The sequence below is a fragment of the Rana temporaria genome, chromosome 2, assembly GCF_905171775.1.
Source record: "Rana temporaria chromosome 2, aRanTem1.1, whole genome shotgun sequence".
In the NCBI taxonomy this organism is placed as follows: Eukaryota; Metazoa; Chordata; class Amphibia; order Anura; family Ranidae; genus Rana; species Rana temporaria.
Genome location: NC_053490.1, coordinates 516,021,971 through 516,094,059, shown reverse-complemented (window position 1 = coordinate 516,094,059; position 72,089 = coordinate 516,021,971). Strand labels below are relative to the sequence as shown.

At 43.7% G+C, this 72,089-nt stretch overlaps 1 protein-coding gene across 1 annotated transcript; it reads left to right on the top strand.

The window, feature by feature from the left end:
* Positions 1-19,368: 19,368 nt before the first annotated feature.
* RIPK4 (receptor interacting serine/threonine kinase 4) lies at positions 19,369-60,570 on the top strand. Its single transcript, XM_040339019.1, has 8 exons — positions 19,369-19,648; positions 33,393-33,684; positions 43,377-43,525; positions 46,211-46,260; positions 51,394-51,552; positions 57,453-57,559; positions 58,064-58,322; positions 59,362-60,570. The coding sequence occupies exons 1-8, from the start codon at positions 19,467-19,469 to the stop codon at positions 60,294-60,296; spliced, it is 2,133 nt and encodes a 710-aa protein (XP_040194953.1). The 5' UTR covers positions 19,369-19,466; the 3' UTR covers positions 60,297-60,570.
* The last annotated feature ends 11,519 nt before the right edge of the window (positions 60,571-72,089 follow it).

Here is a 72,089-nt window from a genome sequence, read left to right as displayed (position 1 = left end):
GATCGCGTTCCCAGGTGTCCCCTTGAAAGATGTCCCCTCGCTTTCTTCTGTTCAGTGTAGACATGTGCATTCGTTTTCGTTAGAATGCATTTTCGTCCGAAAATCGTGATTTTCCGTTATGGTTTTAACAAACGATAACGAAAGCGCAAGGAACGAAAACCGAAAGATCCGACATAAAAAATGCTTTATTTTTGTTTTCGTTGCGGTAAAAATTCGATATAGAGAGATTCGACATTATAGAGAAAAGATTTGACATCATAGAGAAAAGATTCGACACTATAGAAATAATAGATTCGACATTACAGAGAATAGATTTCGATGTATGAGAAAATAGATTCGACATTATAGAGAATAGATTCGACATTATAGAGAATAGATTCAACATTATTACTAGTCATACAACATTAGAATTCTTGTAGGCGGAATATTCGAACGGAAATGAACGATTCTACGTAAAGTTTCGACGTTCCGTCGAATATTCTTTTGACCATTTGACAGAAACCAAGTATTATTGGATTTTCGGACAAAAGCTATTCCCCAACGAAAAACCAAATAAATCAAAACGATTTTCGGGAGTAACTAAATAAATTTATTTTCCAAACGAAAACGAAAAAACGAAACAAAATATTCCAGTCTGCACATGTCTAAACTTTAACATTTTGGATTCCTATAATTTTCTGTTTGCAAACTTTTTATTGAGTGCTATCAAAAAAACATATGCTACAAAAGTATACAGTTATGAAGGGTTACACATTAAAGAACAATACAAACTTCAATGATGCGTCACATAATTTTCCAGACAGTATACAAATGCTATAATGAATATTATACATGCCACAAGGATATATCGAAATATACCCTCGATATCAGGGCATAAGCACAAAAAGTTGAAAATACAAAATAACTTACAAAAAAGGCCACAACATTCAGTTAAGATATACAGTACAGTAAGTGATGATGGTACGAACATACGTCTCGTTTGGCAGAGAAGTGGGTCATAGAGTTATGAATAATGTGAAAAATTCTTCCCATTAGCATCATGGAATCCAATTCATGTTTCTTTGTAATTTGGGGGAAAGGGATAGCGGAAGACCTCCAATTAAAGAGACACTAAAGGTTTCTGTTTAAAAAAAAAAAATAACAAACATGTTATACTTACCTCCACTGTGCAGCTCGTTTTGCACACAGTGCCCCCGAACCTGGTCTTCTGGGGTCCCTCGGTGGATGTCTCAGCTCCCCCCTGCAAGAACTAACCCCCTTCATGGGAGCTCTCTCCCATGGGGGTTAGTTGTTGCGGGCCCGCTCCCATCATACAGCCGGCGGCTATAGCTGCAGACTGTATCACGCGCCGCATCATTGGATGTGATTGACAGCAACACGTGGCAATGGCTGCACTGCTATCAATCCATCCAATCTAGCCAATCAACGGCCACACTGAGTGGACGAACAGGACTCGGGGGTGAACGGGCTCACGAAAGAAAAACGGGGGGAGGGGGTCTTTTTGCCATTTTTTTTTTCACCTAAAAGCCCCATACACACCATCAGATTATCTGCAGATTTTTGTCTTCAGATTTACCAAAACCATGTAGTACAAGGGCCTGCCTGATTGCATACAAATTGAAACTTTGAAGGTTTGACCTTATATTATATGGTTTTGGTAAATCTGAAGACAAAAATCTGCAGATAATCTGATGGTGTGTATGGGGCTTAATGCATAGGATGGATTAAGGTGAAAAAAAAAACCCCTTTACAACCCATTTAAGAGCTATTACCCACTAAGTAGAAACACAGGTTGCATGAATACGTTTTTCTGAATAGTTAAGCAGGCCATAGATTATGCAATTTTCTTTCCTTCCACCAGGGGATAAAGGAAAGAAAATCAATTGATTCCCTCATCAACAGTGAGTTGTTTGAGGAATTCATCCCATGGCACTATTGTGCTCTGCCAGCAGGACGCCTTCCAGGCCAGCAGAACACAACGATTAATGCTAGCAGCTATACCTGCTGGCAGTAATCACATGTAAAAAAATCTGACAGGCTGGTTCTAGCCATGTCGATCACTGGACTTTGGGAATTGGTGCAAAAAAGACAAGAAGACATTGTTTAATTTATTTGCTGTCCTAATTTGGTGGAGAGATTGGCACTGGTAACCTCCTGCCAAATCAGACTTAACTTCTCTCAGTGCCCAATAATATGGTCAAAGAACCTGACCAGGTACAGCCCTGAAAGGTGTTAGGGGGACATGGGACGAATTTGGAAAGAATGGGCCAGATCCACGTAGCGCATCGTAATTTTAGGCAGGCGTAGTGTAGCGTAGTAACGCTACGGTGTCGCAACTTTGAGAGGCAAGAGCTGTATTCCTGCCCAGCTTCAGGCGTATCTTGTTTTGTGGATACAAAACAAAGATACGCCGGAGCATCCTAGAAGTTACGGGGTGTATCAATAGATACGCCGACGTAACTTCTTTGTGGATCTGGCCCAATGTTCTTTAGAAATTCTTATCAGCAACAGCCGATTTTCGTGTGGCCATCAAATTTGAGTAATCAGACATGTTGGAAATTTTTTGAAAAATGAGAGAAATGTAATCGAAAAAGAATACGCATGTGCAAAAAAAGGAAATTCCTGGGAAGAAAAGAAAATTCCCAGCAACGAAATGTATTTTCTGTAGCAACATGGGAAGAGAACTGATCCCTACGTTCCTCCTTCTACTGGGGTGATTTATCTGGGATAGAGTACTATACATAGCTATGTACGATAGACGTTAAACCTTTTCCTCTCAAAGTATTATTACATATTTATTCATAAATAGTAGGGGGAGAAGATAGGGACCGAGAGTAATGTGTTGAAAAATAAAAAATCGAATCTATCCTGAGGTGAGTTTTCTTTAAGTTGTTGGAGGTGGTCAAGAGACAAAAGCTGAGTTATTCCGAAGGGTTGAGAAGGTTGTCAACATATTGGTCCTCCACCAATGAAGGTTATCAGGAATTGTGACTACAAATGCAGTATCCCCCAAGAAAGATTCTCAAGCGGAGACTGCTGACACCAGGTTATATTTATTCTTAAAAAGGGACCAAAGCCTAAAGCATCATACACACGATCCAACTTTATGGCCATAATTGTCTGACGAACGTGTTGTGTTGGATAATCTGACCGTGCGTATGCTCCATCAGACAATTATTGGCTGAATTCATGACAACAGAAGTTGGCTGTTCATGCTCACCAATTGTTGGGCAATAAATCTGTTACGTTGGTTTATCCAATCGTGTGTATGCAAGTCCGTTCAACTAAAAAGTACAAACACCCATGCTTAGAACCAATGTTAAACTTTAGCCAACAATAGTAAAAGTTGCCCAAAGGGTGGCGGTAAAGAGCTGGAAAACCATGTGTTTGGTGAATGTTGGCTGAAAATGTTGTGTGTATGCAGAACAAGTTCACGGTCAATGCCCTTCGGACCAAAATCCACGGAAAAGTTGTTTGGAAGGCCGATCGTGTGTACAAGGCTTTAGACAGGAATACCCTTGAAATAAATTTCAAGGGGTCTCAAGGAACCCCTGCTAAAATGACTATATCTACAACCCATGATACATTAGTGTGCTGGTCAGTGGGAAAAAGGCACATAAGCTTATGGTCATTGGGAAGAATTACCCCCTTACAGATCTAAAAAAAAAATCAATAGTGTCAGTGGAAATGTATCTGAAAGGCAAGAATTGCTTGTTGCTCAAGGAACCCCTAGCAATTTCTTGAGGAACCCTAGGGTGAAGGTCTGCCTTAGGCCCCGTACAGACGACCGAACATGTCTGCTGAAACAGGTCCGCGGACCAGTTTCAGCAGACATGTTCGGTCGTCTGTACAGCCGAGCGGACAGGATTCCAGCGTACATTTGCCCGCCGGGCCTTTTTCCAGCGGGCAAATATTTCCAAACTTGTTTAGAAACAGCCCGCTGGAATCCTGTCCCCTCGGACATGTTCCGTCGTCTGTACAGACCTACCGTACATGTCCGAGCGGCCGCCATCCCTCGCATGCGTCGAATGACTTCAAAGCATGCGTGGAAGCATTGAACTGGCAGGGCCGCGCACGTCGCCGCGTCATCGTCGAGTACGCGCGGATTTCTGTATGATGGTAAGTACAGCCATCATACAGAAATCCCCGGGCAGACATGTACGGTGAAAACGGAATTATGGGGCCCCTTACACAGCTTCAGGCATGGGCCCTCCTGGAGCAGAGAGCTGGGGGGGGGGGGGGGTGCTGCCACCTGAAATTAAGAAGCGGGGTGGGCTGCCGTGAATTGAGAAGCGGGGGAGGGGGATAGCCATCTGGGCCCTTCAATAAAAAGGAAAAAATATATATATATATTTTTTTAAAAGGGGGATTGCCATCTGGGGCCCTGGGGACCTCTGACCTCTATAAACATTTATAAATATATATATATATATATATATATATATATATATATATATATATATATATATAAAAAGAAATAAAAAAAATATAAATAAAAAAAAACGGGGGTTGTCATCCGGGGCCCTGGGGATCTCCGGGCCCCTGGGGACCTCCAGACCCCATAAAAAAAAAAATCCCATTAATAAAAATTAAAATAAAAATATATAAAAAATGTATATATTTTTTTAATAAAAAATAAATAAAAAAAGGGGGGTTGCCATCTCGGGCCCTGTGGGCCTCTGGGCCCCTGGGAACCTCCGGACCCCTAAAAAAAAAAAAAAAGGGGAGTTGCCATCCAGGGGATCTCCGGGGCCCCTTACAGGTGTACTGCCTGTACCCCCCTGATGGCGGCCCTGCCTCTAAGTCATGATCGACATCTACAGTATGTAACTAATACCTATGGCCAGCACTGGGGTCACCAGTTTGAATTCCAGCCTGGGTTTCCTCTGAGTTCTCCGATTACCTCCCACACTCCAAACACATGCTGGTAGACTACTTGGCTTCTATCTAAATTGACCCTATTACATACTGTATGTATAATGTGTATGTGAGAAAGGGATTTCAGATTTTAAGCTCCTTGAGGACAGTTCATAAGCTTAGATTGTAAGCTCCTTGACGTCAGGGACTGATGTAAATATACAGCATGTAATTTGCTGCGTAAATTGTCGGCACTCTATAAATGCCTGTAATAGATAAATAAGATTGTCAGCCTAGTACTTTAATGTGTTTTGCATTCACACAACATTGGTGCATGGCGACCCATCAGTGTTCAGTTTGTTGACCTTTTCACTAGGTGAGGTGATAAGGAGGATTGACAAACAAAGACCTGGTGTGACAGATTCACAGGATCTATCAAACACTTGTCACTGGCTGGCAGGCCTGCGGTCAGACACTGGTTGTCCTCTTCATGTTTTGTTTACACTCTGCTGTAGGCTTTGATGTGATGAGTAGGCCGGACCTCACCTCTTCACTTTTACTGCCCATACTATCTCTATCCCATTGTCACATCCTGCTGCCGACCGCCCACCATGTCTTCTGCATATCTAATCACATCGCTGACAATACACAAGGCCCTTCATTCTGTAGTTATCGATTTCTACTATCCAAGGCCTTCCCCCATTGTATTCTATTTCTTCCATGGTTGTCTGATTTCTACACTAATATCGGGAGAAAATTTTCCACTTAAATCAGAGTTCTCACCCCCTGACATGCCACATTTGGCATGTTTTTTTTTTTGGGGGGGGGGGGGGTACCTAGTAGGGTGACCACATTTCCAAACTGCCATTCAGGGATACCCCGTACCCCGTCCCCCTCACCTTCCCCAAAAAAAGATGAGGGGGGATGGGGGGAAATGTAGTCTCGGGGTTGATGGGGAATTTGGCAGCGGGTTTTTTGTCAGCTGAATGTGCCACTTGCCATCAAATCCCGGCCTCACTGTCTGAGAGTAAATTGTCACTGGTTGCAAGATGCCAGGCAGCGCTGGCCCTAGCAACCAGTTCCGGAAATGTAGTTACTAGTTAGTAGGGGGTAACTGTGTCCTCTATTTCATTCCGGGACATGAAGGTGCCCGGGACCAGGGACAGACATGTCAATTGCGGGACACGTGGGCACCCTAGTACCTAGTTTTGACAGATACCCAGCTCCCACTTCTGCTCTCGCCACCTAGGCGACTCCTCCTCTTCCCCTCCCTCCCTGCAATCTTCTCAGACACATCACAGGTCCCAGAAGATTGCCCCGGCCACTGAGAAGGTGCAGCGCGACTTGTGCATGCGCAGTGCGCACACGGCTGTGAGTCCGCAAGCTGTCACAGCCGGGTGCCCACACTAGTGATGCCAGTGCCCCGGAGAGGGGAGGGAGAGGAGCAAAGCTTCGGCGGCCGCATCGCTGGACAGGTAAGTGTTTATTAAAAGTTGCGTACACACAATGGTTTTTTCATGACGAGAAAAATGCAATTTTTTTAATTGGTCATTAAAAACGACCGTGTGTGGGCTCCAGAGCATTTTTCTTGACGTGAAAAACGGGCATTAAAAATTTCGAACATGCTCTATTTCTTCTCATAGGCCCATATTCTCAGTGAAGTTACGATGGAGTATCTCAGGATACTCCATCGTATCTCCCTTTTTTGGCCCGTGTATCTATGCGACTGATTCTTAGAATCATTTTCGCATAGATACACTTAAGATCCGCCATCTGTAAGTCACTTACACTGGCGGATCTTAAATGTAATGACGCCAGCCGCCGCTAGATGCATTTACGTGAAGGACTCATTTGCTTATGCAAATGAGCCTTCTACGCCGATTCCCGAACGAGTTCGCGTCGCGTAACCGTCGCTAACGTCGTTTGCGTAAGCGGAAACTTACCCCTGCTATATGAGGGGTAAGTTTCCGCAAGTCCCACGTAGGCCATGTTACGGATGGCGTAGGGTCCGCGTCGTGTTTTTTCGTCGGGTACGTCGTTTACGTAAGTCGTTCTTGAATACGACTTTACGTCAATGACGCACACGTCAGCGTCTTTGACGTTTTCCGCCGAGAACTGGAGCATGCGCACTGGGCTTTTTGAAGCCCGGCGCATGCGCAGTTCATTAGAATCGGGGGCGCGCTTAATTTGAATACAAGCCGCCGGGGCATTTACACTCCGCCGTCCCAACTTACGGAGCAAGTGTTTGGGGAATACAACACTTGCTCCTGTAAGTTGGGACAGCGGAGTGTAAGTGCCTTAAGCGCAGCCCTCGGATTTTTAGAGAGAATATGGGCCATAGTTTTTCATGTCGTTGTATTTCACATCATGAAAAACGGTTGTGTGTAGGCTTTAACGACGGGAAAAAACATGCATGCTCAGAAGCAGGTTATGAGATGGGAAATTTGTATAATCAGCTTAAAGGGTGTCGCTAATCGAATGGAACTTCCCCTTTATAGTGCCATTGTACGTGTTGTACGTCACCGCGCTTTGCTCGAGCATTTTTTTTTCACGATCGTGTGTATCCAAGGCAGGCTTGACAAGAATGACGTTGAGAAAAACTTCGTTTTTTTTTGTCCATGACATTAAAAACAGGCGTGTGTACGCGGCATAAGAAATTTTCTAGCAAAAAAAATACTGATTTTTTCATGTGAGCAAAAAGCACTAAAAAAGGCCTGGACTGGAATTGGTTAAACCAGAGTTGCAGGTCTCCTAAACACTTTTGGTAGGATCTGGTGACCATCAAGTCAATCCTGGAAGTACATTTGATGTTTGTTAATAAGACGATCCTATGTCACCTCTCCCACATTGGAAGTCTCATACTGAGCCTCGTACACATCGTGGTGTGAAAAGTCAGCGGCAGTGACAGTGAACGTTCGTTAGAACGTATCGGAGAGTTTTCCTTTTTCTTTTATTGACTCAGTTGTTAGGAAGTCCCATGATTTCCTTTCTAGATGAAGAGGTGATGTCATCTCACACACAAAGTGTGAAAGATACTTTTCATTGTCACTCTTCATTATTGTCATCTTAATAACCTTCAATGCTTCAGCAGCTCACCCAGCATTTTCAAAGGTTCAAGCTATCCAGGTGATTTTGAAAGGGTCAGTCCACTGATGACTGATATTTTAGTATCAGATGATGGAGAGTAACACCATCTGACAGTTTATTCTATCTGTCAATGACTATACGTGATCCCTGTGCTGCGTTCACCCAAAACTCCCAGGTGAACAAGAATAATGGCGCGTACACACCATGGGCCAGATTCTCGTAGAATCCGCGGCGGCGTAGCGTAAGCCATTTACACTACGCCGCCACAAATTACTGGAGCAAGTGCCGTATTCTCCAACCACTTGCTCCGTAATTTGCGGCGGCGTAGTGTAAATGGCCCGGCGTAAGGCCACGTAATTCAAAGGGGGCGGCTTGTATTTAAATTAAGCGCGCCCCCGCGCCGATCTAACTACGCATGCGCCGGGCGTAAAAATAGCCCAGTGCGCATGCGCCAGCTCACGACGGAAAACGTCAATGACGCCGACATGAGCGTCATTGACGTAAAGTCCTATTCGCGGACGACGTAGGAAAACGACGTAAACGACGGAAAAAGACGGCGCTGACCCGACGCCATACTTAACATGGCATACGACGGACCTTCGTAAACTTACCCCTCATATAGCATGGGTAAGTTTACGCTTATGGAAACGTCGTAAATTCACTGCGTCGACCGCGCGTACGTTTGGGAATCTCGCGTAAATAGCTAATTTGCATAGACGACGGGGAAAATGACGAGGCGACACCTAGCGGCGGGAAAAAAAATTGCCTTACGCCTGTCAGATCTAATGGATATCTATGCGTAACTGATTCTAAGAATCAGTCGCATAGATACGACTGCCCAGATTAGGACTTACGACGGCGTAAATGGCGTTGCGCCGTCGTAAGCCCTTTGAGAATCTGGGCCCATCACTTTATGTGATGAAAAAAAATGAAGTTTTGAAAACGTCAATTAAAATGACCGTGTGTGGGGGAAAACGTTGTTTTATGTCTTGTGAAAAACGACAAAAAAAAATTGAAGCATGCTTCAATTTTTTGTGTCGTTTTTCAAAACGTCGTTTTTGGTGTCAATTAAAATGATAGTGTGTGGGCAAAGCGACGTTTTTAAACCCGCTCATGCTCAGAAGCAAGTTATGAAGCTAGCGTTAATGGAAAAGAGTGCTGAACGTAACCGTGCTTTGCTAGAGCATTTTGAAAAAACTATGGTGTGTAGGCAACGTCGTTTTTGAAAATGAAGTTTTATTTCATGATTTAAAACGTCATTTTTTTCATCACATAAAGTGATGGTGTGTACGCGGCATCAGAATTATGGCAGGGGGGTCTCATCACTGAGAACCTAAGGTGTATAAGACTCCATTTAAACTTGTGTGACTTCAAAATTGTGCGAATTACATTGTGACTTTACATTGCGAATTGATACGACTTTGCGTCTTTTTTTGCGACTTTGACCAATGATAACATACATGGTGTGACACAATTCCTTTTTCTGCCGCAGTAATTATGGCTAGGGTTAGAGCCGGTTCACACAGGGACAGCATGACTTGCCGAGGGACTCGGCAAGGCGGTCTGCCCACAACTTCAGAGGCGACTTGCAAAATGACTTCTGTATTGAAGTCAATGCAAGTTGCCCTGAAGTCGTCCCAAAGTCGTACAGGAACCTTTTTCTAAATCGGAGCGACTTGAGTCACTCCTATTAGAACGGTTCCATCAGGGATGGACTGGCCATTGGGACTACAGGGAGTTTCCCGGTGGGCCGATGGCTCAGTGGGCCGACTTCAGTGACAGTGGACCGCCGCCCCCCTCCGCTCCTCTGTCTCTCCCTTCCCGCAGCGCTCACCTCCTCTCCCTTCCCGCAGCGCTCACCTCATCTCCCTCCCTGCAGCGCTCAACTGGGGGGGAACAAAGAAGCAGGGGGAGGACCAGAGGAGCAAGGGGACGACAGAGGAGCATGGGGGGAGGGGACAGACAGCTGACTCAACAGCTATGGCCTGGGAGTTTCTGACTTCTGCCTAATCTTGTCCCAAAAGGGGGTGGGGGCACCAAACTGATTCTTTGCCCCGGGTGAAATAATGTCTAGCTTCCCCACTGGTACTGCCTATAAGAGTACCAGTACCAGCCACTCTACTCTAATAAAGTAAAACGGCTAGTGGCTAGTAAAGGGGGGAGAGGGGGCTTAGGTGGCCGGGGGGGGGGGGTGCGGGAGTTGTCCGGCCGCTGTGGGAGAGACCTGTCAAAGTGGGCCAGTCTGGATGAAGTCCAGGGCCAAATTTCTGTGCCAGTCCAGCCCTGGGTTCCATTGTACAATACGGAGCGCGACTTGTCAGGCGGCTAAGTCGCCTGATGAGTCTCACCTGTGTGAACCAGCTCTTAGGTCAATTGTTATTGTTATGGCTAGGGTTAAGGCAATTGTTATGGCTAGTGTTAGGTTGGGGATAGGGTAGGACTACGGTTAGGCTAGGGTAATGCCGCGTACACACGATCAGATTTTCCGTCAGGTTTTTCCGACGGAATTCCGCTCAAGCTTGGCTTGCATACACACGGTCACACAAAAGTTCTCTGCACTTTGGACCGTCAAGCACGTGGTGACGTACAACACTACGACGAGCTGAGAAAATTAAGTTCAATGCTTCCGAGCATGCGTCAAATTGTTTCCGAGCATGCGTCGGAATTTTGCGCGTCGGAATTGCTACAGACGATCGGAATTTCCGATTGGAATTTTTTTCCGTCTGAAAATTTGAGAACCAGCTCTTAATCTTTTTTTTGGGCGGAAATTGCGCCAGCAAAAGTCCAATGGAGCCTACACAAGGTCGGAATTTCCGTCCAAAAGCTCAGATCTGACTTTTCTTGTCGGAATTTCGGCATTTGGGTTATGGGTATGGTTAGGCAAGGGTTAGGGTTAGGCTAGGGTTAAATTAGGGTTAGGGTTATGACTAGCATTAGGTTAGGGTTAGGCTAGGTTTAGGGTTAGGGTTATGACTAAGGATGGGCTAGGATTATGGTTATGGTTGGGTTACAGCTCCTTTCTCTTGCAGAAGGGACATCAAGAAAAGAGATGGATGGACAATTTTCTCGGGAGGGGCCACTTTACAGAAAGGATGGGCTGGGACAGGGGTCAAAAAGACTTTATAATTGCTTGTGCTTTACAAAGTCGCACACAAACTGCATATATTTCATGCAGGTGCGACTTTAAAACGACTTTTGAGGGTTTACATTGAAGTCTATGGCCCTCAGCTCGCATGAAAGTCTGACCAAAGTAGCGCAGTAACCTCTTTAAAGTCACTGCAACTTTAAGTCACACAGCTGAAAGCTAGCTTCTTATCCACTGTGTCCCGCCTGCTTTTAGCTGCTGCCGAGAGAGCTATACAGGGGATTGGTTCCAGTATTTGCCCCCACCCCTCCATGCCGATCACCCTCCCTGCCCACATTAACCCTGCTGCCTGGACCTCGTACAGGAGAACTGGTGGTACCCCAAATCCAGGGCCCTGCTGGTAGGTTAATTGGCTCCTGTCTAAGTTGGCTCCAGTGTGTGTATGTATGAATGGGAGTCAGGGACCTTAGATTGTAAGCTCCTTGAGGGCAGGGACTGATGTAAATGTATAATATGTAGAGCACTGTGTAAATTGTTGGCACTACATAAGTATCTGTAATAAATAAATACTGTATATACTCGAGTATAAGCTGACCCGAATATAAGCCGAAATACCTAATTTTACTACAAAAAAATGGGAAAACGTATTGACTCGAGTGTAAGCCTAGGGTACCCAATGCCCATCTGCAGCCTCACTGTGACCATCTGTAGCCTCACTGTGCCCAATTGTAGCCTCACTGTGCCCATCTGCAGCCTCACTGTGCCCATTTGCAGCCTCACTGTACCCATTTGCAGCCTCACTGTGCCCATATGCACCCTCACTGTGCCCATATGCACCCTCACTGTGCCCATATGCACCCTCACTGTGCCCATCTGCAGCCTCACTGTGCCCATCTGCAGCCTCACTCTGCCAATTTGCAGCATCACTGTGCCCATCTTCAGCCTCACTGTGCCCATTTGCAGCCGCACCTTGTTTACGGTCTCCTGCTGTGTCATGCAACTGTTCGGCGGTGTTCTGTCAAACAGCGGCCATCCACTGTAACAAAGCCCCGCCTCCTCCTCCTCGTCCGTGATAGACGGAACACTGATTCAGTTTTCAAACATTCTATCAGTGGGCTAGATTCCGATAGATTTCGGCGGGCGTAGCGTATCTCAGATACACTACGCCGTCGTAAGTTAGAGCAGCAGGTCATGTATTCACAAAGAAGTTACGCTGTAACTTACGGCGGCGCAGTGTAACTGGGCCGGCGTAAGCCCGCCTAATTCAAAATAGGCTGGTTGGGGGCGTGTTCCATGCAAAATACTAGTGACCCCACGTATTTGACGTTTTTAACGAACGGCGCACCGTCCGTGGTCGTATCCCAGTGTGCATTGCTCCAAAGTACGCCGCAAGGACTTATTGGTTTCGACGTGAACGTAAATTACGTCCAGCCCCATTCACGGACGACTTACGCAAATGTCGTAAAAATTTGACGCGGTTCCGACGTCCATACTTAACATTGGCTGCGCCATCTTTTTGGTGGTTTATCTTTACGCCTGAAAACCCCTTACGTAAACGACGTATCTTACATGCGACGGGCGAGCGTACGTTCGTGAACAGGCGTATCTACGTCATTTACATATTCTCGGCGTAAATCGACGTACACGCCCCTAGCGGCCAGCGTAAATATGCAGTTAAGATACGACGGCGTAGGAGACTTACGCCGGTCGTATCTTAGCAACATTTAAGCGTATCTCAGTTTGAGCATACGCTTAAAGTTGCGACGGCGGGGATTCGGACTTACGACGGCGTATCTACTGATACGCCCGTCGTAAGTCTTAATGAATCTGGCCCAGTGTTTTGTTTATCACGGACGAGGAGGAGGCGGGGCTTTGTTACAGTGGACAGAACACCTCCGAACAGTTGCATGACACAGCGGGAGACGTCACTCGAGTATAAACTGAGGGGGGCTTTTTCAGCATAAAAAAAATGTGCTGAAAAAGACGGCTTATTCTCGAGTATATACGGTAATTGAAATAAATAAATTTTCCCGTATAAAGCCACAATCACAGTTAGAGGCCCAGATCCACGGACCTGAGCGCATCTTTCCGTCCGGCGTAGCGTAGCGTATTTCAGATACACTACGCCACCGTAACTTTCAGCGTATTTTCCGTATCCTGAAAGAATTTGCGCCGTAAGTTACGGCGGCGTAGTGTAACTGTGTCGGCGTAAGGGCGCGCAATTCAAATGGATGAGATGGGGGCGTGTTTTATGTTAATACGTCTTCACCCGACGTAAATTATGTTTTTTTTTTAACATGCGCCGTCCATGGGGGTATCCCAGTGCGCATGCTCCAAATTAACCCGCAACAAGCCAATGCTTTTGACGTGAATGTAATTCTACGCAAAGCCCTAATCTCGAACGACGTAAAATTTAAAAAATTCGACGCGGGAACGATGTCCATACGTAACATTGAGTAAGCCTCATATAGCAGGGGTAACTTTATGCCGGAAAAAGCCTTACGGAAACTACATAAAAAATGCGCCGGCCGGACGTACGTTCGTGGATTGGCGTATCTAGCTAATTTGCATACTCGACGCGGAAATCAACGGAAGTGCCACCTAGCGGCCAGCGTAAATATGCACCTTAGATCCGACGGCGTACTAAGACGTACGCCAGTCGGATCTAGCCCAGCTTCAGGCGTATCTTGTTTTGTGGATACAAAACAAAGATACGCCGGAGCAACCTAGAAGTTACGCGGCGTATCAATAGATACGCCAACGTAACTTCTTCGTGGATCTGGGCCCAGAATTTTGTTTGTTCTGGAAAAATTCTCAATCCTGCTCCTTCAAAGTTTCTCGCCAAAATTATCGAAAATGATTGTTGATTTGACCCCACTAAACATTGGAAAAAAAAAAACATTCCCAAAAACATTTTTTTTTCAAACAAAAATCTATTGGTGTTGTATACGGTTCTCTCCTCCTCACCACAATGGTCACATATACACACGGCTAAGCTCATCATACAAGTAGATGGAAATGAATGGGGACTCGTCTGCTCTCAGATGTGGGAGGGATCCCAATACACAATGCTCTGTAGAGAGAAGGGTTGCATTCAAGAAATGAACTTACAATGGCTTTTGTAGTGCGCAGGATGAAAATTGCAAACTAGATTGTTAAATCTCATAATAGAAGCATTCCTGTATAGACAGCCTTGTTACTGTAACCCTTTTATCCTATTGTTATACAGCCTACTACATCGGCAGCACCATGTCCAGTGAGGTCCGGAGGGGTGGCCAGGATATTTGAAGTCAGTTCATCTTTTCGATTTTCATGCCCCCCATTGAATAAAAATTCTCCCTTGACCCCCCCTCTATACTGCAAGCAGGGCCGGTGTTCTAACAATATGGGTCCCCTATCAGATAGTGCCCGACCTTGGCTGCGCATGTGCAATCGGAGATCACGGAAATCTCAGAGAATGAACATCTGTTCCATCAGCTGTAGTTGGAGCATGCGCAGTTAACACGCCGCTCGCTCCCGCGCTTAAAGGGGTTTTCCATCTTTTTTTTAAGTTTATTAAAAGTCAGCAGCTACAAAAAGTGTAGCTGCTGGCTTTTAATAAACAGACACTTACCTGCTCCACGGCTCCAGCGACACGCCGGCCGGGGCTCCGCTCCTCGTCCCCCCTCGCTGGCCGGTGTCTTCATTCTTAGTGTGGGCACCCGGCAGTGACAGCTTTCGGCTTCACGGCCGGGCACCCACTGCGCATGCGCGAGCGGCGCCGTCCGATTGGACAGGCGCTCGCCTACAGGGAGGGGCTGTGAAAAGGCGATTAAGCGAATCGCCTTTCCAGCCCCTCGGCGGAAGGAGGAAGTGGGACAGGAAGTCCCCTTCTCCTGAAGCCCCCACTCCCCCCCAAAAAAAATTACATGCCAAATGTAGCATGTAAGGGGGCAAGGAGTGGGTTAAGAGGAAGTTCCATTTTTAGGTGGAACTCCTCTTTAAATACAGCAAGGGGCGGATGTTTTTTTCTAAGGTGGCGGGTGTATTATGCTTATCCACGCCGCTCGCTGATAGAACAGCGCTGGCCACGCTCACTCAATACAGCAAGGGGCGGATGGTTTAATCAAAGGGGCGGATATGATTATAAGAGGCCGCGCTCACTGAACACCAGAGATTTATGATGGCCAGCCTCAAAGGGGCGGGTGCTTTTCTGAAATGCTGTTCTATCTTCATGGGTCCCCCATCTGATAAGCATTGGGAACGAGCGGCGTGAGCGGCATGTTAACTGCGCATGCTCCAACTACAGCTGATGGAACAGATGTTCATTCTCTGAGATTTCTGAGATCCCTGATTGCGCATGCGCAGTCCAGACCGGGCACTATCTGATAGGGGACCCATAATGATAGGACACCGGGACAAAAGGTGGGCAGGAGGGGCGGCTGCCCTGGGCACTAGGGGCGGCTTCCCTGGGCACTGTGGTATCATGTGAGGTGAAGGGGGCACCGCAAGGAGATTGGGGGGAGGGATTTGTGTTGGAAGGGGGAATTTGGAGGGTGAAATTTGTGGGGGTATACTAAAGCCTCGTACACATGATCAGATTGTTGGCAGGGAATTGTCTGTTGACAGACTGTTGTCCTAAAATCAGACCGTTTGTACGCTCCTTCAGACAACTGTTGCCCAACTTTCAGGCAACAAATGTTGGATGGCAGGCTTATGGTCATTACACAAGTCCAAACACGCATGCTCGGAATCAATGCTCACCAAACACGAAATAAGCAGAAGGGGCCCAAAGGGTGGCGCTCAAGAGCTGAAATTCCTCGTAGTACGTCACTATGTTCGTGTCTGTTGGCCGACAGTTTTGTGCCATTAGTATGCAAGACAAGATCCAGGCAAAAATCGGACGCTCGGGTTGGCCAACAATCGCATCGCGTGTACGAGGCTTAAGAGTCATAATTTAGGGGGCTTGTGTTGGGAGGGGGAATGAGAGAAGATTTGTGCTTAGAGGGAGGATTTGGGGGGGATTTGTGCTGAGAGGGGGGATTTCCAGTGGGGGGAGAGAAGATGTGTACTGGGAGGGCAAATTGGGAACATTTTAGGGGTAAAGAATCTGTGCTCGGGGGGGGGGGGGGGGATTTGTGTCGAGAGGGGGAATTTCAGCTCTAGGTAGGGGGTGCTAAAACAGTCTTAAGCCGGCCAAATCTCGGCCAAGATTCAAACCATCTCGTTCAACATCAGTGCCTGACCTCATAAATGCACTTCTGGAAGAATGGTCAAACATTCCCATAGACACTCCTAAACCTTTGTGGACGGCCTTCCCAGAAGAGTTGAAGCTGTTATAGCTGCAAAGGGCGGGGCCAACTCAATATTGAACCCTACAGACTAAGACTGGGATGTCATTAAAGTTAATTTGTGTGTAAGACACTGGGGTGCTTTTCGGACGTTTTAGCGCTAAAATTAGCGCCTGTAAAGGGCCTTTCATGCTTCCCCAGTGTGAAAGCCTGAGTGCATTCACAATGGGGCGGTGGCGCTTGCGGGACGCCAAAAAAAGTCCTGCAAGCAGCATCTTTAGGGGCAGTTTGGAAGCGGTGTATACAGCATATCTCCCAACTGTCCCTGATTTCGAGGGACTGTCCCTGATTTGGAGCAATGTCCCTCTGTCCCACTTTCCTCCTCATTTGACCCTCATTTTTGTCTGATCTATATAGTTGTATATAAAATGCACTACTGATCTATCCCAAAGTGTTTCCCATTGCTAAACCTTTCATTACATTTTTAAATTGCTGCCTTTGTAAATTCCAAGAGCCAATATAAAGGAATCGTAGTGGGAAAAAAAAAACACTTGTGGGTTTAACCAATCATTTTTTTTGTACAATTCTCCTTTAAAGGGGCATGTGTCCTATGCCTACATACTTTTGCTAATAGATGTCCCTCGTTCCCATCTCAGAAAGTTGGGAGGTGTGTATACAGCGCTCCTATACCACTCCTGCCCATTGGAATGCATGGGCAGTGCTTCCGAAGCACGGCAACAGGGGTGCTTTTAACCTTTTCTTCAACCACTAGCTCAGGTTAAAAGCGCCCCAATAGTGGCAGAAAAGCGCAGCTAAAACTACGATAAAGCGCCGCTAAAACTACGATAAAGTCCCGCTAAAACGACAGTAAAGCGCAGCTAAAACTACGAGAAAGCGCCACTAAAACCACAGAAAAGCGCAGCTAAAACTACGATAAAGCGCAGCTAAAACTACAATAAGTCGCCGCTAAAATGACAGTAAAGCACAGCTAAGACCTCTTTCACATTGAGGCGTGGAGCCGCGGTGACGGTATAGCCACGCTATTTGTAGCGCCGCTATACCGTCGTATTTACCGCGATATTCGGGTGCTAGCGGTGAGGTTTTAACCCCCGCTAGCGGCCGAAAAAGGGTTAATACCGCCCGCGTTGCGGGCTGTATTACCGCGGTTTCCCATTGATTTCAATGGGAAGGCGCGGTATAGGAGCGGTGAACACATCGCTCCTATACCGCGGTAAAGCTGCGGCTAGCAGGACTTTTGGAGCGCTCCTGCTAGCGCACCGCTTCAGTGTGAAAGCCTTTAAAACGTCAGTAAAGCGCAGATAAAACTACGATAAAGCGCCACTAAAACGTCAGTAAAGTGCAGCTAAAACTACGATAAAGCGCAGCTAAAACTACAGTAAAGCGCCGCTAAAACTACAGTAAAGCGCCGCTAAAATTAGTGGCGCTTTACCGCTAATTGGAATGCATGGGCAGTGCACGGCAACAGGGGTGCTTTTAACCTTTTCTTCAACCGCTAGCTCAGGTTAAAAGCGCCCCAATAGTGGCAGAAAAGCACAGCTAAAACTACGATAAAGCGCAGCTAAAACTACGATAAAGCACCGCTAAAACTACGATAAAGTGCCGCTAAAACAACAGTAAAGCGCAGCTAAAACTACGATAAAGCGCAGCTAAAACTACGATAAAGCACCGCTAAAACGACAGTAAAGCGCAGCTAAAACTACGATAAAGCGCAGCTAAAATGACAGTAAATGGCCGCTAAAACGACAGTAAAGCGCAGCTAAAACTACGATAAAGCGCCACTAAAACGTCAGTAAAGCGCAGCTAAAATGACAGTAAATTGCCGCTAAAATGACAGTAAAGCGCAGCTAAAACTACGATAAAGAGCCACTAAAACGTCAGTAAAGCGCAGCTAAAATGACAGTAAATCGCCGCTAAAACTACGATAAAGCGCCGCTAAAACATCAGTAAAGCACAGCTAAAACTACAGTAAAGCGCTGCTAAAATTAGTGGCACTTTACCACTAATTGGAATGCATGGGCAGTGCTTCCGAAGCACGGCAACAGGGGTGCTTTTAACCTTTTCTTCAACCGCTAGCTCAGGTTAAAAGCGCCCCAATAGTGGCAGAAAAGCGCAGCTAAAACTACGATAAAGCGCCGCTAAAACTACGATAAAGCGCAGCTAAAACTACGATAATGCGCCGCTAAAACTACAATAAAGAGCCGCTAAAACAACAGTAAAGCGCAGCTAAAACTACGATAAAGCGCCACTAAAACGACAGTAAAGCGCAGCTAAAACTACGATAAAGCGCCACTAAAACGTCAGTAAAGCGCAGGTAAAATGACAGTAAATTGACGCTAAAACGACAGTAAAGCGCAGCTAAAACTACGATAAAGCGCCACTAAAGCGTCAGTAAAGCGCAGCTAAAATGACAGTAAATCGCCGCTAAAACTACGATAAAGCGACGCTAAAACATCAGTAAAGCACAGCTAAAACTACGATAAAGCGCAGCTAAAACGACAGTAATGCGCAGCTAAAACTACGATAAAGCGCCACTAAAACGTCAGTAAAGCGCAGCTAAAACGACAGTAAAGCGCAGCTAAAACTACGATAAAGCGACGCTAAAACATCAGTAAAGCACAGCTAAAACTACGATAAAGCGCAGCTAAAACTACAGTAAAGCGCCGCTAAAATTAGCAGCGCTTTACCGCTAATGGACCCGCCGCCCCAGTGTGAAAGCAGTCTAAAGGCAGGCGTCCCAATACTTTTGACAATATAGTGTATTTCCAATGCACATGAACCTCCGACACATAGGTGTAGTGAGCCCTAAAATGTGGACAAAAAACAAACATAAAATCACCTGAATGTACTACACTCAGGCGTGAACGTAGCCTAGGTAATCGGTAGAAAATTCTGGCTGTTCACCTACAATTAGCTCCAAGAGTAATTAGAAGTCCCAAAGTGCAGTTAGCATTTCTGGCCACTAGATGTCAGCACGGCGCCCACATGAAAGCTTTGCCTGTCCCAGCAGAGTCCAAGGTGCAGAGTCAGGAAATGATGTCAGCTCCTGGGCACAGAACACACCTTAATTACCTGGGCAGGGAGACACAGACAGCAAACAGATCTGCTGGAGAGAGGGGAGAGGAGAGGACGCAGCAGCCTGCAGTACCATGGACAAGGAGGGCTCTTCCCCATGGGATATGGGGCTGCTCAGGACCTTTGACTCCAGGGAGTTCTGTGGTTGGGAGAAGATTGGATCTGGGGGATTTGGACAGGTTTATAAAGTCAAACATATCTCCTGGAAGACCTGGCTGGCCATCAAGTGTCCTCCCAGCCTGCATGTGGATGAGAAGTAAGTGACAGGCAGCAGATCACCTTCCCAGCAAGGAGAGGGGGCTACTTACCTGCCATGGAGGCAGAGCTACCTCTACTGTGCATTGGGGGAGTTGGTGCAACTTTGTTTAGTGTTTTTGATTGTTGTTGTTACATGTTGTGGCATTGCACTACGTGGATGATCTTTATGTTTTTATTTTTTTTTCTCTACGTTGTTTGCAATATATGAATACAATGTATCAATATTTTAAAAATAGATACAATGTACAACATATTTATTTAGACTTTTGTTTCTCTGGCAGGCTATAGTCTTTGCCAAGGGGTAGCTTCCAGGGTAGCAGATTTTTAGGGGGTCTCCAAATTCTGCCCTACATTTTCAGGCCTGGTTCCCACCTATGCTTTTGATCATCTGTTTCTGCAGTGCTTTTTGTGGTGCATTTAGCGTGGGTTTTTTTTTTTTTTTTTTGTGCGGTTTATATAATTTTTTATTTTTTTGCAAACTGTGCATTTTTGGTTTAATAAACTTCAATAGACAAGCTGCAGAAAAGCATGTAGTGCCAGGATTTGTGTGTGTGTGTGTGTGGTAAGCCCCCTGCACTATATACTTGTTGGTAGATCAAAAGGAGATCACATAATCAGATTGTAGAGTGTATGGTGTGTGCGTTTTTCATTTATTATTATTATTATTATTATTATTATTATTATTATTGAAAAAACTGCTTTTCTGCAGCTTGTCTATTGAAGTTTATTAAACCAAAAATGCACAGTTTGCAAAAAATAATATAAACCACCAAAAAATGCAAATAAATATGTAAAAAAATAAATAAAATAAAAAATATAATATTAATAATTAAAATATTTAATATATAAAAAAAAATATATATATTTTTTAATTATTACATTTTTTTACAAATTTATTTGCATTTTTTTTGTGCTAATTTTGTTAGGCAGATTTAAAAAAAAAATGCAAATTGTGACAAAATTGCATTCCTGCCACTACACTTATTCTTGCATCTCCTCCGTTTAAATTTTATTGCACCGTTTTGCGTTGAGGGTTTTTTTTTTTTTTTTTTTCAATAAACGTTGACAGAAAAGCTGCAAAAAAAAAAAAAAAGCTGCGCTTTTGCCACAATTTGTGTTTTTAAAGTCCCTGACTATTTCCAGAGATATAGAAGCTGAAAAAAATAAATAGATGTGAATGTGTCCCATAGGATACCATGTTGAATTGACTGTAGTGCATTTCTGCAAAAAGCACAAAAAAAAACGCATAGTTGTGAACCAGGTCTTTTCGATTTGTGCATTTAAAAATTTTGTGAGACATCCGGGGGCAGGTTGAATTGTTCACCATTCATATTGCAATATAAACATAGGATCTCTAGGCAATATGACTTTTAGATTCAATAAAAAATTTGCAAACTTAAATTATCTAATCGGGTAAGCCCCCTGCACTACATACTTGTTGGTAGATCAAAAGGAGATCACATAATCAGATTGTAGAGTGTATGGTGAGCTCTAGTGCAACAATACAATTACCTTTTTAGATATACCCAAACTATGCATAATTTAGGTTGCTCCTAATTCGACAATCAGTCTGTATCCAATCAGGCAGGCCTTTGTACTACACTAATGTTGTTAGATCTGAAAGGAGATGGTAGAATCAGAATGTATTGTATAAGGCTAACTTTGTTGCATTGCTTTTAGATAAAAAAATAAATAAAAATCTCACAGCAATGAAATAAAGTTAGCCTTATACAATACATTCTGATTCTACCGTCTCCTTTTAGATCTAACAACATCAGTGTAGTACAAAGGCCTGCCTGATTGGATACAGACTGATTAGATAATTTAGGTTGCTCCTCATTTGACATGGTTTGGGCATATCTAAAGTTGATTGTGCAGAGATTGTAGGATCTGATTGTAATGTTGCACTAGAGCTCACCATACAATCTGATTGTATAATCTCTTTTTTGATATACCAACAATTTTATATAGTGCAAGGGCCTTCCTGATTGGATAGATTAGGGAGGTCTTTTTATTACGGTTTTTATAATTTAAAAAACAAAAAAATGATTGTATGGGGACTCGTCGTTGCCACGCAAAGAACTACATTGGTCTCTAATACATCTATTTAAAAAAAAAATGATGAATTGGATACCAATCTAATTCTTCGTGTGGTAACGAAGAGTCCCCATACACAATCTCTTTGTACAAAAAAAAAAAAAAGAGATTGTGTATGGGGACTCTTCGTTACCACACGAAGAATTAGATTGGTATCTAATTCATCTATTTTTTTTTTTAAATAGATGCATTAGAGACCAATGTAGTTCTTTGTGTGGCAACGACGAGTCCCCATACAATCATTTTGTGTTTTTTTTTTTTGTTTGTTTTTGTACAATCAACTCTTTATTTTTTAGCAAAACTGTGTGATAAGACCTCCCTAATCTATCCAATCAGGAAGGCACTTGCACTACATAATTGTTGGTAGATCATACAGTCAGATTATAACATGTGGTGATCTTGAAGACTGTGTGCGTAGAAACGGTTGCACTTTTCAAGGGGTTGTTTTGGGGATTTGTCTGCACCTTCAATACATTTGCATTACCAAATCTTGCTTTCTGCGTTGTGTATACTGAGCAAAGGCCCGCTGGCCAGGGTAGTTCATTGGTGCTTTGGGGAGGTTGGAAGGCTACAATATGTGTATTCAATTTGCAATACGTATTATTAAAAAAAAAATCACTGTGAGATTATTTGCTGTGTGTATTAAGCAAAAGACTTCCCCAGATTTTTTTCTTTTTTTGGCAGGGCTTGGGAAAGACATAACTGACTTCAGTCTTCAATATGTGCATTACAAAACAAATTTGAGATTTGCTATTGGTAGCAATAAAATGTTTGCCTTTTTTTTTTTTTTTTTTTTTTTTTTTTTTTGCTGTGTTGGGGAAGCGATGGCTCTGCAAGATTTGCAAAGGGAAGGGTAGTAAATTGGCACTTAAGTGGAAAACTAGGAGGGTTCCAGGAAGTATATTGCATTTCCAATAAGTACAAAGTCTAATGAGCAAGGACTGTGGCCATAAATGAATGAGTGGCAGACTGGCACTTTTTAAGGGAATTTTTTTTTTATGCACATATTGCAAATGTAGTGTTGAGTAGTTTCCAGTGAATGTGGCTGGTGCATTATCCTGGATCTGTGGCGGTGTTAGAAATTTAACTTCTGCTTGTTACATTTGGCACCTTTTCAGGGGGGAGGAGGGAGCAGATACCTTTCTAATACTGGCATTTGCTCCCACTTCCAGGCATAGATCGCTGCAGTGACCTAAGCCACGTCCGGCGCCTCCTCCGCCCCCCACACTGTCTTCTAGGAGACACACAGGTCCCAGAAGACCGCAGGGACCAATGGGATAATGCATGCGCAGTAGGGAACCATGAAGTGAAGCCGCAAGGCTTCACTTCCTGATTCCCTTAACGAAGATGGCTGCGCCTCCACCCAAAGGGGCAAATCGGCTTCGGGACCTGACATCGCGGGCGCCCTGGACAGGCAAGTGTCCATATATTAAAAGTCGGTAGCTGCATGTAGCTGCTGACTTTTTTAATAATTTTTTTGGCGGAACTCCTTAACCCCTTCCTGCCGCTGCCTCCTGGTCCTTTAAGAACTTCTAGATGCCGGGAAGTGGGTATTTGGATGTCACATGATCAGAAAACTCCCAATTGCAAGTATGCCTCAGGAGCTTTCCAGTCACCGCCGGTAACTGGGCTGGGAGCACCGAGGGCTCCCAGCTCAGTTTTGTATTTACACAGGGTCTCTTTCCGTTAAAGCCCACCCACCAAGAGGCTGCATACATGCGAGGGGCCGCGGTGTAAAGAGGTTAATGGGGGGGAGAAAAGTACTGCATATCGGGGTGTGTGTATTGGCCATACATTATACTATTCTTGTTCAATTTTGTTTTTTTAGATTTGCCAAACCATATACTAATGATGAGGTCATACCTAAACACTTTCAATCAGGTAGGCCTTTGTGCTACATAGTTGAAGGTAAATCTAAAGGAAATTGAACAAGACAATTAAATAATGTATTCAATACCTGGCACAGACCATACTTTTTAGGTTTTCAGGGTAATAGGTGGGTTCTCTAAGGGTCTGAGGTTATAAATGTACTATTTGTACATTAGAATAAATTAACAGACTTTAATGAGGGCTGCTGGTAGATCATTAACCATGCACCTTGTGCACAATGACCCAGTACCTGTATTCTTTGTGTCCGATTGTGACAACCTTTTTTATAAGGACACAAGTCTGTAAACTTTTTATGCTTTTGTTTGCAAAACGCAGTGGGAGGAGATTTACTAAAGCTGGTGCACGCACAACCTGGTGAAGCTGTGCATAGTAACCAATCGGCTTCAAGGTTTCATTGTCAAAGCGGTTGTATACCCGCAATCCTTTTTTATTTTTTTTACACCTGAAAGGCAAAAGGCATAATGAGCTAATATGCACCGCATAGTAGCTCATTATGAAATACTTACCTTGGAACGAGGTGTTGAGTACTTACCTGGTCCACCTCGAGCGAGATGTCATCTTGCCTCGGCGTGTCTTTCGGGTATCGCCGCTCCAGCGCTGTGATTGGCTGGATCGTGAAATATAATTTACATATATTTACTCTTTTGAATGCAGTTTGCTTTCATATAAGAATGACTGACATAGGCTTTGGATCCAAAGTTTGTCCTCGCTGACCGTATAACAATCCTTTTAGGTAGCATCATCCAGTTCAGAAGTTGGCTATTTTAATTCTGTACGATTGACATGCTGCAGTGATGGGTCATGTGCTAATCCTGTGTGAACCATCACAGGTGTCACAGATTACCAATGTGGGCTGCGGCGTCTTGAACTCCTGTTATGTTGACTTCAGGGCTGATGTTAGACTATTTTGCGCCCTAGGCAGGACCAGCTACTTGCAGCCCCCCCATCAGCAATGTTATAGGAGATGGGGGGGACTCGGAGTAACAGAGATGGTGTGCAGCGACATGCAGCCCCTAAATAAAAACAAGGCTTACCAGTTCAACTCCAGGGAAATAATCAAAGGGTTGTGCCTCCACAAGGCCAAATCTCCCCCACGGGAGAGGCGCACTGCCCACACCAGTACCCCATTCGGTGCGTGGCGCTCACCTGGTCCAAGACCCACAGGAGGACCAATGACTGCCATTGCCATCTAGAAAAAGGGCAGGGCAGTGGCATACCAAGCACCAGGCATTGGAGCCAACAGGGAGAGCGGGACAAATTGTCTGCATTAACCCCGTAGACACAAGCATCCAATAAAATAAATAAAAATATGACGGACTACCACAGGTCAAAGTCAAACCATACGAACCAGCGGCTGTGGCTGCAACCAAGATGGCAGTGCACCCTAGGCGCCTGCCTAGTGGTAGCACCAGCCCTGGTTGACTTGCCAGCAGTCAGTGTTGGCAACCCTGTAAGCTGAATTGTTTGAGGCTTTCCGCTTTCAAATCGGTGGTCTTTAAATCCTGTTAATTGGTGGGGCTGGCCTGCTTGGAGTTGACTTTTGCAGTTGATATCGTGTCGCATGTTCAGCTCAGTCTGCTTCGACTTGCTGCTCATTGGATTGCTTAGAAAGCCATTTGAATTTGGTGGGTTTCCACTGGAGAAAGTGGAGTAGATAGAAAAGGTGGTTGCATTGGAGGGGCTTAGTGGCTAAATGGTTGCCTGGCTCTGGCTAGGGGTTCTTACCCCACAGGATTTCTGCTTTTTATAGAGGTTTTCTCTAGTTGTTAATGAAGTTGGCTTCTAAAGTAAGGAAGGGGGGGGGGGGAGAAACACCTTGGCTCCCAGTTTGGAGATTTTGGCTCCTGAATCCCATACTAATGTGTCCACCCCGATTTAAAGTGCACCTGTCACTTGGGTAAAGTCATTCAAATGGCAGGAGAACAGGGGCGGACTGACCATTGAGGCTCTCGGGCACTGGCCGAGGGCCCCATGCCACTAGGGTTCCCCATCAGGGTTTCCAGGCTCAATAAAACCAAGGACAGTATGTAAAATTCTGTGTGTGGGGGGTTTTTTTTTTTTTTTTTTTACATCTGTCCCTGATATGTCCGAAACCGACATGCTTTTGATGTGAAAATCCTGAGATTTTAGCTGCACTGCCTCCTGGCGTGGTGGCCATCTGTAAGCCTGGGGGTCCCCATAATCTTCTATTGCCCGGGGGCCCCATGAGTTGTCAGTCCGCCCCTGCAGGAGAACATAAAAGCAGATGCCTCGAGGTAACTATACGCTTAGGCAGGGGTGCTTTGTATGCCACTAAGTTTCCGAGGTTGCTCTACCACCCTCATCCATATGACGCTTTAATAAAAATTATGTAAATGATATAATACATGACTATAGTATATACCTCTAAACTGTATACTGGTCTACTTTTACAAATCGGACCCTTTGTCTGCTGATGTCTACATTGTACAGACGAAGCATGCAAAATCCACTGTCTTGTTTTACAAACCAGAACGCTCCTTTATGTTTTCTAAGAACATAATTACACAGGAATATGAGCCGTGGCTTGTATGGGTAAAAATACTGCCAATTAAGTCATTTTCAGATTTGCGAATGGCCTCGGGCATTGCCAAATTTCCTGAAAATCCTTTCATGTTAATATTTTTTTTTACACTACTTTATTATGTCGTGCTTGCAGAGGACTAAATGCTCCTGCGACTGTCACGCCAGGTTCTGCAGAGAAACCCTTGGCAACAAGTAGGATCAGTCTATGATCTGCTGAGGTTCTTCAAAGCACTGGCAGAATGTCCACTATCGGGGACGTAATTCTGAATCGTGGGGCCCTCAGGGTTACTTCCCTCTGTAGCAGCTGGTAGTGTCATTTATAACAATACATGTAATTGATCTTAATATAGAGGATGCCTAAATCAAGGACAAGCAGCAGACGAGGTGATGGCATAGTCGGTATTATGGGGACCGGTGGTGGTTGTGGTGGTGGTGGTGGTGGTTGTTTCTTGTGCACAATTTCTCCAAAACCTTAATACAAAAATTTGTTCAACTCCTATATAGAATTCGAAACCTCAGCTGTCCTATCAGGTTTTAGCTGAGCAATTTGTGACTGCATTACACAATGATAAAGTGACCCTAAACAAAAGCCACACCAGTGGCTTCTAAGTGGTCACTGGCACCGTAGCCATTGGAATAGTCTCCAAGGCTTGTGGCCAAGGCTGTGCAACTCGGCACCTAAACTAAGGAGGGGGAGGTTGTCTTCAGATGATGTTCCTGAAGGGGCCCTTCTCTAGTGGACATGAGTTTTGGAGGCCACAGTCCTCCAACACTGTCAGGCAAGTGCACCATTTTCATTATCGTCACCATGTACAGTTCTCAGGATCACTAGACCAGTTTTCACAAAGATAACAGACGATTTTTCCAACCAAGGAGGATTCAGTATGGGTGTTTGTATACAAATCATTCTCAATGTACAGTAGTTTCTATACTCTGCATGATATTTAACTTCATCTATAGCTATTTCAAAAAAATGACAAACTAATTTTAACTTTTTTGTGCTTTCTTTTCTTTTCTTTTTTTTTCTTCTTTCTTTCTGTTTTGGTTTTATTTCAGGTGCTTCATTTTATATTCACATCTGTTGGATAAATTGGCTTCCAATCAAAGTGTAAAGGTTCCTACTGACAAGGCAATTGTATAATGACGCATTGGCCAAACAAAGAACCATGGGCATACACAGTGTACTGTATATGAGCCAAGAAATAATCCTTACAGCGGTCATTTTCCAGAGAAGTGGCCTACAGACTTACTATGGTGTGTCCCCCCCCCCCCCCCCCCCAAATTCTAATGTCTATAGTAGGGTGACCAGACATCCCCAGTTTCAGGGGACAGTCCCCTGATTGAGGGCACTGTCCCTGGACCAAGTCTGTCCCTGGTTTTGGATTTGGATTTATTAGGGGCAATTTCAAAGACAGTCAGTGCAGAATTAAAAAAATAATAATAATTAAACACCCCCGCTCCGCCGTGCCTACTAGCATAGGGGGGTTGTATTTTTTCCATTATCTGTGCCCCTTTCTGATGATCATGAACTGGTCGGAGCGGAGGGAATATTTCTTCAGTTTTGGGCGCATGCCCATTCTGCTTAGCTCGCATGTTCTTCTGCCTTGGCTCAAGTTCTGGCCAGCCACCTGCCTATCTCCTTGCCTTCCCTGGTGGAGTGATCTTCCTCCGCTCCCCACCCAGTAGTAGCCGGGGCCCGAAGAGTAAGACTTGAGAGTCTGTGAGGCGGGCGGCAATGGGCAGAGAGTGCCGATTGTTGCCATTACTAGTAAAGAAAAAATATGTCCCCGGATTTCATTTTAAAAATCTGGTCACCTTCGTCTATAGGCACAATAACTGTGGTGGAGACATTGGTTTGTAATCTATGGAAGGAATATCAACATTAACAAGGAACATACAGCTGGTTGCTTAATGTTACAGATCTTCTGGTTTTAAATGGCTCTTCAGTTGCCCGGACTTGTCTGTACTTTGCATGAATGATGCATATGGCTTTGAGCGGGGGAGGAGGGGTTATTTGTCCCCTGGACCCACCCAGCAAGTTTCTCAAAGCTAATGTTGACATGCAATGTCTCCTAGAGCCTCTTTACAAGACAAGGTGTATGGAAATTGAGTTATTGAAATGGAGATGGGTTCACCCTGTGACTAGTGAATGCTGTATGGTCGCTATCTATTCATTGATGAAGGGTGATGGTTGGTGGATTAATGAACCAGTTTAGTTCGAGTTTAGCAAACTGTCCTATGTTTTTGGTATTCTTATTGGACTACCTTTTTGTAGAAATGCACTTAGAATTTTTTATTTAATTTTTTTACCTTTTTTTTTATTTTTTTTTATTTTTTTTGGAAAAGCCAACTGCACCACTAAAGCCCACATATGCAAATGGCAACTTCTAATTTCTGAAGTTGTGCTTTTTGCCCTGCTTCCTTCTTCCTGCTGGATCTCAATATTGGCCAACTACTTATAATTGGGTGTCAGGGCCCAGCATGACTTTATTTTGCTTGCACACAGTCGGAAACTCCGCCAGCAAAAGTCTGATGTGAGCTTTTGGTCCGAAATTCTGACCGTGTGCATGCTCCATCGGATTTTTGCTGTCGCAATTTCCGTCAGCAAAAGATTGAGAGCTGGTTGCGATTGTCTGTAGCAATTCCGACGCATGCTCTGAAACAGTTTGAGCATTGGACTTAATTTTTTTTCTCAGCTCGTCGTAGTGTTGTACGTCACTGCATTCTTGACGGTCGAAAGTTCAGAGAACTTTTGTATGACCGTGTATATGTAAGCCAAGCTTGAGTGGAATTCCGTCAGAAAAAAACATCCAAGGTTTTTCTGACGGAAAATCCGTTCGTGTGTACGCGGCATTAGAATTTGAAATCTCTATTCATGTTGAACTTGAATGCAGGTGGAAGATGAAGCTCTACAACAGGGGTCTCAAATGTTTAAACAAAGGGCCAGTTCACTGTCCTTAGGACTTTAGGAGGCAAGACTATGACCAGTGGAAGTAAAGTAAAGGGCTCACTTCCCACTCCAATGGCCATGAACCCGGAACGGCCCTGACTACTCAGACATCTATGATGTCAAGTACCCTCCCGATTCTTTTTTTTTTTTTTTTTTTTTTTCCTCTCTTATGCTTCGCGGCTCTTTCCCTTGCTCCTCTAAGGGCTGGATACCCTTCCCCCTCCTTCTCCCTCTCTTTTCTCTCTTTCTCCTTCTAAACCGTGGATTGATTCAGGGTAACATCTCACCAGCGGCGCTTAGATGCTCACTCTCCAGTGGGTATTTGGCGCCTTAACTAAGCTCAAAAATCAATCAATCAAAGAATTCCCAGCATCATTTGGAGTAAACCATGCCCCATCATTGGTTTTTTAATGGTGCCCTGTTTTTGGTATTAGTGGGAATAATGGTACACAATTTTTTTTTTTTTTTTGTTTAATTGGGAGCAATAGCACCCCCATCATTGAGCACTATTCCAGTCAGTGACACCAAAGGGTCGGATAGAGGTAAGCCAAGGGCCACATCTTGCTCCTGGGCTGCAGTTTGGAGAACACTGCTCTACAAGATATATCTACAAATGCAGTTTGGCACTGCTGAATCCTTCATGTGCACCATCTAACGTTGCATAATGGAAGTTGATATCAGAATAAGATCCTGGACTTTTGGGTCAGGTGGTTTTTGCATTCCCAAACAAGTCTATGGGCATTCAATGCCCTCTTGAAGGAAGTCAACTGCAGATAAAATGTGAGATGCTTCTGAAATCATTAAAATTGATAATCTGTTGACACAAACCCAAAGGTCATTGATGCAGGCCCATTGTATATATGTCCAACTTTCTGCTTTGTCAAGCCTTCCTGATGCTTACTATTAAAGTCTGTAGGATATTGCTGATTTTTTGCAAAATTTATAGGTGGCTTGCTTACGAACAGGGTATTGGCCTGTCTGCCTGTACTTTGCGTGGGCACCTGGTACAGCTACGGCTTTCTCATTGTTTAGCTGAACTGAAGAGACTTAAGTCGCTGAATAGAGAAGTAATTGTTAGGTGCTCACTAGGAGTTCTTTGTGGCAAGGCTATAGAAGGACAAAACGGACTGACTAAAAAAAAAAGGTAACCGAGGGTAGCTACTCCTTTATTCATATTGATTGATTAATGCCGGTGGTCTATTGTATTTGAACACACCTGAAAATATCTCTTTGGGTGGACTTATAACTAAATTGCTTACCACTTTTTTCCCATCTGGTGATCTTGCAAAAAAAAAAATTCTGTCCCATGGTCACTCATTGTTTTGTATCCATGGAGGAGCAGCGTTGTCAACCTAGGACATGGCTACAGAACAATTCCACCTTTCCTTCGCCATAACATAGGTTGGAGTATTTCTGTAGCCCATAAATAGTTGGAAACAATGTCACAGATAACAGTATGCCTTGTGGCTTCACATCCTGGTTCCCTACTGCGTATGCACGAGTCGCGCTGCGCGTCCTGACTGGTACCTGTGTGTCTCCCAGAAGACAGTGGGGGGAGGAGGGGCCATCAGGGGCGGACTGACAACTCATGGGCCCCCGGTCAATAGAAGATTATGGGGACTCCTGGGCTTACAGATGGCCACAACGCCAGGAGGCAGGGCAGCTAAAATCTCAGGATGTTCACATCAAAAGCGTGTCGGTTTCTGACATATCAGGGACAGATGTAAAAAAAACACAGATTTTTACATACTGTCCCTGGTTTCATTGAGCCTGGCAACCCTGATAGGGCCCCCTAGTGGCATGGGGCCCTCGGGCAGTGCCCGAGAGCCCCAATGGTCAGTCCGCCCCTGGTGGCCTTACATGGCATAGATTGCCGCAGTTTATGTGGCGATCTATCACCGGAAGTGGGTCGCAAATACCTGTATTAGACGGGTATCTGCTCCCCCTCCCCTGAAAGGTGACAAATGTGACACCGGAGGGGGGAGGGGAACCAGATAAGCGAATGTTACATTTTTGGGGGGGAACTCCACTTTAAGGTTTTGGGGTTTGAAAGATGGGATTTATTTTTGTTTTTTCAATTGAATTTGTAAATCCATGAGACCTTTTCAGGGGAAAAGTCCTTAAACTCTGGCCTATTCTTAGAAACCGGGGACAATGGGGAACTAGAACTTGGAGAGTACATTGTTATCTTTTACAGGATGTTTTGTGGGTTAACATACTATTTTTAACATGGCTTTTCTTTTGTTGATGTAGCAACCTGTTTTAGTGAATAAACTGGGGACATTTGTGACAGATGAGTGTTGGTAATAAACACCTTGCAGCTCTTTGGCACAAACCTGTCATTTTTTCTTATATGTCTAATGCAACAAAGGTGGTTCAACAAGTTCTACCATTCTAAAAAAAAAACCTTCCCATATGCATTCCACACAGGAACAAGGGGCCTTATGTGTGAAATGCACCTTCTGTGTCTGTGCCCAGCTGAATAGAAAAACGTTCCTTCTCTGCGTTTAGGGCATATTGTATAGAACTAAAGCAGAAATATGTATGTGTGTGTGTGTGTGTGTGTGTGTGTGTGTGTGTGTGTGTGTGTGTGTGTGTGTGTGTGTGTGTGTGTATATATGTATGTATGTATATGTATAATTATTTTTTTGGTTTGTGTCCTTGGAATGATTATCCCTTACTTCCTGTGGGCCCAATATCTCTAACCCATCAACTAATAGCTTTTGTCTTCTAAGCATATGGAAAGGACATCTAAAACCAGATTGGATGCTTTCAATCAGTGGTATCCAAACTGTGGCCCGGGGTTGGATGTGACCCTTTGCATGCCTTTCTCCAGCCCATTTGGCACTATTCCTTCCATTGACGCCAATGATGGGGGAACTATTCCTCCCCTTAATTCCAAAGATGGACTGTTTTACTCCCACTGACACCCAGGATAATATCGACTCCCAATAGCCACAGTCTAGAGTCTGAAGAACAATAAACTGGTCTTGTTTAGAAAGTTTGCTGCTTTTTAGATGAAACGCCTATCCTCTTTCATTCACAATAGTTTGAGGCTCAGTTGAATGTAACGACTAACATTACATCAAATCACAATTCTGCTATAAATTCTAATTATCTTCCCCAGAATGTGCACTTCTGACTAACTTATGCACAGAGTAGAGAGCGGGGCCAGCTTTAAGGCAGGGCAAAAGGGGAAGCTACCCTGGGCCCTGTCATTGTTGTGGAGCCCAAATCAGCTCCCAACTATCCCAGTTTTAGTCCCGTGCTGTGTTCTGATATCTCGATGTGAAGTGCTGCTACTAATGCTGCCCAGCTCTGCCCTTTTATTGTGTAGAGATGACTCGCCTGCAGGCCCTGTGTTTAGGTAAAATAAAGAGGGGGGGTGGGAGGGCAAGCCAAAGCACTATTGCATGGTCAAGTACATAAGGTGGCCGGTAATCGATCATTTCCCTGATATGGTGGTGTTGTGGTAAGCATATAGAAAAAAAAAGGGGGGGGGGGAAGTACCTGGTTCTAGAACACCAGGAAAAGGGGGTTACTTTTTGACGACAAGAAATAGATCAAATTAATTTATGCAAAATATAAAGATTTTATTCCTAAAGTAAATCTATTAGTAAAGACCCTGTTTTTACATGTAAATAACCGTCATTCATATGTAAATAGCGACGGGATTCGTATGTAAATAGTTGAGGCCGGCAGCATTCATAAATAAAGGCGACATTCATATGTATATCATGCCCCTCTGTGCCCATCAGTGAGCAGTATTACTGTACAGTAATCTCTATCAACCAATCAACAAGAAGAAATCATGTGCTGTAACCTCTAGCAACTAATCAGTGAGCCGTAATGTGTGCTGTAAATGATATGCTGTAACCTGGCAACCAATCGCAATTACTGCCTGATCTGATGCAGTAAACTGATTTTAGGTCTAGCTGATATTTATTGTATGTCTCAGAGCAGGTGGAGAGCAAAATTGCGTGGGGGGGCAAGAATTTTATTTTATTTTTGCCCAGGGTCCAATCAATATTAGACGACCCTGGTAGCGAGCCATATTATGTTTAGGCTGCCCGAATAACTTCTCCCCTAATGTAGAGCAAACCTAGAATTGTTGTGGAGCCCTAACCACATTGAGATGTGGTGGGTGTGGAAAAGGTTCTATACATGAACCAAAAATAATGGCATCGAGCTTTTGTTTCTTAGTCGATGTTAAGATATCCATTATGATTATCGGGACTAACCTCTTCCCACTTTCTTTCAGGGAGCGTATTGAGCTGGTTGAGGAAGCCAAAAAGATGGAGATGGCCAAGTTTCGTTGCATCTTGCCCGTTTATGGGATCTGCAGTGAACCCGTTGGTCTGGTCATGGAGTATATGGAGACTGGTTCCTTGGAAAAGCTATTGGCCTCAGAGCGCTTGCCGTGGGACTTGCGGTTCAGGATCATCCATGAGACTGCAGTGGGAATGAACTTTCTCCATTGCATGAACCCACCATTGCTCCACCTGGACTTGAAGCCAGCCAATATTTTGCTTGATGGACATTATCATGTCAAGGTATGGAACATCTACTATTCTAAATTTTGTTATTAATATTGGGTAGACATAATTTTTTTTTTTTTTTTTTTGTCTTCGGTTTATGAAGCTCCATCATATTTTTATAGCACAATATTAATCTTTCAGAGTTCTAGAAACCCAGCACGTTACGCTTGGACCACTAGTGTTGGTGATTCAAGACATGTTTTATGTCCTGGTTGTGTTTAAAAGCAGTGTGTGTGTTTTGTACAACCAGTATTAACTGGCAACCTTTTATCAGTTGGATGTACGGAAGGAAGACCTCTTTTGAGACCAGTCATACAAACTGCCATTGGCTACCATATTGTGTGGTGTGTGTAATATATATATATATATATATATATATATATATATATATATATATATATATATATATATATATATATATATATATATATATATTATACCGTATTGGGGTATAGCGCACACCCCTAAAGTTGCCCCCATTCCTGTGGAAAAGAGTTTTTTTGTACTTACAGTTTTGGTGTCTTGCGCGGCGTCCATCGGGTCCGTCTGCGGCTTCGGGTGTCCTCTTCGTCCGGGTTCGGCGTCCTTCTGCGGCGTCCTCCCCGCTCGTTTCCCGCGCCGAGTTTGAATACTGCGCCGGCATATACCGAGCGCAGTACACTCGGGCAGGCTCGGCTACTGTCGCGCTCACGTCCTGTACGTCCAGGATGTGAGCGCGGAAGAAGCCGAGACTGCCCGACTATACACGAGTGTACTGCGCTCGGTATATGTCGGCGCAGTATTCAAACTCGGCGCGGGAAAGCGTGTCCCACGGTTTTGCCCTGATTTTCAGGGCAAAAAAGTGTGCGGTATACGCCGATAAATACTGTGTGTGTGTGTGTGTGTGTGTGTGTGTATATATGTGTGTGTGTGTGTGTGTGTGTGTGTGTGTGTGTGTGTGTGTATATATATATATATATATATATATATATATAATTACACACCTTCTTTTTTTTTTTTTTTTTTTTTTGTAGTACTCGTTATGTCCACTAAACTGTAGCACAGATCAGAAATTGGAGGTTATAGTAAATCTGTTATGGGAGAAATGGCAGGTCTCTGTGTTTTATGTTCTCCTACAAATACTAGTCTGGATATCATGAAAGTCTTCTGGCTTCTGACTTTGTGTCTTAAAGCTGACAAATTTGGGTTGATGAAGACTTTAAACTCAACTGGCTATAGGTTTGTTTTGAGATGGTAACTTGACCAGATGATCAGCATAGTAGTTGGGCAATTGCCATTTCAGAAGGCAATCGGCAGTGGCGGACTACATATTTCTCACTAGACATGTGCATTCGTTTTAGTGCAAATTTTGGGAATTTTCACTTTCGTTTTAACAAACGCACAGAATCCGAAATCCAAAAGATCCGACATAAAGCATTTTTTACTTTCGTTTCGTTGCAACAACAGTTCGATATAGATAGAAGATTCCACATGATGGTAACAATAGCGATTTGTGTCTACTGAATCTGCGGTCGAATGTGCCTAACCTAACTCTATTAGTCCAAGATTATTCTACTTTGAGAGAAAAGATTCAACATTATAGAGACCTGAAGATCCAACGAAGCAGTTAATAACATACGATCGCCACCAGGACATTAATGGTCAAATTCTCCGCCCATAGGCTATAGAAGAATTCTAATGTTGGTTGACTAGTAATAATAATAAATATAATTATTACTAGTCATACAACATTAGAATTCTACTATAGCTTGTGGGTGGGGCATTCGACCGGAAATGAACGATCGCGGCGTCGTACAGTTTAGCTGCTCCGTCAAATTTTCTTGGAACATTCGACAGACACCATAAGCCTTCAATTGACAGATTCGACCTTAATTCGGGTTTTCGGACTAACGCATTTTTTAATGTAACGAAATTAATAAAAACAAATTTCGGGAGTAACAAAATTTTTTGGACAAAAAAAGAAATTCCGAAACCGAATGTTTCAGTGTGCACATGTCTACTTCTCACTTGGATGCTTTTTTTAAGGGAGAGTGTAAAGGCCACTTACTCCCACTTCAGCTGCTCTGTTGGGGCGTCACGTTCTGAAACTACCAGGTTATTAGCCATGTGGCTCTAGAGTCCATTGTACATAACTTGGCTTCACAAGCCCATAGAGTTGGTTGCCTGAAGATGATAAAAGCACTGCCGAGCTGTGGTAGCCAATCCTTTGCGCTTGTCAGTAAGATGCACCAGCCAGTCCGCAATGGAGGGGAGGGCATGTGTAGAGCATAGTCTTTTGAAACCCTCTTCAATAATCCATCAGGCAGAACACAGTAGATCTATTGGTTGCAAAAACCATATTGGGAGTAGAAAGTTGGCGGGATAGACCCAAAGCAATGGTGGCCGGCAGGAAGCATGCTCCTTCCTCTTCTCTTCCTTTTTTTTTTTTTTCTTCTAAATGGGTTCCATTTTAAGCTAGTGCATTGTTGGTTCACTTACCTTTTTTCCATCACTCTTCCCTTTTTTTTTTTTTTTGTATGAATTTTTACTTCCTGTTACTCCTCAGTAAGGTTGCCCCCATCATCCAAGCCATTCTGGCTGGGGGTTAGTCTGTGTGCTCTCCCCCTCCCTTTGGGACTACATCCCTGTGGGGAGACACTGTGAACCCATTTAGAAAATAAAAAAACTAATCTTTACAGCCCCTTAATTATCTGAGGGGCAGAAATTACTCGTTGCTCAAGGAACCTCTAGCATCCCAAGGAGGAACGTCGGTGTAGAAAGGCTGCCGTAGGCAGTAGATCTGCCTGATGAGTATTAGAATGACTTGCCTCTAAACACTGAGCACAGTCACTTCATTTAGCTTGTTGTTGTAAATGAATATCCTTGATTCTGTTGCACTGTGTAGCCCTATAAGACTTGTAAGAGGAAGCCGCTGACTTGTGTGTTTGATGTGGTACAGTTACTTAACATGCCGCGTCGTGTCCTTTTAGAACCCCCTGAATCTCTCTGGATTATGGTATTGATCCCATAGAATCCATGTGTGTCTTTGATGTGATTATCGCTGCCGTATAGAAAAGTATGTATGTGGGTTTGTGGGGACTTTAAAGTGTAAACAGCCAAACCTTTCACTTTAGTTTTGGATAGACTGGTAGGAGATTAGAAGAGGGTATACTGGTTAAGGGTCTCCAGTATAGAAAGTAATGCAAACTTCAAAAAGTTGTCATAGGAACACAAGGTCAAAGCAGAAATTTACCCCATTAATCATACTATATATATTTTGTAAACTACAAAACGCCCCCTTTTTTTTATATGTTGTAAAAATTAGCAGTCTAGGGTGTCGGCTCTGCTTCTTCCTAGAATGCAGTACATTGTCTACGCTCAATGTGCAACTTGTGTTACTGGCTGGATCTACAGGTGACCAAAATGGGAAGCCTGAAAGTTAAATTAATGCAGCCACTATTTTTATATAATTTTGCTTTACATTTTTTATATATATATATATATATATATATATATAATTTGTTTTAAAGGGATTGTACGGGTTCAGGCTGGTTTGGGGTTTTTAAACCTGTTATACTTGCCTCCACTGTGCAGTTCGTTTTGCACAGAGTGGCCCTGATCGTCCTCTTCTGGGATCCCACGGTGGCTCTCGCAGCTCCTCCCATCCCCGCAAGAAGCCAATCCCCCTCTGGGTTGCTCTCTCCCGAGAGGGTTACCTTGCGGGTGTGCTCCCGTGTGATACACTCGGCGGCCACAGCCGTCAAGTGTATGGCTCGGCTTCGCCCCCCTGGTGTGCTGCGTCATCGATTTGATGGGCAGCAGTGGGGGCCAATGGCTGCACTGCTATCAATCTAACCAATTAACAGCCGACGAGCCGTTTGGAAAGCGACGCAGGAACAAGCCCATGGAAGTTCGGGGCTCAGGTAAGTAAAATGGGGGCACGGGCGGGCCCAGAGAGTACAAGGTGTTCTTTCACCTTAATACATAGGATGCATTAAGGTGAAAAAACACGAAGGCTTACAACTACTTTAAGGGCCCATTTACATGTTTACAGTGCACTACTTTGCGTTGCTTTTTTTTTTTTTTTTGTGCCATTCTAGATTACACCGTGATGGAACATTGAATTTAACAGGCAACGAAATATCATCCACATGAATGCCCACGTTACTGTAATGCAATAGTGTAAATTGGCCCATTCTGAGAATTCTAATTGCTTGGCTTGGGTATATGCCTACACTACAGGGGTGAGCTGCTTGTTTAGGTCAAGTAAAAGCATTTCCCTTACCTGATCCTCCTATCCCCCAGTAGATGGCGCTCCCTCATTCTCTAGGGCAGGGATCTCCAAACTACGTCCATGCGGGTGTCGTGGATCTACACCTCCCATGAGGCATTAAACGGACATTCAGACATGACCAGGCATGATGGAAATTGTAGTTCCTGAACAACTGGAGGGCCAAAGTTTGAAGGCCTCCTAGCGCATTGGTCTCCTAACTGTGGCCCTTTGTTTGCGTTTATCTGGCCCTTGGGGCACTATTGAATCTACTTATACCAACCGTAAAGGATAATTCCACCCCACTGACACAAATGAAGGGGCACAGTCCCTCCCAAAGACTCCAATGATGGGGTCCAATTTCTCCCAATGATGCCAACAACCATGGGGCCCAATTACACCAACAATGGATTCCAGTCAGTGAAGGAATTGGGGGCACAATTCCTTCCACTGACACCAAAGATGGGGCATTGCTTTCTCCCACTGACATCGGGACTTTTTTCTACGCTCAATGGCCAGTCTGGACTCCCCAATGTCTGAAGGACCATAAACTGGCTCTTGTTTCAAAAGTTTGGAGACCCCTGCTCTAGCGGTAGACTGTACCTTTGCGTCATCACACCCACACGCTACATGGACTGGTCTAGACATGCGGAGGATTGGGTAAGCAAATTTTCTGTTCTGTGCCCCCTAGACCTAAAAAAAAAAAAAAGCGGGTAACTCTTGCAGTATGGGCGCAGTTTCCGGGAGTTTAAATAATTGACCTGGAACAAGTATGCAGATAGGGTGGCCAGACTTTGCTTTGATATCACGCGGAGCATACGTGTTCCAAATCCAATCCGTAAAGTGTTAAAGCTGCCAGGCAGCTTGTATTTTCAAAGAGAAGTCTTCCATGGCAGCCTTCATTTCCTCAATACAGATTATCTTTTAGAAGCCTGGGCTTCAGACGCGGTCATGTGATACCCGACACCGGCAGACAATATGGATCCCCTTCCCAGATCGGATTGCACTTCCTGTATCTATGAACGTTTCTTATAACTCATCCCTTCCCTACCCTACATTTGATGTTTATGTAACAGCATGCAACTGGCCGCACTGCTGTTTGAAAACTGGCTTGGTATGTTTGGAATGTGCGTTATTGCTGTGCAATTCGCTGAGTATTAATAGCAGCGAACGTGAGTCATCTGTAATAGGGAAGCCATTGTCTGCGATGGATTCCCCAGCATGCCGTGCGGCTCAGAGCCATCCTAACGCAGCAAGGTGTCTGCATTCTGGAATTCAGGGACACAGGAGCTTTATAATTGCCATGGTGTCACCGCCGATGCCAGGGCAATGAGCTGGCCGCATTGCTGCCTGTGACCGTCATTAGATTGACGCTGCTTGTCGGGAATCGATGACAAATCTGGGATGTAGGGTTTAACCCCTTGTCTACCATGGTATAGTTCTAAACGTCCTGGTATTCTAGGGGTTAAAGCAAGCCATGAGCTTTGTATTTATTTTTAAAGCTGGCAATGGGCTTTCAGGTAAGTGATCCGAGCAGCTCTAGATCTGCCGATCACTTATACGGGGCAATAAAGTTTTCAAATAATAGTAGAACCAAAGAAAAAATGGTTAAAGTGGTTACATTTTTTACACACACTGAAAGGCTCAAATGTGTGTGAACCTAAACTACACCCCATGTAAGGTATCGCTGCGATCGTCACAGTAAAATCAACAATTCTATGGCCATAATCCATTGCTAACTTTAAACGGATAACATGTAAAGACTTTTAAAGTGTCCGCCTATGCAGAATTTTAAGGCTCGACATGTTTGGTATCTAGTTACTCAACACAACATTCATAAGAATTCTAAATATTAATTTGCATGGCAAATCCCTCATTCTCTCGCTCTTTTACTAATCTGTGTCCTTCGTTCCCAACTCAATGGCATGCCTGACTGGATACAAATTGAAAGTGTTTGTTTGTTTAGATTTGACCTCCCATATTATAAGGTTTTTGGTAAATTCTAAGAGCCGGTTCACACTTCCGTGGCACGACTTTGGGGGCGACTCTGCAAGTCGTCCTGAAGACGACTTCAGAGGCGACCTGCAAAACGTCTTCTGTATAGAAGTCGATGCAGGTCGCCCCGAGCCGCCCCTGAAGTCGTGCAAGAACCTTTTTCTAAGTCGGAGCGACTTGCGTCACTCCTATTAGAATGGTTCCATTGCATTGAATGGGACTCGACTCGTCAGGCAGCTGAGCTCTTAGAGCCGGTTCACACAGGGGCAGCATGACTTGCCGAGTGACTCGGCAAGGCCATCTGCCCACGACTTCAGAGGCGACTTGCAAAATGACTTATTTATTGAAGTCAATGCAAGTCACCCTGAAGTCATCCCAAAGTAGTACAGGAACCTTTTTCTAAGTTGGAGCTGTAAGGTAATTGGTTCAACTATTCCCGGGCTTTAAGGACAATCTGGATGTATGGAGGCTCCCCAATGCATTGGCCAGTGAAAACATCCACACGCAGATATGGTATGTCCAAACTAGACTTTATTTCTAATGCCTACTTGTTCATAATCAAATCGTACAAGGGAATGCCCTTGTCCCAGCCAATCATATCTAAGTTATTAGGTTATACAAGTAATATTCGTCACAATTCTACATCGTGTGTAAAATATAACAATCTGTCTTCTCGGTCCCTGACTGAATCCTGGTTTCTACTGCAGCTTATCTAATGTTATGTTCTTTGCCTAGGACACCATAACATTGGCAAGGTTCTTAGCATTTGTGTAACTAATCCTAGAAGCTCAAGGATACATCTTCATACAAGCATTAATCACTATGGGGGAACTCTAGCAAGTCTTATAATGCATTGATATTGTGGGGGAACTCTAGCCTTTCAGGAGCGACTTGAGTCGCTCCTATTAGAATGGTTCCATAGTACAGAACTTGTCTAAGTCGCCTGACGAGTCGCGCCGGTGTGAACCGGCTCTTAAGCAAATTTGTAGAATGTCTGTCTGGCCAGCTTAGGTCTTACTTCCTGTCCTAGCAACAATGTGTGTGTGTGTGTGTGTGTGTGTGTGTGTGTGTGTGTTTTTTTTATTTTTATAACAGGCAGGAAGTGAGGACAAATAGGCTAAATGACACCCCTATGTATTATTATTATTAATAATTTGTCTGGTTTACTATTTTCCCCTCACTTCCTGTATGGTGAAACATTGTCAGCAGGATAGGAAGTGTGGGGAAATCTCTGTAAGGCCCCTCTTCGCATGGGTGTCTCTCTGTTACGTCTGAATTGCCACCTGTCCGGGATTCACCCAGACAGTTCGGGTTTGGAATCGTGTGTCCGGATTTCAGACTGACTGAAACCCGTACACATTATTCAGACCGGACTATGACTTCTCAGCAGGATTGCTGACTGCAGTTGGATGAGAGGTGGTGAGGATTCTCAGAGCACCCCTTTACACATCAGAGTTTCCCTTTACACCAGAGTCCACAGTGTTCCCCCTTAAATCGGAGTCCTCTCCGTACATCAGAGTTCTCCGTGTTCCCCCCCTTAAATCGGAGTTCCCAGAGCATCGCTTATGTCAGAGTCCCCAGAGATCGCTCTTACATCAGAGTCTCCTGGGTCCCCCCCTTACAACGTAAGGGAACTCTGCGGATTCATATGTAAAGGGGGACTGTTGTTGTTAACTTCATATGACTAGACATGTTATTTAATAGCAAAATATATGTATAGTTTATATTCTATAAAAATAAAAAATAAATAAAAAAATATTGTTGTGCGCCACAAAAGTGTTTGGGTGTGACTTGAAGAAAAGGTGGCAACCCTAGTTGCATCTCAGCTGTAGACGGATTTCCCTGCTGAGTCACCACATATGGGACATTCATTCTATTCTTATCTCTGTTGTGACCGAGGAAAAATGAATCCATGTAATCCTTATGGATGTCTGTCTGTAAACAGAATAATAATAATAATAATAATAATAATAATAATAATAATAATAATAATAATAATAATAATAATAATAATAATAATATTATTATTATTATTTTCTCAAAAACAGTGCAGTCATTCTAGGACAGGAAGTGGTAAAAAATAAGGGTCTGGAGGGGGGAAGGCCTGAGAATAAAGATTTAAACTAATGTTGCCATTGCCATCTAAAAACTAGAAAGCTAAAAAAAAAAAAAAAAAAAATTATTTGATTTAGAAACTATCTTTTCCATAAATGCAATTGCAGTTTTGCTTTCCCGACTACCCAGCAGATGTGCTGTACTGATAATTCTTGACGGACTCCTGTGTCTGATTTGGAGACTTTTTTCCCATCCCAGAATCTTCTTCTGGCTCGTGATCCGCCCGGGACATGGCTGTGCTTGCAGCGGTCTGGTTGCGCAATGTGAACAGATCGCTCCGCACTGTTTCAGCTATTTTACTGTGTGTGTTGTTGAGCCTTATGCCAACACGTCTTGGACGGGGTTTTTAGAAATGGTTTGGCCTGAAAAGGAAGTTCCTTCCGCCTCCTGTTACAATAAAACTTGTTCCTGCAAGTCTCGAGCACCTTGTTTGTATATCGCAACACCGGGACCTCTGTGACCTTCATACCTGAACGCTGTCGGAATTTTTTCTTTTAGCACTTGGTGACTTGTTAAGACCTCTTGTAACAACTACAGTTCTAAGCGGAGTATAGCCGAATACACTATGTATGAGGAGCCTGTTGGTCCATAATTTTGCCAAGCTTTCTTATGATGGCATTGCAATAAAATGTACACAAAGCCGTAGAAAACGCAACTTGCTTATCTAGTTCCTTATGTAAAGGAATGCTAAAGTATAAAAAAATAAAATAAATTATATATATATTTTTTTTTTTTTACATTTATTTACAACTGATGGCAAATGTTAATCCAAGCACTATGGTGATTTAGGGATGGGCGAGGCTGCTGTTGGAAGTAGCCGCATAGTGTGCGATGCCCATCAGCAGAGATGGGCTTAAAGTAGGTCTAAAATCAAAAAGCACAACATATAAAAATCCAACCCAAGTAAAGCTTTATTGTGGACAAAACGCATCTCCTACACTTGGAATCTTCTCTAGTGACACGTTGGTCAATGTTCATCTTGGCACTGGAGGGAACCTTGAGCAACATTTCCACTTGGAAAGGCAAATATTTCAGCCCTTCTCTTCCTCTTTATCTATTTTTCATTCATTCCACCAAGTATTTTATTTTAATTTTTTTTGATATCCCTACACTTTAAATAATTTTCTGTAAAACAAAAAAAAAAAAACAGTGACTTGTCCAGCAATTGCACTAACTGAAAGTATTATTATTATTATTATTATTTATTAATATTTGATGCATGTCTCGATTTAAAAAAATAAAATAAAATCCTGATTTTTTTTTTTTTTTTTTTTTGACGTTTTTTAATACATGCACTCCAATTGAGTTGCAGGCATGCATATATAACTTCATTGTCTATTCTCTATAGATCTCAGATTTTGGCCTTGCCAAGTGGAATGGCTTATCCAATTCTCATGAGCTGAGTTTAGATGGTATCTGTGGGACCATTGCCTACCTCCCACCGGAGCGTTTCAAGGAGAAAAACAAGAACTTCGACACCAAGCACGATGTCTACAGGTGAGGCATTGGAGGGGAATTGGCAGGGATTCATGAACTCCTAAAGGTAGCACAACACCTCCTCAACCATCTTGCCATGGTAGCTAAAGACTAGGCATGGGCCGAACTGGACCCCCCCCCCCCCCCAGGTTCGGTACACAAGAGAACACGGCAAACATGCAAAAGATTTGTGCGAACACAGTTAGTCTATGGGACACAAATGTGAAAAATCAAGTGCTCATTTTAAAGGCTTCTATGCAAGTTATTGCCATAAAATGTGTTTGGAGACCTGGGTCCTTCCCCAAGGGACATGTATCAATGCAATTTTTTTTTAATTTACAGTTTTTTCATGCGAAGTGATTTTTAATAATGCTTAAAGTGAAACCATTAAAATTAAATATTCCTTTTTAAATATTGTGCCGATTGGTCCCCTTGGTCTGCCTGTAAAGTAGCACATCTTTCCCCTGTTTATAACAGTACTGCAGCAACATTTTTAATTGCTTGCGGCTGTAAGAAATCATTGAAAAAAATGGTGTGGGTTCCCCCAATCCATACCAGGCCCTATGGGACTGGTATGGATATTATGGGGAACTCCACGCAGGAAAAGGGGGAGGGGTGAGATGGCGCCCGGTGGTTGTGGGGGTCTGCAGACGGGGGGCGTATCAGATGCTGGAAGCCCCCTTTTGAAATGGGGGCCCAGATCCTGGCCCCCTACTATGTGTGGTACCCCTACCCCAGGGGGGCCACATGTGGCCCGCGGAGCCCTCTGATGTGGCCCGTGACTCCTGCTCTGGAATAGAATAAAATACTGTTAATAAATGTCATTTTATTACTAAAATCACAGTGTATATATGGGCATATCTGTTCTGCAGTGGTTACTGGGCTGCTTTCAAACTGATCTGCAGGTGCAGAGCAGTTTACCTGTGGGCTATCTGCACTGAGCCATACACTTCTGTTATTACCTGCGAGTTTGGTGAGCTTTCTGAAAGTGCACCAAACCTGCAAATATATAATGGAAGTCTATTGCAAAGTGCAGGAAAGCCAAAGGTACACTTGCGTTGCACCCGCGGTACAGTTAAACCGCAGCTCATCAGTGTGAAAGCAGTCTTGGGGCTCCTTTCATACGGTCAGTCCAACAGTCCTACCAATTGGTGTACTTGTCCGCTTTGCATAGGCAGAGCAGACACGGACTTGCCATCCACCTGCTCGGCTCATTGTGGCCCGCTACCAGTTACCAAGTCACTTAAGTGGCCCTCGCTCTTCAAAAGGCTGGGCACCCCTGCCCTACCCATTTACCAAAAGTAAAAATTCCTTTTTATTTAACAAAAAAAAAGTATCCCGCAATGTAAATCCAACAGTCCAAAAAATATAATGGTCAACAGTCCAAAAAATATAAAAAAGAAAAAACTCAGCCTCGATGGGAGGCTTTCCCGGGACTGCAGTCTTTTTTGCTTTGACAGCTGTTATATAGGCAAGGGCGGTTCCACTCGGTGACGTAAACTGGTGACCCTGCCCCCCCTATGACGTTATGTGGGGCGTCGTGATTGACGATGGATTTACATTGCGGGAGACTTTATTAAAAAAATAAATGGTGGAAAAACTGGATGTGTCGTAGTGGAACCTTGGGATTCTCCACGCCAAAGGATTTCCTTGGTATATAACTGAATTGGGTCTGAGATTGACATGCCATTGAGGATATATAGATTTATTCCAAAATTAGATAAAAAGCTTTGTGCCCCATGGAATCTATACATTTTGATGTGGCACTTCGATCTTTGATACTAAAATCTTCAAATCTCCAAAGCAGACCTGTACTTTGTCCATGCATGGCATAACCGGTTCACCCTAATTTGCAGCTCATGCTCCCCTTCTTTTTTTTTTTTTTGCTTTTCTCCCTGTACTGCTCCATTGCCCTGTGTAAGCTCTAAATTACTGGTGATGAGGACTCTCCAGTCTGCTTATCCAATCATCAAACCTCAGCACTGTCACTTAGGGTGACCACATTTCCAAACTACCATTCAGGGACACCCTCCCTTCCCAAAAGTCAGCTTGTGGTGTAACGAATCACAGCACAGTGATTGGACACAGGAGGTGGGATTTATGATTTCTCCAATCACAAGCAGGGGGTGGGGATTGTGCTCTTTCAGGCATTCCTGGCCAGGACAAGTACTGTCAGTGAGTAAAACGGTGATGTGGAGGCCTTTTTTTGGGGGGCATGAGATTGGTTCGGGGGGTGGCTGTGTCAGTTTCATTCCGGGACACTGTGTTGCTCTGGAATGGAGGTGCCCGGGACAGACCTGCAAAATGCGGGACTGTCCCGGGCAATCCGGGACACGTGGTCACCCTACTGTCACGTGATCAGGAAGATTCAGGTAATTTACTCTTGGTGACTGAATACAGAAAGATGAGTATGGGCTGCTGGGGGATTAAAGCAAACCTGAGAATTTCCCTACCAGGGCAAAACCTAGACTTGCTTTAAAAGTATTGGCTTGTGGTCCACTTTTAATAAGCCAGTACACAAAGCTGTGACAGTGTGCACAGTCCAATACCCAGGGCAACCAATCCGTAACCAAGCTGCTAAACTGAAAGCTGGTTTACTATTCCTGTTGACAGTTCATTGTTGAATAGCCCAGTTATGTCTAATGCTGGCATTTTACCTATTACTGCGTGTTTTGTTAATAGTTTTTGTTTTATTTTTCCTTCCAGTTTTGCAATTGTGATTTGGGGAATCCTTGCACAGCAGAAGCCTTTTGCAGGTAAGTCTCAATCTGGTGATCTGCATTTTATGCCCAATTCATCTTGTACTCATGATTCCAAAAGCTGATAAAATTGCTAAACTAGTGTTCCTCCACCCCAAACTCACTTATCCATGTCTTGTATGGACCTTGCTTTGTACTAGGGATGAGCTTTATGTTCGAGTCGAACATTGGCTGTTCGCCCATTCGGCGAACAGCGAACACTTTGGGGTGTTCGCAGCAAATTCGAAAAAAGCCATGGAACACCGTTTTAAAAGTCTATGGGAGAAAGCAAAAGTGGTTATTTAAAGGTCAATATGCAAGTAATTGTCATAAAGTGTTTGGGGACCCGGGTCTTGCCCCAGGGGACATGTATCGATGCAAAAAAAAAGTTTTAAAAACTGCATTTTTTTTCGGGAGCAGTGATTTTAATGATGCTTAAAGTGAAACAATATAAGTGAAATATTCCTTTAATTGTGTGTGTGTGTGTATATAGTATGCCTAAAAAGTAGTGCTTGTTTCCCGTGTTTAGAACTGTCCCTGCACAAAATGACATTTCTAAAGGAAAAAGTAATTTAAAATGTTCCAGCTCTTGCTACCAGTCCCTTCTAACCCCCCCCCCCCTTCTATTACCATGTGTGACCGTGGCAAGAGATCTTCTCCCTGCACCCACTGTCATTTCAAAAAAGTAAGCACAGCTGTGCGGAGCTCGGCCTACACAGCGGCTTCATTCATTCACAGGAAGCTGTGATTAAATGAACGACAAGAACCATCATCTACCAGACTTCTGCAGGGAAAAATAAAAAAAATTCACTTATTTTTTCTGCAAAATATGTGTGTGTGTGTGTGTGTGTGTGTGTGTGTGTGTGTGTGTATGCAGTGGCGTCTCCAGCTTTCATATTTAGGGGGGGCACATGGGGGGACAGGGACAAAAGTAGGGGGGCCAACTATAAAATGCAATTATATATCCTGGGGCCCTTTACTACGATCCCACTATGGGCCCTTTCACATGTTCTGCAGTGAGCTCCCTTCCTACTATACTGGGCCCCCCCAGGGTGGCAGAAAACAAGAGATATATGTCACCAGCACACCAAGAAAATATAAGGGTCCAAAGCAGTGGGAGAACTATCAGGGTTGCAAAGGTTGTCTTGCCACCGGGCCCTGGTGTTCTGCCACAGTGGGGATCCCCAGCTGTCCTGTCCCTGCTATTTACAGCGCTGGTCTGGCGTCTGTCTGCTTGGCAGCAGCGGCAGTCTATTAGGACCTAGTGCTGGTGACATTATGGGTGCATGCAGGGGAAGGCTGGCACTATTGGTTATAGAGAGCCGAGCCCCCAGCTGGTCACCTAGCAGCATTAATGCTGTATAACCTTCTCTGTTGACATGCTGATCGGCATGTGATCCAGGTGATGCTCCCAGTCAGATCTAATAAACACAATATTTATTAGCATCAAGAGTACAACCACATAAATATAATCAACCATATGATCAGCAGCCATGTGGGCTCTATGCCTGTAAAGTGTGGGCTTTGATCAATAAAATCACTGATATTTATGACTAGGATTTGACTAAGGGCATCACCTGGATTGCATCCCGATCAGCATGTCAGAGAAGGGTCCACTGCTGCTAAGCAACCTGCAGGGAGCTCAACTGTCTACAACCAATAGAGATGGGCTCGGGTGTGTTTGAAATCCCACATGCCCGATCACGCCAGGAAGCCGACACTCCACAGTGCTAATCAATGTATGGGCTGCCTAAGAGCTAAGACCAGCCATAGACAGTTTAAATCTCAGCTGGTTCAGCAGAAACTGGCTGAGATTTGAACCATTAATGAGCAGATTCTCTTATAATTATCACTAGTGGTTGCTGTATAGTCACTGGTGATAATCACTGTTTGTCGGGAGAATATAATTGCTGGGCAGGAGGGATATTCCCCTGTCACCACTGTCTGTTGATGGGGGAATCATGCAAGTTTCTTTCCTGCAATCTGTGGATGCAGGAAAGAAATTTGCACCATATATTATCTGCCTAACTGAAAGTGAAAGTAAATTGTGAATGTTTTGAAAGAACATGAGAGGGGGAGGGAGACAGATGGGGGAGAGAAGGGATGGAGATAATGTAGTTCAGTGATTACAGTGTACTGCAGACTGCAGTGCACACACTTAAACACGGTCCAGGCTAGAATATCTGGTTGTGTGAGCGCTCGCATTATGCAGTGTCGGCGAGCAGAGGGAGGGGGAGGAATCCCCCGCAGAGTTGACTGGGGATGCTCTCCCTCTCGGGGAGCAAAATACAAAAATTGCAAAAAAAATAAAAAATTTTTTTTTTTGGGGGGGCACATGGTGGGGCACAGCATGATGTTGGGGGGGTCAGGGCCCCCTCTGGCCCCCCCCTAGGGACGCCCCTGTGTGTATGTGTGCTGGGGGAGTCGAGGATCAGATAAGTAAAAGTGCCAAAATAAATATAATAATAGTAATAAAAAAAAAATAATGATGATATATATTATTGGCCCACAAAAAAAATACTAAATAAATAATAAAAACAAAAATCTACAGCTTGCATCTAAAGCTTACAGCTGAAATTAAAATTATAATTATTATTAGCCTATAAAAAATACTACTACTACTACTACTAATCACATATATTTATTTCGGCTGTAAGTGGTCCTCTTGGACTATAGAGGGTTTGATATCTGGATTTGAACTTCTTCTTTTTTTTTTTGTATGCTTTTATTCTTTTTACTTTTGAGCTTGACTTTCATTTACACGATTAACAACGTAACACAATTCATTTTTGTACTTCTAAAACCGATAAACCGAAGGGAAAAAAAAAAAAATGTTCATTAGTATATTTAGCAGACTAAAAGGGAACAGATGAGAGAAGTTCATAGTTGTGGTTTACATACACTTTAACTGCAGCAGAGGGAAATCAAGTCTCTGGCCCTGCATGTCCAGGCTATACAGCCTTGCAGAGCTGTGTAAATATTGGGTCTGGATAGACAAATGTGAATCCTTTCGGCAACTGTATATTATCTGTGTGTTTATCGGCTTGCCTGGCGTTCAGCTTGAAGTACAAGTTCGACATTACTTATTTATTTTCTTTCTTGTTCTGCAACATTTTCTGCCGTGACACGCTTCACACAGTCCGTTTCCGGTCGGCTGTCTAATTCTGTACTGGGCAAGCCGGGACGCATACATACAGCCCATGCTCCCAGGCAATCTTCGCACTTTGACTGATGGTTTAATAGCTGTGTGTGGGTGGAAGGATGTATGGCGTACAAAGATTGTTTTTAATTTCTCAACTTTTTTTTTTTTTTTTATTATAAAGGGAATACAGCTAAACATGCAGGTTAAATGTAACAGCCAGGTGATTTTATAAAAGGTACCTGTAGGATGGGAATAAAATTGGAAAATGTCACCTGACCCACCCCTGCCCACCTCCTGCACCTTACTATTGGCTCATTACTAACCAATAGTAAAAAGCAGGCCAGAGCCAGTGACCACCAATGCTGGTCCATATTTGCAGTACAGAGCCCTTGGGATCAGATGCTGCATGCAAGCACTCATAGGCGTGCGCAAGGGGTGTGCCTGGGCACACCCTAATCACCCTGTGTGGCACAGATTCCCCCTGCTGATATTTCTCAAAAAGGTCCCAAACGGGGCTTCTAAAAAAAAAAATAGTAAAAATACTTTTAAAAATAAAAAAAAACTATTCACACCGTCTACTGCCCCACTGACACCATCCTCTGCCCCACTGACACCATCCTCTGCCCCACTGACACCATCCTCTGCCCCACTGACACCATCCTCTGCCCCACTGACACCATCCTCTGCCCCACTGACACCATCCTCTGCCCCACTGACACCGTCCATGTTTTTTATACATTTGGGGTGCACACCCGAATGCAATAGGCTGTGCACACCTATGCAAGCACTTGAAGATGACTTTACAGGTTATTGTACTGCACCACCACTTCAGTGACCTCTATAGTTCTATTGACTGTTCCTCTGCTCTTCCTCTTATCTTTGGACTGTATCTGTACACTGGTGACAGCCACCCTGTGCTGGAGGTTGGAGAACATCCAGCGTAGATTATAAGCTCTAACGAGCAGGGCCCCCTAATTGTTGGCGCTATATAAAGCCTGTATAATAATATTACTAGACATGTGCATGACGAAGAAATTCGTTAATCTAGTTTCACTAAATTCAGTTGATTCGTATTCGTAATTCGTAATGTAGTTTTCTAATAATAATGATAGTAATATTTATTCTCAATTCGAAACAAATAATTTTGAATGGGTCGAATTAAATACAGTGGAACCTCGGATTACACGCATAATCCGTTCCAGTAGAATGCTTGTGATCCAAAGCACTTGCGTATCAAAGCACGTTTTGCCATAGAAGTCAATGGAAACTAAAATAATTCGTTCCACTTTGACTTCTATTGCATGCGATACCGCATGTGGCCATAGGTGAAGGGGGTGCCAGAGAGACTCTGAAAAACGAGGCGACTACTTGGATGCACTCGGGACCAGGGTATTTCTGAGCGTCTCGGAACGGCGCTGAGTGTCACCGGCGCCCCCCGTACCTCTGGCCAAATGCGGTACTGCACACCGCAGATGCTTGAATCCTGCTCATTTTGGGAGACAACACTCGCAACCTGAGTCAGGATTTTTAAAAATGAATGGCTTGTATTGCGAAATGCTCGTTAACCGCGTTACTCGCAATCCGAGGTTCCACTGTACTAGTCTTTGTGGTTTTTTTTGTTTTTTTCCCTACAATTCGAAACGCCCACTTCTCCACCTATCGGGGGATTTTCATAATTCCTTCCAAGAGTCAGCCCACTGCTTGTATCGGGTCTCTTGAGATCAGTACTGAAGCAGGGTGCTGTGATGGGTTCAGCAAGCTTTGTATAGCACCCTGCAGGCACCTCCCACAAACGATTCACTATTTTGTGTTTCATAGAGATCCAGTGATGACCTTACTGTGTCTAAAATGAGGTCTGTAATGAAATGGAAAGGGTTTGTTTTAAAAGACGCCTAATAAAGGGGAAGGGAGGAATAAACAGTTAAGTTTAACTTTAAGTAAACTGTGTTGTTTTTTTTTTTTTTGTTTTTATGTTTTATTTACATTTGTGTGTTTTTTTTTTTTTATAGATGAGAAGAATATTCTGCACATCATGGTAAAGGTCGGAGGTGGTCTGCGGCCCGACTTGGCGCTCATTCCAAGGGGGAGACCGCAGCAGTGTGACAACATGATCAAACTAATGCAGAGATGCTGGAGAGATAAGCCCAGGGAACGGCCAACATTTCAAGGTAGGAGTTCAGCCGAGAGTGTCCTCATTCCCTGACCAACTGCAGTCAGCAGGCATGTTGCAGATCAGCCAATTTGGGTAAATTGCAGTTCCTGCCTTCAAGGGAGCTCACAACCTTGGGTCCCCATCTCGCATGCATGCGCATTATCGGGTCAATTTAGGAAATTAACCTACCAGCATGTTTTTGGAGTGTGGGAGAAAACCAGAGTACCTGGAGGAGCTCATACAAGCACAGGGAGAACATCCAAGTTGTATCCTGGCTGGGATTCTTACATGTGTGTGCACACATCAGTTTTTAGACAGGAGCCATTTTATCTACCAGCAGGTCTTTGCCATGCAGGTAGTATCCTGGCCGAGATTCTTATATGTGTTCATACATACACATACCAATTTTTAGGCAGGAGCCAATTAACTTACCAGAATGTCTTTTGGAGTGTTGCAGGAAATCGGGTTACCTGGAGGAAACCCAAACAAGCTCAGGAAGAACATGCAAAGTCAATATAGGTAGCACCATTAACCACTTGCTAACTGGGCACTTAAACCCCCCTCCTGCCCAGACCAATTTTCAGCTTTCAGCGCTGACGCATTTTGAATGACAATTGCGCGGTCATACAACACTTACATAGTTAACTATGTAAGTGTTGTATGACCGCGCAATTGTCATTCAAAATGCATCAGCGCTGAAAGCACTGTACCCAAATGAATTTTTATCATTTTTTCCCCCACAAATGGAGCTTTATTTTGGTGGTATTTGATCACCTCTGCGGTTTAAATTTTTTGTTAAAAAAAATAATTAAATAACAAAAAAAAAAAAAAAAAAAAAAAAAATATATATATATATATATATATATATATATATATATATATATATATATATATATATATATATATATATATATATATATATATATATATATATATATATATATATATATATATATATATATATATATATATATATATATATATATATATTATACTGGTGGTCACTGAGATGTGGCAGTAGTGGGCACTGGTTGGCACCACTGGTGGGCATTAATAGGTGGCATGCATGGGCACGTTCAGGTGGCACTGGCAGGGGCTACTGTGAGGAGGTACTGATGGCACAGAGGAGGCAGATGTGCCTCCTTCCTCTTCGGGACCGATGTCCCTTTCACATAAGCCCGTGATTGGCTTTTTTATTTTTTCGAATGCTGTGAGGAGAAAAAAAAAAGATTACCAGCTTTTGTTTACATCACGTGATCAGCTGTCATTGGCTGACAGCTGATCATGTGATAAGGGGCTTACTGGGATCTGTTATCGCCCGAGTCTCAGTGACTCGGGTGATCACAGCGCGCAAAGGGGAGGACGTCTATTGATGCCCTCTCTGCATTTGGGGTCCGTGCTGTAGCCATAATTCGGTTATAGCGTGGGCGCGCCAAGTGGATAAGGCTCCATGTACACGGGACGCTTTTACAACTGCTGCTCCTAAATGATTAAACTTGACAGATAGTAACTCACGTTTTAAAATGTCCGTTTTGCTGCGTTTACATGCCGCGTTTGCGTTTTTAGAAGCGTTTCAGTAAAACAAATGGCGAAAAACACTTATAACCGAAACGCTGCTAAATTGCGTCTAAACCAATTTTTTTAAAACATTTTTTTGCTTTCAAAGAAGCGCTGTTAAACGCAACTGCCTAAAGACGTCAAACAAGACTGTGTACATGGTCACATAGGATAACATTGAATGAGTTCAGGGACAGTTGGGGGGGGGGGGGGAGCGTTCAACTGCCTCTGACCTTCCGTTTAGCAGCGTCCCGTGTACATGGGGCCTAAAAGAAAAAACAAAAGATTGCACAACCACTTTTAACAAAGCAAAAAGGAGGCCATTTACACAACTTTAATATTTGGTGTTTACATGCGCTTTATAATCTTCACTGTAGCCAAAGGGTCACTTTGAGACTGAATTTTGTAAATGATTTTTTTTTTCTTCCCTGTTGATTGTTTTACAATCGTTTTATTAAAGTGTGCGCACAGGAAGCGCCATTTCCTCAATTCCACACTTTAAAAAGTTGAATAAGAGTGTAAACCTCTCGCTGGCCAGACATATTGCAGGAAGTGGGCCGAGCTTGCAGCATTGTGTGTGTGTGTGAGAAATGTTTTTATCTAGATGTGCTGAAGGCCTCCCAGTACAGCTGAGTCTTACACTCAGGAATGTGACCGACCCACTACCTGCAAGTCCTGACAGATCGCGCCTGAGCACGCAGAGAGCCCGTGGAGCAATCGTTCATTTAAAGGGACACTTTTACCAGCACACCTTTTTATATTATAATCTTTACCAGAAGATAACTTTTCGCTGTGATGCTGTTTTGGATTTGCATGACTATTTCAGAATTGTACAGATTTACCAGAGGAAGGAACGTGGTGTGATGCAATTTGCATTCTAGCGGACTCATTGTTGAGATAAACCAGTTGGCTGCACTCTCCTCCAGCCTTTTGTTTTTAGTCTGTGAGGCTAAAAGTCTTCCATACATGTGCAGATTTTTCTTGCACAGTGCTGCAGGATGAATGTGAATTCACTTGATTCCCATGAGCGTGGATGGTGGAATCTCCCCTGCCATCTATTGTATTCAGATGGCCACATCACCCCTGGCTGTCTGAATACCCAAACAGTGTCCTAATCTTATAGGATGATGTCCCCATTCATCTGACAACTTTCCACCCAGCTCGGTTGATTTTAATGCAGGATTTCTTTTGCAATCCACAATAGATTACATTCAATATTCTTTTACAATTATCAACAAAATCATGATCGGTACATAAAACGGTGTAAAAACGTACCTGATATCTGATCAGTGATCTTGTGTCCGTTTCCATGTTAGCTGTGGGCATGAGAAGCCTCCTGGATTGCCCTAGAGAGGTGCATGCTGGGATTTTTAGGCACAGTAATGCTCAGACTCCTGGGAAATGAATGTCATCAGTTTATTTTATTTTTTTTGTTTTTTAGTTCCTAGTACGGGGTGGTTCAACTTCCTGTCCTAAAACCCCATTGCCTACTGGGAAATGAGTGTCATCATTTCCCAGGAGGCAATGGGGTTTTAGGACAGGAAGTTAAACCACCCTGTACTAGGAACTAAAAAAACTGCCTAGTAACAGCCATAGTGAGTACATTTTTTTTTTTTAAATTTAAGTATGTGTGTGTGTGTGTATGTATGTATGTATGTATGTATGTATGTATGTATGTGTATGTATATATGTATATATGTATATATATATATATATGTGTGTGTGTGTGTGTGTGTGTGTGTGTGTGTGTGTGTGTGTGTGTGTGTATGTATGTATGTATGTGTGTGTGTATATATATATATATATATATATATATATATATATATATATATATATATATATATATATATATATATATATATATATATATATATATATATATATAGGCAAGCTGTTTAATAAAAAGATAGTTTTTAGGGTGGAACTCCGCTTTAAGGCCTTGTGTACACCATACCTCCCAACATTTAGAGATGGGAATGAGGGACACCTACTAGAAAATGTATGTAAGCATAGGACACGCCCTTAATCAAAAAAGGGCTTTTTTTTTTCTTTTTTTTTTTTTACCACTACTATTCCTTTTATATTGGTTATTGTTGCATTCAACTTTTTAAGATATATTTCACATATATATTTTTCACAGGTTTAAATATTAGCGCCGTATTATCTTGTTTTTTATTCCTTTTATATTGGCTTCTGAAATTTCCAAATGCAGCAATTTAGAAATTGAAAGAAGGGTTGAGCACTGGGAAACACTGTTTAAAAGAAAAAAAAATGAATTTTATATACAACTATATAGATCAGACCAAAATGAGGAAAGAGGGACATTGGTCCAAATCAGGGACAGTCCCAGTCCCTCAAAATCAGGGGCAGTTGGGAGCTATGTGTACACTGCTGCTGGTAAATGGACGTTTAGGAGCAGTTGGGTGTTTTTTTTCCAACTGCTCCTGAACTCACCTCTGTTATCCCATCAGTTCATGTACACAGGGTCATTTTATAGTAGTTTCTAGGCAGTTTAGTTGAGAGGCTTTTTCTGGAACCCCGAAAAAAGGCATTCAGAAGCTGTGTCTAGAGGCATTTCAAGCGCCAAACGCGGCTAAACGCAGCAACTCGCATTTAGCAGCGTTTCAAACGCAGAAACGAGTAAATGCAGCTAAACTGCCGTTTTTTAGATGCCGGTTTCTAGCTGTCAAGTTAATTCATTCAGGAGAGGTTGAACAACATCCCGTGTACATAAAGCCTAAATCGACTTGAGCCAGGTGGTGCCAACAAGGCCACCCATGGGTCAAATTTCAGGCGATTCCTCAGGAGTTGGCCTAAATTTGAACCGTGTATGGTTAGCTTTTGGGCTTAAAGAAAACATTTCCATGTTATCAGTTGTTTCTGAAAGCCTTGTTTCTCCAGGTTTTCTAAAGCGTACCTTCCATGGAAAAACAAGATGCCCAACCAGTCCCATGCCACCCAAACAAAATTGGCAGTAACAAAAGCTTTTATTTTTTTTCTTTAAAGTAAAAACCCACATCTTGGTCTAATATTCTGTGTGTAGCAGGTGACATCTTGCCTTGCCCTGCTGTCTACAGGGGTAGGTAGACACTCAAAATCGCACAATAATGCATCCAAGTCTATTGCATAAATGCGTTCTTGCAGGGTTTCCAGGGGCCAGGAAGAAGCACTGAGGGGCGGTGATAGTTACATGGGTGCATAGTAGGTGAGGTTGAAATAGGACACAAGTCCAACCTATGTGTGTGATTATATGTCAGTATTACATTGTATATCCCTGTATGTTGTGGTCGTTTCTTGAAACTATTGATGCACTATTGATGCCCCCCGCTGAGACCCCCGCCTGTGGTAGGGAATGCCACATCCTTGCCGCTCTTACAGTAAAAAACCCTCTACGTAGTTTAAGGTTAAACCTCTTTTCTTCTAATTTTAATGAGTGTCCACGTGTCTTATTAAACTTCCTTTCGTGAAAAAGTTTTATCCCTATTGTGGGGTCACTAGTATGGTATTTGTAAATTGAAATCCTATCCCCTCTGTCACCTTCATTTCCTGGAATCCAGGAGCAAGATGAGTGGTCTATGTTCTTGTGAAATCCTTTGCTAACTTTTTGTTTTATGTGGTCTGCCAGGAAAGTGGACCTTCCACTTGCATTCGAGGTCTGCTTTAAAGGCTGTGGTTTAATTTTGGGATCCGCTTTTTTTGTAGATGACCTTTTTGAACCCACCTATAGTGCACCTGTGTCCAGACTATGGACATGAACCATATTTCTAACGAGCAACAAAAGCATTTTAAAACAAAGCCTCACTGACCTCTCTAGCTGCATGTACTATAAAGTGATTCATCCTGAAATCACAAAAAAACTCAGGGAAAGTATTGAAAAAATGAGGGTCAGTGGAGCTGATATTTGACTTCTTCTGCTATTAACTTTGTGGATGAATAGCTCCACAGTACGTGCTGCTACACAGGATGGTCATAAATATATATATATATATATAATTTTAAGCTTTTACAGCTTGTTGAGGTGTAAATAATTTAATGTACATAGTCTGGGCACAGGTGCACTTTAAGAAATCGTTATTTAATGTTTCTAGGTATAGTTAATACAAATGAACAACCATGTTTGCTCATTGTCTAGGCATGCTGTGCGTTCAGTGTAGTCGTGCAACGCGATGAATGAGTTGCTGCTTTTCGAGTTTAAGTGTGTAGGTCAGCTGCAATACATAATGACTTGGTAAACCCTAGTTCTCTTCCAAGCTGAATTTGCCCAATAACAACTTTAAATAGACTGGCTCGTTTTAATATAAAACTACTTGCATCTGTTTGCATCTTAGTAACCATATGGCTTTTTCTCCTGTCAAACAGAGATTACCTCAGAGACAGAGCTGCTGTGTACAAAGCATGAGGACGAAACCTGCTCCATGTCTAGTGCAGAGAACCTGGCAGAAGCCACCCAAGACACAAAATCTGAGGTACTTGACTTCCAAGAACATTCTTTTTAGCAACAGATGTGGTGTATGGGTTACAAATGTATGGGTGGCAGTTGTCGCAGAGGGTCCTGCTTTTCCATTAGTCCCTGGATATGCTGGTTCTAGGAATTTTCACTCTTCTGTCAAGTGTGTTAATCCATTTTCATCAGGTCTGTTTCTGTGTGTGACACCCCCCCCCCCCCGCCCACTGGGGAAATTTTCCCTAATTTCCTGTCTGTGGTGCTCATACAGGAAATGGGAGGTGCAGTTGTGGACGGGAAGGCTCGCACAACACTAAAAACCCTTCTTCTAGATTTTTTAATCTTTCCCCACGTTAATGTTTTTTTTTTTTTTTTTTTATTATTTTTTCTCCCCACTGGAAATCTTTCCCATCATTTCCTGTCATGCATGTTGGAACCTTGATAAAAAAACAAAGACCTGAAGAAGCTCTTATACTTTGATAGCCATTTCTTTAGCGCTTATATTTTTTGTTTTTGTTTTTTGTAGGATGTGGTCTGCCAATCAGAACCCAAGAAAAGTCCCACTCCAGTGTTTGATAAAGACTACAGCCTCTCTGAGCTGCTCTCCCAACTGGATTCTGGAATCTCCCAGACCATGGAAGGACCTGAGAGTCTTTGTCACAGCGAGTCCGATCCTCAACTGGCAACCAGCGACAAGCGTCTATCTGGAATCTCCTCTATTGACTCTGCCTTTTCCTCCAGAGGCTCTCTCTCCCTGTCCTTCGATAGAGAGGGTTCTGTAACAGGTAAACTGTCCGAAGTTTTCTAATTGCTTTGTTGGTACCCAGTTGTATTTGTAGCACCACTGTTGACTTAACCTAGACATAATCCCTTCCCTATGGAGAGGACTTTTCCCCTGGTTTCTGGCCTAGTAGCTTCTATTGAGGCCACCCTTACAGCCTTTCCACAATGAGTTGGAAAAACAAGTCAAAGCACTGTTCATGTACATTGTAATTTTAATAATAAAATTGTAATAAAAAATAAAAAAAGACAGAAAATGTTGAAAAACAAATGCTTTTTTTTTTTTTTTTTTTTTTTCCGTTACAAAACTTTGTAAAATAAGTACGTTTTCTCCTTCACTGATGGGCACTGATGGGGCTGCACTGAAGGGCACTGATAAGGCGGCACTGATGGGCATCGATGAGGTGGAATTGATAGGGCACTGATAGGTGGCATGGATGGGCACTGATGGGTGGCACGGATGTACTGTATTATATTGTACTGATGGATGCCAATCAGAGCCAAACAATAATGCCTGCCAATCAGTGATGCCCATTGTGGGGTGGAATACCTGGTGGTGGGCATCCTTGGGGGGGGGGGGGGGGGGGCTGCGCTGATAATCGATCAAACTCCCTCTGTCAGAGGAGCAGCCGATCGGCTCTCCTCTACTTGTGTCTCTTCTTGTTTACATCATGATCAACCATGATTGGACACGGCTGATCACGTGGTAAAGAGTCTCCGTGTCAGACTGACACCCCGCAACAACGATCGCTGTGATGCGCGGCCCCGGGGGGTGCGCAGCGGCTCGATATCCTGAAGTTGTCATATGACGTCGGGTCAGGATATTGAAACCACTTTGCCGCCGTCATTTTGTAATAGGGCGGGCGGCAAGTGGTTAAATACTTAACAGTATTAATTTTTGTTGATGGCTTGGTTAATTTGTTCTTGAAGTTGAACTTTAATGTTTTTCTGTAAATGGTGCATTTTTTTTTTTTTATATCTATTTTTTTTTTTATTGAATTGGATAATTTTCTAACAATTTTGTTGCATTCTATTCCTGCACAGATCTTAGCACCACCGAGATCCAGAAGAAGAAGCTGATTGATGCAATTGTATCTGGAGACAACCCAAAGCTACTGAAGATTCTTCAGCCTCAGGACGTTGAACTGGTTTTGGATGGAAGGTCCACCCTCCTTCATTTGGCCGTTGAAAATGGACAGGAGGAGTGTGTGAAATTACTACTTCTGTACAATGCCAGCCCTAACATGACCAACTCAAAGGGCTCCACCCCACTCCACATTGCCGCTGAGAAAAAGTTGAAAAGCATTGTGGAGCTCCTCCTTTCTAAAAAGATAAATCTCAACGCTAAAGATGAAGATCTGTTCACTGCTCTACATTTCTCAGCTCAGAATGGAGATGAATCCATAACGCGTCTCCTCCTAGACAAGAATGCTTCGCTCAGTGAGGTTGACGGCAAAGGCCGAACGCCCCTACACGTTGCTTGCCAACATGGTAAAGAAAGTATTGTCCGTATCTTTCTTCGACGAGATGCCGATGTTGGCGTAAAAGGACTGGAAAACTGGGCATCCCTGCATTACGCCTCTTGGCAGGGCCACCTAAGCATTGTGAAGTTACTTGCAAAGCAGTACAAGGCCAACCTCAACACTCAGACTTCTGATGGAAGAACCCCTTTGCATCTAGCTGCACAGAGAGGTCATTACCGAGTGGCTCGGATCCTTGTTGAGCTTGGCTGCAATGTGAACCTTCCAAACGCACAACTAAAAACCCCCTTGCATATCGCAGCCGAGACTGGCCACACCAGCACAGCGAGGCTTCTCATCCACCATGGTGCCAACATTAACGCTACCACTATCGAAGGCTACACCGCTCTTGATCTAGCCAGTCATCATCGCCATTATTCTGCTGTCCAACTTATCATGGATGAAAAATCAAATATTAAATACGAAGAGGAATCCATTGTATTTGTGGAAAATGTATGAGGAGTTATTTTTATTTTTTTTAAAAACATTGGCCTTGTTTGAACCTTGGCAAGATCCTGATTTGGATTGCAAGCGTAAGCATGCGCTTCTGATTTGCATGGATGTTAATCTTTTGGGTGCTCCAGTGCAAAACAAACACCGATGACGTCCAAGCAAGCCTTCAGTGGTCATCTTTTGACAAACCTTTCCTATTGGAAGCCAAGTTTTAAAAATGACAACGTATAATTGTGGATTTTGTTGCATCTTTAATTCAACGAGAGAAGGAAACGAACCAAAGGGAAACAAAAAATAAACTTCTTCTTCCTTGGGCTTTCCTTTTTGCTTTATGCCTGTCCTTTCTTGGATGATATTTCATTCTTGAGAAACATTTCGATCATCTGTGGACTAGATGTCCATCTCAATCTTTTTAAGACTTGTTGCAAGCTCGTGTCTCATCTAATGAAGCTCGGCGAGGAAACATGAACAAAAAAAAAAAAGAAATTGTTAATCATGTACACATGTATGGTCAATGACCAAATTTTTTTTTTTTAAATGTATGAATATTTTTAACAAGCTGAACATTTTTATGGTTAATCTAGTACTGAAATGAAACCTTTTAGAAGGCAAAGAGGAGTGATGCTGGAATGCTCCCTGTAGCATTTATTAAACAAATAATATAGACGGGGACAACTGGCTCAACGGCAGAACTTAATGCCCCGTATACACAATCGGATTTTCCGTCGGAATAAACTCTGGGTTTTTCCGACCGAATTCCGCTCAAGCTGTCTTGCATACAAACCAAATTCCGACCGTCGCACGCAGTGACGTACAACACTATGACAAGCCTAGAATGATGAAGTTCAATGCTTCTGAGCATGCATCGAATTGTTTCCAAGCATGCGTGTGTTCTTTTTTTTCTCTGTGGGAATTCCATACAGACTAACAGAATTTCTGTCTGGGGGGAAAAAAGAGAACATGTTCTCTTATAAGTCCGTCGGAATTTCCGTTGGAAAAAGTCCGATGGGGCATACACACGGTCGGAATTTCCGTTGGAAAAAGTCAGATCGGGCATACACACGGTCAGAATTTCCGTTGAAAAAAATTCCGTCTGACTTTTTCCATCGGAAATTCTGGCCGTGTGTACGCGGCATTAGAGTGCATGTTGACCAAGCCATGTTCTGCCCATTCACTTTGTGGCTTGCCAGTAAAGCCTCCTACACACGAGCCGATTTCCATCGGACAAATCCGTGGAATTTTGTGCAAAAAGCGTTGGCTGTGAACTAATTCTGCATACAGACGGCAGCTAACGTACGCAACTACGTGGTTTTTCTGCTATTTAGCGACACCCTTTTGGGCAAGTTCTGCTAATGTTGTCTGATGGTTAGCATTGGTTCGGAGCATGCGTGTTTCTACTTTGAATTTTAGTCCGACGGACTTGTGTACGCGTGATCGGATAATCCGACGGAACACATTTGTTGTCGGAAAATTTGAGAGCATCCAATATTTGTTGTTGAAAATTCCAACAAAGAATTGTCCGATGGAACGTACAAAAGGTCGGATTGTTCTTCAAAAAACCTGGCATCACACAATTGTCGGATTGTCGGAAAATCTGATCGTGTGTACTGGCCTTTAGGCTCAACCCGCACAGATTACAGGAATGAAATTTTTATATATATATTATATAATTACAGTTAAAACAGATTTGTGTCCTTGTTTTAAAGCTACAGTATGTGGAATGAGCCTGTCTGCATGCATTACAGTTGCCTTAGTGTCTGCATGCATTACAGTTGCCTTAGTGTCTGCATGCATTACAGTTGCCTTAGTGTCTGCATGCATTACAGTTGCCTTAGTGTCTGCATGCATTACAGTTGCCTTAGTGTCTGCATGCATTACAGTTGCCTTAGTGTCTGCATGCATTACAGTTGCCTTAGCGTCTGCATGCATTACAGTTGCCTTAGCGTCTGCATGCATTACAGTTGCCTTTGAGGCACAATTCAAAAGAATAGAATGTTTAAAATTTGGGAACTGGTAGCTGAGTTGTCGTTACAGATTCCGTCCACACATCACCCAAATACAGATTGGGTTACCATGTGGTTGACTCGGTCCTGTGCAATCACTGAAAATACCGGGAATCAAATGATCCGTTAGTTTGCTTATCAGTTTTACCTGTTACAAGAAATGCTTTCTCCTTTCCTGTTGTACCATTTGGGTTTTTTTTTAATAACCCTTTTAGATGTTGCCAGTACAATTTTACATTTGTGCAAAATTGAAAGCGTGAATTGTGCTTTTAAAGCCTGACCATCCCAAACTGATCATTTAGCGTTTGTTAATGGCCAAGTTCATTAAACTGCCAAATCTGTTCACATATGCAAATTGGATTTGGTGTAAAACACATCTAATTTGCATATAACATGTGAGTGAGACTGGCTTTCAATGGAGCCAGTTCACACTTGTCTGGGGCGGCTGCGGTGCGAATTTGAAAAGGGTCCTGTGCATTTTTTGGGTCCGGTTCAGGGGAAAATTTGCACCTGAACCGATTAACACAAACGCAGAGGACCAAGGCCTGCAAACCGCAGCTGGACCTGTGTGATCCCAGCCTCAAGGGATTTTTTTTTTCCCTTTTGGGATACAAGTTTGATTCAAACGCAGCCATTACAGAGCTGAGTGATGGCATCGTTCTGTAGAGTACAAACATAGGTGTGCCAGGTGTCCCTGGGCACACCCTAATCACTATGTGTAGTTCCCAATGCTGTATCTTGGCCTAGGCCAACAAGGCAGCACTTTGCAGGGGGGGAAGCATGAAAAGAGTCCCCGCCGGCTTGCGCTACACTTTTAGTGTAATTTTGGATAGATCAAGGGATGGTTATAGCCCCTGTTAAAAAAAAATTTTGCCATCCGTTCATTTCCTGCCCCATAGCCAAACAGGAAGTGAGAGGAAATCTCTGCAGATTAAGCCAAGTCCAGACTGGAAAATTTCAGGGCAAGCCTTAAACAGGAAGGGGTGTGGCCTTGACAGGAAGGGGTGGATTATATTTAAATTGGGGGTTGCACGAAATTAGTCAGGCCTAGGGCAGCACAAAACCTAAATACACCACTGGTAGTACCAATTCCCCCTCCCTTGTTGGCCTATGGACTACACTGGTTCTTGGACCAGTGCTGTCACATTAAATGAGTAGCATGCTCCTCCATGTCCACAAGTACTGGATATTTTCTTCACTTCTGCAGCTGAAGAGCGGGGGGGGGGGGGGGGGGGGGTTATGGTTAAGTGCTGCTGGTGAGAGGGGGGCAGCAAAGGTTTCAATTTTCCTAATAGGCAGCCACCTGTAGAAGCTCACACAGCAGGCAGCTGCAGGTTCCAAGGTAGTGGCTTAGCGTTGTCACCCCAGTAAAGCCTCTTACACACAGATTTCCATCGGACAAAGCCATGGAATTTTGTTTGCCAGGCGTTGGCCGCAAACTTGTTCTGCATACAGATGGCAAAACTTTGTCAGCCAACAAATAAGTGCGCCGCACGGGCCTATTGATTGACGTGGACGTAAAAAGTGTAAATCGCTATTCGCGGACGACTTGCGCAAACGACGTAAACATTTTGAAACGGGAACGACGGCCATACTTTAACATTACTATTCCATCTAATAGATGGAATAACTTTAGGCCTGATAATGCCTTACGGAAACGGCGTAAATGTACTGCGGCGGCCGGGCGTACGTTCGTGAATCGGCATATCTACTAATTTACATATTCTACGCCGACCGCAATGGAAGCGCCACCTAGCGGCCAGCCTCAATATTGCAACCTAAGATAGGACGGCGCAAGCCGTCGTATCTTAGATATGTTTAAGCGTATCTCTGATTGAGAATACACTTAAACATAAGTCGGCGTAGATTCTGAGTTAGGTCGGCCTAACTCTTTGTGAATCTACCTATATGTCTTCAAAACCTAGGCGTGCGCACAGGGTGTGCCGGATGTGCCCAGGCACACCCTAATCATTCTGTGCAGCACAGATTCCCCCCCTACTGCCCTGGCTCCCCACTCCTTCCCTCTGCAGCACCTTCAGCTTCTCTCCTCTCCTGCCCGTGTTGCTGCAGAGATGTTTTAGGATGAGTGAGGAAAAAGGCCGGTAAATATGTATTTATCAGCCCCTTCCCTTTCTGAATGAACATGGCGAATGATTGGTAGTGTGTGTTTGAGCTTTGGGGTGCACACCCTAATGCAATAGGCTGCGCACACTTATGCTTCAAAAGCAATGTATTCTATTGGCAAGTACTGAATGGTGGTAGAGCCAATGAGCGGAGCATGCTGGTATATTTTCAGTGTTGCCAGACACTGGGCCCTGTGCAAGCATTGTATCTGGCAGTAAACTAGTTAATGGAATCCACCTTATTGGGCTGTAGTGGTGGAGCCTGGGTGACTCCCTTTTCCCAAATGACGGGTTGATTGCGCCTCGCCTATACTCATCCATCACACTGCAGCTGATTGTCCAAACACGTGTGTTTGCTCTTGCAAATCCGTATTAAAAACTGATGGCGTTTCCCTAAGCTATGTACGTTATATTGGGGATAAATTTCTTATTTTTGTATCTGTGTGTATATGACTGTAATTGTAATGCACAGGCAGTATGAATATACTGTGTATATTGTGTTTAGCTGCTCATGTATAACCAGTGTAAACCTCTTTCTATGACAGAACATGTAATGGAATCCATGGATTGTGTATGTTTTAGTACACAGATTTTTGTATTTTTAATTTTTTTTTTTTTCACTTTCTACATTTGTGTTGACAACATTTTTACAAATAAAAAAATAAAACTATTTTACTACTGTTAAGTGTCCATTGATTAACTTAATGTTTAAGCAAAATAAAAAGTATGTTAATATACAATATGTCTGGAATCATGGGCGTCCGCTCCATAGGGCAGGGGGGGTCGTAAGCGGCGGCTGCAGTGCTCCCCTCCTTCTGTCCTCCGGCGCTCGTATCGTATGTCATGGAGCTGGGTCTGTGTGCAAGGTCCCGCGCCCCTAGTTCGGCTCGTCTGATAGTCTTCTAGTTTTCCGCCTATCACAAGAGTCGAACTAGGGGGACCTTGCACACAGACCCAGCACTACAGGTGCAAAGTGCACTTGAAATTTCACTGAAAGTACAGTCGCTGTAGATCCGAGGGGGGCATGCAAGGAAACTAAAAAAACAGCATTTTAACTTGCACATGATTGGATAATCAGCAGAGCTTCCCCTCGTTTCAGTGCAATTTCAAGTGCATTTTGCACTTGTAGTGCAAAGTGGATTTGCCTTTCGTAAATAACCCCCATGGTGTGCTCCTACACTTTTTTTTTTTGTCTATGGCGGAACAACACGGCTCTGAATTCCTAAGCACATGGTGTCAACCCTGCCTTGTTAATTTCTGACGAGTTACTGCCCCCCTCCTCCTTCTAACACCACCTCCCCTCTCCATAAACCTGCTTGTGTGCAAGAACTTATCAGATCACAAGTATAAAGCTTGGTACACACTGAGGCCCGGATTCAGATAGATTCGTCTATCTGCGGGCGTAACGTTTCTTAGATACGTTACGCCGCTGTAACTTTGGGCGCAAGTTCCGTATGCAGAAAGAACTTGCCCCCTTAGTTACGGCGGCGTAACGTATGTGTGGCGACATAAGCCCGCCTAATTCAAATGGGGATGTTGTGGGCGTGTTTTATTCAAATTTAAGATGACCCCGCGTGCTTGACGTTTTTTGTGAACGGCGCATGCGCCGTCTATGAAATATCCCAGTGTGCATTGCTCCAAAGTACACCGCAAGGACGTATTGGGTTAGACGTGAACGCAAATGACGTCCAGCCGTATTTGCAAACGACTTACGCAAACAACGAAAATTTTTCAAAACTCGGCGCGGAACGACGTCCATACTTAACATTAGCTACGCCTCATATAGCAGGGGTAACTATACGCCGAAAAAAGCCTAACATAATCGACGTAAAAAATGCGTTGGCCAGACGTACGTTTCTGAATCGGCGTAAATACCTAATTAGCATATTCCTTGCGTAACTATACGGAAGCGCCACCTAGCGGCCAGCGTGATTATGCAGCCTAAGATACGACGGTGTAAGACACTTATGCCGGTCGGATCTTAGGGAAATCTATGCGTAACTGATTCTCTGAATCAGGCGCATAGATACGACGGCCCGCACTCAGAGATACGACGGCGTATCTGGAGATACGCCGTCGGATCTCCTATCTGAATCCAGCCCTGAGGGTTTATTTTTATTTTTTTCAACCCAGTGTGCTTAACCACTTAAGGACCACCTCCTGCAGATATACATCAGCAGAATGGCACGGCTGGGCACAAGCACGTACCTGTACGTCCTCTTTAAGTGCCCAGCCTTGGGTCGCGGGTATCACTCAGAACTTTGCGAAGGAACAAGTCTCTGCCACAGACTTGGCTCAATAGAACTGGCAAGTCGGAACGGGCCCTCTGCCACAGGCTCGTGCTCTGGAACATAGATGATAGAGCGAATCCTTCTCAGTACTGTAATTTGCCTGAATCTCCCTCAGGTAGTCTCTCAAATGGTCACCGACTGACAGGTTGCCAACATACAAACTGTCAGTGTCCGGTCACCTCAATCCCCGATGGATTGTCTAGGCCCTATTGGATCGCCTGCCTCCGGGCTCACCTCAGACTGACTCCCCATCGAAGAGCACAACTCGCTTGGGATCTTCCTCTCAGAATGTGGGGACCCAGTGGATGACTGGGGCCCCGCCACTGCTTCAGTTGCTCCGGGCCATGAGGGCCGAGAACCGAGAACTCCGCGTAGCACGTGCGCCCAGGCCTGGTAGGCCATATCGCCGGGGCCCATGATGTGCGCACACCCTGAAGGTGGGTGCCGCACCCGTAACCAGGAACAGACCCCACAAGATGGCGTCTGCTCTGGAAGTACCCTCCCCCAGCATGCCCCGCGAGGGAGAAACTCCTCTGATTGGCTGCTGGCAAGAGGCGCTTCAAAACTGAACTCCTCTGCAGCCACCTGTCGCCCAGAGATGGAAAGGTATCTCTGGAACACAGAATGAACTGGCAGCACAGCCCAGCTAGAGTAGAGGCCTCATTTAACTGAATTATCCGGATAAGAGTAAACTAACTCTCTCATCCCCCCTCTAAATTGAAGATAGCACCTGGACTGAAAGTACACAGGCGCTACATAGAGTAGAATCTCTATCCGAGCCTTAGAACCTCTGTAAGGTTGTCATTGCTGTCCCTTTTGGGGAGATTCTCGAAGTGGTGTAATAAAAGGAATGGAGGGGTTTCCTTTGGAGAGACCCCCCCCCCTACTTCCTGTTGTGTCTTGAAACAGGAAATGGAGGAAAATCTCCCATTGGGACACAAAGCACAAAAAAATTATAATCTTTACCCTATTTAAAAAAAAAAAATATTATGTACTGAATGAAATTATGCACCTGATTTCTTTTTTTGGGCATGTTAAATACAGTTCTGAAGCACGTTGTTGGGGAACTCACACAGACTTCTACCAGAATGGCTGTATATTCTGATCCCAGGTGGAAACTCACCTTTGCAGCTGAAGATTTTCCGATTTGCTATATGATGTATACATATTGTAATATTGGTACATCATTGCACTCCCCACACATTAATTCGGGGATTTACAATCTTAATTTCTTCTCTATAGGAATCCTGTACTGGGGCTGGCCATTGTTGTTCACCTCATTGTTGAAATGCTAGTTGCTGGGCTGTTTCTGTCATAGATTGAGTCACAACCCTGTAATAGGCATGTGGTAAATTAAGCCAAGATTCCCAGTCAACTAAATTGTTCCTGTTCCACGACTTGGAAACTATTGGATCAGTATAACAACCATGCAACTAGTATTTTAGGAATGGTCAACCTTTTAATGGAGGCTTTCTTTTAGAGCCCATTCACATTTGTGCACTAAAAAGCGTAACCTAAGGAAATGATTCTGGATGGCTGCACTTCCAAAAATCCTTTTATTGAAGCTTCATTTGACAAGTGGTTGACAGATGGAGCAGGGGACAAAAAGGCAGACGCGCTTCGCGCAAATGTTGGTGCTTAGTCGTTACCGCTACCTTTTTGTCCCCTGCTCCATCTGTCAACCACTTGTCATATGAAGCTTCGATAAAAGGATTTTTGGAAGTGCAGCCATCTGGAATCATTTCCTTATGTTACACAGCATGCAAGGTGGGCTAACACCTGACTAGTGTGTGTGTGGGGATTAACCAGAGACTCGCGCAACTGGAGCACCTTTTCTTGTTGTACTTAAAAGCGTGCATTAACCACTTGCCGACCAGCCGCTGCATTTTCACTGCGGCAACATTGTTGCTTCGCCCTGTGACCGCTAGGGGCTGCTCGCCCCCAGAGCCGATGCAAGTGCCCGGTATGCGTAAAAGCACAGCTCCCGGTTCTTTCAAGGGAGAAATTACTAATCGTACTTTGTATGAACAGTGATCTGTCATTTCCCCTAGGAAGTCCCATCCCCCTTAAGTTAGAGCAGTGTTTCTCAATTCCAGTCCTCAAGGCGCACCAACAGGTCATGTTTTCAGGCTTTCCATTCTTTTGCACAGGTGATTTGATCAGTTTCATTGCCTTATCAATTACCACAGCTGTTTCATCTAAAGGAAATCCTGAAAACATGATTTGTTGGTGCGCCTTGAGGACTGGAATTGAGAAACACTGAGTTAGAGCACAGTGAGGGAACACAACCCCTTGATCGCCCCCTAGTGTTAACCCCTTCACTGCCAGTGACATTTTTACAGTAATCGGTGCTTTTTGTTAGCACTCATCGCTGTAAAACTGTCAATGGTCCCAAAAATGTGTCAAAAGTGTCCGATGTGTCCCCCATAATGTCGCAGTCTCAATGAAAATCGCAGATCGCCGCCATTAGTAGTAAAAAAAAAACACAATAATAAAAAAATGCCATAAAACGATCCCCTATTTTGTAGACGCTATAACTTTTGTGCAAACCAAATATAAGCTTATTGCAACTATTATTATTTATTTTTTTACCAAAAAATATGTAGAAGAATACATCTGAAAAAAAAGTTATTTTGAAAAAAAAATTGGGATATTTATTATAGCAAAAAGTAAAAAATAGTGTTTTTTTTTTTTTCAAACTTGTCGCTGTTCTTTTGATTATAGCGCAACAAATTAAAACTGCAGAGGTGATCAAATACCACCAAAAGAAAGCTCTATTTGTAGGGAAAAAAAGGGCGCAGTTTTTGTTTGGGTACAGCGTCGCACGACGGTGCAGTCAGTCAGGCTACTTTCACATTGGGCAGCGGAGGTGCGGTGACGGTATAGCCACGCAATTTTTAGCGCCGCTATACCGTCGTATTTACCGTGATATTCGGGCACTAGCGGTGAGGTTTTAACCCCCGCTAGCGGGCGAAAAAGGGTTAATACCGCCCGCAATGCGCCTCTGCAGAGGTATTACCGCTGTTTCCCATTCATTTCAATGGGAAGGCGCGGTATAGGAGCGGTAAACACCCCGCTCCTATACCGCTCCAAAGATGTGGCTAGTAGGACTTTTGGAGCGGTCCTGCTACCGCACCGCTTCAGTGTGAAAGCCTTCGGGCTTTCACATTGAAGCCTGCAGGGCAAGATTTATTCATGCGGTATAGCAGCGCTATTTTTAGCGCTGTACCGCATGAATAACGCCTGAATGTGAAAGAGGCCTGAAAGCGATGCAGTGCCAAATTGTAAAAAGTGCTCTGGGCAGGAAGGGGGCTTAATCGGTTAATGCACGTGGCATGTGATCCACTTAGTGAAAAGGGCATAGTAGTGTCATTCATTGTGAATGGTACCACAACGCATTGCACAATAGAGCCCAATGGACCACAACACACATGCCATGCATTGTGGCACACTACAATTTGAAAAAAGATCATGTACGTTTTTGTTCATTGTGGTCTATTGGCAGCTCATTCATAACTGGGCTGTCTTAATGCAATGCGGGTTAGTGTAGGTGTATTATGACACCGCAGCGGAAATCTTTAGCTTACCATAGACATCGTGCCATACTTTCCTTGGAGGAGGGTCCAGAAAAGCAAAATTACGGTAAATATCGGGGCAACAATTTTTCCCTTTAGAGCGCCAACTGTGTGCTCACAGTATGGCGCCATCGGCCTGTAGCAGCTTGCATTGCAGCTCTGTTGTACTTTGCCACGTGAGACAGGGTAATAAAACATATACTCATAGTGGCCGGAGGCGATTATACTCTGCAGCAATAAAACTCGCATATAGGATTAGTGAACGGAGAGCTATTCTGGAGCTGTTTATAAAGGGAGGTGTAGCTGCTTGTCTACTTCTAGCTAATTTGAGTGCTGGAAGTCTGACGCTTGCGCAAGTCGGGGCAGGCCGGCACTGCACACTCACGTGTTGTCAGATAATGTGATTCCTACAGCACTGAGCTCTTTAAGCACATCACATCCGGGGAAATCTTATGATTTTTTTCAGATGCATGTTAAAAATGAAATTTTTGCTGGAAAACAACTTGGATCTCGCAAACATTTATATATATTCTCAGAGAGCAGAGGCCCTGAAAAATAAAATGGTGGCTGTTGCAATGTTATAATGGCAATAAATGATGTCAGGTAAAATGTTGCATATATGTGACGCTTTAAAAGCCCTTACGTGTTAGTGTAGGGTTACAGTGTTATTAAACCCTTCACTTTTTTTTTTTTTTAATAAACACCATATTGCAACAATGTCATAAATAACAAACATGTCATACTTGCCTGCTCTGTGTAATGGTTTTGCACAGAGCAGCCCTGATTCTCCTCTTTTGGGGTCCCCCGCCAGAGCTCCTAGCTCCTCCCCACTGCTGAGTACCCCCCTAGCAAGCAGCTTGCTAAAGGGGGTACCCGTGTGAACTCCCGAGCCACGCTGTCTGCGTCTATAGACGCAGAACTTGGCCCCACCCCCACTCCATTGTCAATGGCTCCTGCTGCGACCAATCGGCCCTGTGTGGAGGGAGAGTGTGGAGAAAGTCGCTGCTCTTGTGCACAGCAGTTCTGGATCGAGATCAGGCTCAGGTATGTGTAAGGAGGGGTCCTCATTACCAAAGTTTTTTTGCCCTAATGCAGAGAATGCAATTAACCACTTCAGCCGTGGAGGATTTGGCTGCCAAACGACCGGGCCATTTTTTTGTGATTCGTCATTGTGTCGCTTTAACTGAAAATTGTGCAGTCGTGCGACGTGGCTCCCAAACAAAATGAACATCCTTTTTTCCCCCCACAAATAGAGCTTTCTTTTGGTGGTATTTGATCACCTCTGCGGTTTTTATTTTTTTTGCGCTATAAACAAAAATAGAGCGTCAATTTAGAAAAAAAAAGCTATATTTTTTACTTTTTTTGCTATAATAATTACCCCCAAAAAATGAATACATATTTTTTTTTTTGCCTCAGTTTAGGCCGATATGTATTCTTCTACATATTTTTGTCATAAAAAAAAATGGCAATAAGCGTTTATTGATTGGTTTGCGCAAAAGTTATAGCTTCTACAAAATAGGGGATAGATTTATGGCTTTTTTTTTTTTTTTTTTTTTTTACTAGTAATAGCGGTGATCAGCAATTTTTATCGTGACTGCGACATTATGGCGGGCACATCGGACACTTTTGATGCTATTTTGGGACCATGTTCATTTATACAGTAATCGGTGCTATAAAAATGCACTGATTACTGTATAAATGTGACTGGGAGGGAAGGGGTTAACCACTAGGGGGCAAGGAAGGGGTTAAGTGTGTCCTAGGGAGTGATTCTAACGGTGTGGGGGCGTGGCTTACTGTGACACGACAC

Coding starts and splice junctions, on each gene's coding strand:
- RIPK4 (XM_040339019.1), top strand. CDS start 19,467: ATGGACAAGGAGGGCTCTTCCCCATGGGATATGGGGCTGCTCAGGACC. Junction 57,560..58,063: donor CCCAAGACACAAAATCTGAG/GTACTTGACTTC, acceptor TGTTTTTTGTAG/GATGTGGTCTGCCAATCAGA. Junction 58,323..59,361: donor TAGAGAGGGTTCTGTAACAG/GTAAACTGTCCG, acceptor ATTCCTGCACAG/ATCTTAGCACCACCGAGATC.